We start from the raw sequence: 72,089 nt of genomic DNA, 5'->3' as shown, positions 1-72,089 counted from the left end.
TGGAAGACGGGGACCGGTCATGAAATTTTTTGGTTTATTTGGAAACTGTGTGCCTTCTGGAAAACTGAGAACTTTTGGCAAGGGGCGTTCTTTGTTTTTTCTAAGCCCAGTGCTGTACTTCCAGATTTCTTCCTTGTTGTTTCTGTTCTCCTTTTCCTTTTCCCTTTCTCTCTCTTCTCTGCGTGGGAAAGGTAGATTGAGAGGCTGGTTGGGGGAAAGGAGGAGCATGTTTTTCATGGTTTATGACCCCAGTGCTTTCAAAGGGAGAAACAGTCCTATCTGGGCATCCTCTCTGGGTCTGCTGCCTTTGGAAGGTGTCTCTTTCCAGGAGGAAGCCCTGTGTCATAATGGCTTGCTTCTCTCTAGCAACATTAAGATAGCTCCAATTCTCCAGTTGAACACTTTTGCCTAAGTGCTTCAAGAAAGACACCAACAAATTCAAATCCGTGACCCACAGACTCAGGCGTTGTGTGTCAATCATCAGTTTTGACAACCGTTCACCCTCGGTTCAGATGGGGCACTGGAAGGGTCTTTTTTTTTTTTTTTTTTTTTTTTTTTTTTAATTTTGTTTAACATTTATTTATTTTTGAGACAGAGAGAGACAGAGCATGAACAGGGGAGGGTCAGAGAGAGAGGGAGACACAGAATCTGAAACAGGCTCCAGGCTCTGAGCATTCAGCACAGAGCCCAACGCGGGGCTCGAACTCACAGACCGCGAGATCATGACCTGAGCCAAAGTCGGACGCTTAACCGACTGAGCCACCCAGGTGCCCCTGGAAGGGTCTTCAAGACATTCCCTACCTCTCCTTTTTTTCCTGGAACATAGTAGGGTTGCACTTCCCCACCCCCCTTTGAAGTCAAGCATGACCTTGTGGCTTGATTTGGCCAATGAAATGTCAGTGGCAGAGCCAGGAGCCAGAGGGCAATTTGCCACGTTCTCTTTCCCTCCGTGGTAGCAACCAACAGTATTTCAGTGAAGACTCCATCAGTCGGAGATGCCTGGTCATCTGTGGTGGCACATCCTATGTGGTATAAGTACTCAGTGGGTGGGGAACTAGGCCCAGATGTCCACCCGTGGGGAATTTCTTGGCCAGGTGAGGGTTGCCTCCTGAGGCTCCTTTCTATTCTAAGTTCCCAATCACTGGGAAACTCCAAGTTGCAAGTTAACTTTAGGGTCTCCATAGTATTTTTTCTGACTTATACTCAACTATTCTGGTGCGGATTTGATTACCGCCTCTTATTAGCTCTTCTTAGCCAATTAGTAACCTTAATGAGCCAAACAGTAACCTTTCCAAACCTTGCCCACATCATTTCATCTTCCTGAACCCCAGCTCCGAAAGTCCAAACGTGCGGTAGCAACAAGGTCTGCCTGTCCTACGGCGCCTTTGAGGAATCTCAAAGCCAAAGCAAGATGGCACAGTGGAGGGCCAGTCCAGCCCTCTACGGGTGGAAAGCGGTATCATCATCCCATGCTACAAAGGTGCAGTCCAGCAACTCCTGTTTGCTGGGATGGGTGGTCCAAGGGCTGGTATATGCGGTACACACGTCCTCGTTGGGTCCGGGGCTCTGCTTCCTCACGGGATGAAATAGACTCTTTCTGCACCCAAGAAATGGAGCTCCCCATCTCCTCTGACCAGTGCTGTCTGTAGTTGGGCTCTTTTTACTCATTACAGGTGATGCACCTTGGCTCAACCATTTGCAAAGTACCCAATGACATCTGAAGGAACATTGTAAGGCCAGAAGGGTCACACACAAGGTCCTAAGAGAGCATTGGTCCTTTTTCTATCTCAGAGCGTTCACGATCCCCTTCAGTCATTGGTCCCAGCGTGTCCTGCCTGTGAAGAGTCCAACCCCAGGAACCCGTCACTTTGGCCATTTCTTAGTCAGTGAGAGCAAAGCATTTACCAACTTCTGAATGCCTGTCTTTCCTGGGGCGCCTGGGTGGCTCAGTCAGTTGATCGCCCGAATTGGGCTCAGGTCGTGACCTCGCGGTTCGTGAGTTCAAGCCCCACATTGGGCTCTGTGGAGCCTGGAGCCTGCTTCGGATTCTGTGTCTCCCCCTCTCTCTGCCCCTCCCCTGCTCGCACTCTGCCTCTATCTCTCTCAAATATAAATACACATTAAAAATAAATAAATACATTTGAATACCTGTCTTTCTCAGTAGATAGATTCCTTTTCTTGGTTATATTCTCACTAATTTTTATTGTCAGTCTTTTGCTGTGGAGTAGATCCTGAGCTTCGACCCTAAGTAAATTTATTGTATTTTTTTTTTTTTTAATTTACATCCAAGTTAATTAGCATGTAGTGCAATAATGATTTCAGGAGTAGATTCCAGTGATTTATCCCCTCCACATAACACCCAGTGCTCATCCCAACAAGTGTCCTCCTTAATGCCCCCTTGCCCATTTAGCCCATCCCCCCCACCCACAACCCCTCCAGCAGCCCTCAGTTTGTTCTTTATATTTAAGAGTCTCTTACCCTAAGTAAATTTTTTAACCCTATGTAAATTCGGGATGTTTCAAGACCCACCCCCGCCCTGCATTGCCTTTTCATTTTGACCTGTCTTTTCAAGGTAACATTGTTTCTATTTTCATACACTGGGCATCACACAGAGATTCGGAATAACTCAATTCTTCAATTCCTTCTCTCCCCTCTTTTTCTCCCTCCCTCCCTCCCTCGCTTCCTGTCTTGTAGTGTTCTGACCAGCTCTTCCTGCTGACCCTGGCTCCTTTGGGGAAGCCATCCACTGGACATCTTCCAAAGCAGTCCCTGAGAAAGTGATGGTGGTAACCTCCATAGACTCTTGCTTGGAACCAGCCCCCCTCGAACAGGTTGCCTCCCCATTTGGGAGTGTGGTTCCAGAGCTCGGCAGGCATGTCGGGCCAAAACGGATTCATCCATAAGCGTGGCCACAGCGCACAGAGAAAAGCTCTTTCCCTGCCCTGGACCCCCAGCCCCAGCCAAACAGCTTCAGCTTATCTCGGAGAAGATTAGAGGGCCTTTGGCTCATCGCTGGCTTTCTTTCGATGCCAAAAGGCCTGGCCGATCAAAGTTGACACGACTTCACATAGCTAGCGGCTTATCTCCGGTCTGTCCTGAGACTGCTGACCTCTCAATTAAGGTTTTAACAGCTTCTCTTTGGGGAGGAAAGGCTCGTGGTATGGAGGACAGTTTACAATGCTGGACTGCCGGTCCTGACCCCATGGGCTGGGCAGCTTGTCGTGACTGCTTACCATGCAATTAGGCGATGTTTTTCAGTTCCCTTATAAAGAGAAAAAATGTTATTTTTACTGAAAATATCTCCAAGTGTCCTAAAGCGTTCTATTTTTCACATCTAATGAGGTGACAGTGGAATGTGGTAGATGACTAGGACTTTATCAAGCTTCAATGCTAACACGCCTCTCAAATCCAGAGCCTCATGGCACATCGAAGGAGACATTGGTTATCCGAAGCACTGGATGATTGATGCATTTCGGTGGATTCCTCTGCTTTCTCACGGACACCAGCCCCTCAGCCCCCGTATAGTTTCAGCCTCATCGGAGTTTTGTTGGAAATACGGCCTGCTAGTTTGAAAGGCTTAAGTTGATTCAATTGAAATCGAAAGCCGGACAAAAATATTTTGTGCCTTGGTACCGAAAATTTTCCTGAAAGATGTAAACTTGTCAGGTGAATGTTGTAAACTGGTGAATTATGGGGAAAATAAAGATACAGATTTTTTTTTTTTTTACTAGCAGATAAATTCCTTTTATTGGATGTTTGTGCCACTCATCCTGGAAGATACCAGAGACTCCTGTAACGTGTCTCTCTGCTGGAGAAGCTAACACAGTAGTTAGGAAGCTAGACTATTGCAACAGACCAGGGTTCAGGCTTTGAGGCAGACAGACCTGGGCGGGATTCTCAGCTTTGCTCTTTGTGATTTCCACCCCCCTCCCCAACCTCTCCGAAAGAGTCCCTGTTTCTTTGTCTGGAAAATTGGAAGAAGCATCCTCAGTGCTTCTCGGGGTTATGACCAGTATCAAATGCTGTCCAGTGCGTGGCACATGCTGAATGTTGTATGAATAGCGAGTTGTTTCATTGGGATTTTGTAATCTCTGCAAAGTTTGTTGTGAAATTGGGGGTAGGATGTACTGAAAGGCAAGGAAGCAGGAAGCCCTTGTTGGAACAGAAGCAGACAGGAGTGCAAGCTGAGCATTGAGGGGACAGCTGGTAAACCCTCAGGAGCCCCTTGTTGGCCAGCTGATTTTCCGTGTGCCTTCTCTCCCCGTATTTCGTATACCTTGTCTGCCAACCGGCTTGCTGAGAATTCCTGAGAAAGCCACAAAGTTAGTTTTCTGTATCTGTTACAGAGGAGGGTCAGTTGTCATTTCCATCATAAAATCCATGCTTCATGGATCTAAAGCTTGGAATTTAGAATGATATGGGGCTTAAACTCTGCTTAACACTTTTGATTTAGAACCTCAGAGAACGAGCATTCTTAGCCCACATGGCTGATAATACCACCGCAGGCTGTTTGAAAGTGAATTCTGTATCTGGCTTTGCACGGCTTTTTCAACACACATTCTTTAAACAAAGAGCCATAAAAAACCAACACTTTTAAAAGTCACATAATCGGCCCCATTTGCGTTCTTGGTGGAAGAATGACTAGAGACTTGAGAGGTTTCATTTTCATGCCTTTTAATCCTGACTTTCTGAAATGACTACCTTAGAGAAGGAAGGTTTAAGCAGGGGAAGGAGAGACATTTGAGAGGCTACTTTCTTAGCGTCTAGAGGTATATATTTAGTTCATCTATATTTTTATACGGAATTTTATTTCAAAGATAAAAATGTGTTATATACAAAATCAGTACATGTTTTGTCTTTTGGGTATGCATCAAAGACATCCTACAGCTAACTATGCCTCTGTTAGCAGACGGATCCAAAAGCATGTTATTTAAAAATAACGGGATCAATATCCCACGGGAAGTATCCAAGGGCCAGGATCAGCAAAGAATTTTAATATTTTGTTGAAAAAAAAAATGATTGCTCTGATTTCAACTTTGGAGAGAAACGGAGACATGAGTATGCGCAGAGAAGTATCCAAGGGAAGGCTGAGAGTTTGAAACACCTGCCGGAAATGCTCAAAAAACTCCCCAGTGTTGACTATCACACATTAATGCTTCTGTATGGGGTCTGGGTGAAGGTGACGAGGAGGGGGAAAGATGATGGGACTCCGTCTTCATTTACCTGCCGTTTGGATTGTGAGCAGGACAGGTCATGGAAGGACTGGCCTGGGAAAGACTCCTTGTCCCCTTCTGGAGAGACACGGCTATCGCTCGCAGCCTTTTACTTTTCATTTTCCGGGGTCCAACGCGTGTATCTTCCGACCTTGGGCTACTTGCACGACAGGACTCAGCGTCTAAGAAAAGCTGTCAAAAAGCATTTAGACGGGGAGCTTAGTTTCATGACCGGTGAATTGGCTTCCATGGACTCAGGCTGGTCACAAGGGGCCTATAACCTGCTCACAGGCCCTAGTGGATTTCTATCTACTAGTAGAGATGAGAAAGCTAAGGTAGCCTGGCCGCTTCCCGGACAGGTTGAAGAGTAACGACGATGAAACTGAGCAGCTCCCTCTAGAGACTCCAGAGGCAGAGTCTCCTTCCCTGACCCCTAGAACCTGGCCCAGCCTGTGGCTTGCTTTGACGAATGCAATGTGGTAAAAGTTGTGTACGTTCTGGGGTCTAGGCCTCAAGAAGCCTTGCAGCTTCTGCCTTTTCCTTCTTGGAATGTTCCAGTCACTGCATAAGAAAACCCAGACTAGATTACTGAATGTGGAGAGACCGTGCAGAAAGAAAGGCCAAGCTGAAGCCGGCACCAAGGTCCTGGGCATGTGAGTGGGGTCGCCTTAGTCTCCCCAGGCCCAGCTAAGCCACTGGATGACTGAAGTTGCCCTGCAATGAAATGTGAGCCCAGGTAAGAGTGGTGGAACTGGTCAGTCAACCCACAGAGTCAGGAGAAACAAGAAATTATGGTTTGAAGTCAGGGTCCGCAGGCCAAATCTGAGCAGGCACATGTTTGTGTAAATAAAGTTTAATTGGGAACACCACGACCCTCACTTATTACATATTGTCTACGGCTGCTTTGGAGCTCCACAGCAGAGTCGCGTGCTTGTGACAGAGACCATATGGTCCACAAAGCCTAAGCTATGTGCTCTCTTGCTCTTTGCAAAGGTTTGCCCATCCATGTTTTAAGCCCCTAAGTTCTGGGGGTTGCAACAACAAATACGTAGAGATTGGGTGCATCCATCGGTGTTCTCTACAGAAACCGAACCAATAGCGGTTGGCTTACATGATTACGGAGGCTGAGGAGTCCTAAGATCTATAGTCAGTGAGAGATGGAGACCCGAGATTGCTGATGATGTAGTTCCAATCTGAGTCCAGCCGCTTGAGAACCAGCAGACCCAATAGTATAATTTTTGGTCCCAAATTCAGCAGTCTCAAAACCCAAGAAGAGCCCATGTTTCAGTTCCGGTCTAAAGCCTGGAAAAGACTCATGTCCCAGCTCATAGTCAGGCAGGAAGAATCCCCCTATTCTTGGGAGGGCCAGGCCTATTTGAGGTTTACTCAGAGAGGGCAATCTGTTTTCCTCAGCCTATCAACCCAAATGTTAATCTCATCTAAAACACCTTTGTAGACACACCCAGAATATGTTTGGCCAAATATCTGGGCACCCCATGACTCAGTCAAGTTTACCTGTAAAATTAACCACCACAGTTGGTAACTAAAAGTGAGGTGTTTCGGCAACAAAAATCTAAATTAATGGCGTTGGCTCTGGACAAGGAGGTGGGCAAGAGATGGGGAGGATGCCATCAGTGGGATCTGGAAAGAAGGGGAGGAAACTTCTATTGGCACGTGGAGAAAAGAGAAGCCCAGGCTATTCGATGGTGGAACAATAGTCCCAGATGGTGCAAACTATCACCCAAGGTGACTTGGGAGGTAGAAAATTACCTGTTGAATTCACAGATCTAGCCAAGGAAGTCTCTAGACAGAACATTGAGAGTGCCAGTTGGCTACTCCGAGCTGTGTGTGATAGTGTACATCAAGAGAGAGATGAGCTAAAGACCCGCTAAGTTTACAGGCAGAATGTAGAGGCAATGTAAAAGGCTCAAGATGTGCTTGATTAGAAAACATGACTGTCTCTCATTTCCAACACACGGCCCCCCAGCCCCAGCCAATAAAACATTGTGTCCAAGTGAAGCAAGGCATGGAGCCCAAATCCATCAAGGGTGTGGCTATGAGATCCCTTATTAGGATCTCGGAAAGCTTGAAGCTTATGCCTAAAGGACCCTTTAGCTAGACAAAGGGCTTCTAAGATTTTTTTGTGAGAGAGACAGAGAGTGCGTGTGCATGCATGTGTACACACACACACACACATGAATAGGGGAGAGGCAGAGGGCAAGGGTGGGAAAGAGAAAATCTTAAGCAGCCTCCACACCCAGCTTGGGCTTATGCAGGGCTCGACCTCATGAACTGATATCATGACCTGAACTGAAATCAAGAGTAGGACACTTAATCGCCCGAGCCACCCAGACGCCCCAGGCTTCTAAGAATTTTAAGGGAGTATCCTACAGCAAGTCCACAGCCCAAAGGAGAGAGAGACATGTCTCCAAAAAGAATAACAGATGTGATTGTGTGGCCACTGAGATTCAACGCCGATCAGACTTAAGGGAAATTTGCTAAGTTTTAAAGACCTAGTGTTGGTGAAAACACTCCCAACTTGGATGTAAATGGGAGGACACATTTGAAAATGAAAACAGTCTCTGGGTCCCCAACTTTCTAGGGGAAGGAAGCAAGCAGAGGAAAAATCTATTCAACTGCATGCATGTGCCATTTCCTACGGAGAAGGAAGGACTACTCAGAGGGCAGAGCCAAGACCCAGGGAGTGGAGCCAAGAGCAGTTTACAGAGCTGCTCTTCTATGGACTGGATGTTTGAGTTCTTCCAAAATTCCTATCTGGAAGCCCTAATCCCCAATGGGACAGTGTTTGAAGGTGGGGCTTTGGGAGGTAATTGGGTTTGCGTGAGGTCATGGCGATGGAGCCCCCATGATGAGATCGGAGCCCTCATACAGGGCTGAGGAGATTAGGGCTCGCTCTCCTCTCTCTGTCATGTGAGGATATGAGAAGACAGCCATCTGCAATCATGAGATGGTTCTCACCAGACACAGAATCTGCCAGTGCCTTGATCTTGGACTTCCAGCCTCCAGAGCTGTGAGGGTGTGAACAAATGTTTTCTGTTTAAGCTCCCCCAGTCTACCGCATTCTGTTACAGCAGCCCTAACTGACTGAGACGCGGTCCAAGGGAGAAGCGGACCCTAATGGAATACCGCTTGATTGGAGATGAGAAATTTGTGCCTGGCTAGATTTCAGAATGCTGTGGGTCAGCAACTAGCACGTGCCTTCCATTCTTCCCTATTTCGGAATGGAAACATCTACCGTGGTAACACTCTCTGCCAAGTATGTTGCCAACGTGGGACAAATAGGAAGGCTGCCTAGTTTGCAATTTTTGATTCCAGAAGAGCTGCATCTGAAGAATTGCACCTGAGGAACCGCTTCCAGGGCATCTCAGCTGTATTTGCATTTAGATGGTCAAGTCTCTGGACTTTGAGGCCAAAACTGACACCGCCATAAGATAAGATCACGAGGCAGGGGGGTGAATGCATTTTTTGTGTGGGATCAATGAAAATAAGTTTTCAGTCCCTCCTATTAGAAGATGGAATTTATCCCATCACCCCTTAGACTGGTTGTGACTGCCTCTGGCCAATGGGATATGCTGGAAGTGACACGTAAGAGTTTCAGAGGCCTGGCAGCCTCCACCTTTGCCCTCTTGGCACACTACCACTCCATGGTAGAAACCCCAAGCTAGATACCGAATGATTAGCGGCCTCGTGAAGAGAGAGACATGGCCAACAACCAGCACCAAGGCCCCAGACATATGAGTTAGGCCATTGTAGTCAACTGGTTGACTGAGTAGTCAACCTACAGAGCCACAAGAAGCAATCAATTATGGTTTTAAGCAACTATATTTTGGGGTGGCTTGTTACATGGCAAGGAATAACTGATACACTCTCCAACTAATTATTTTCATGCTCACATTCAACTGAATGAAATTCAGAAAGAACAGTATGGTTACATTTGCCACTTATGGAATAGTCATTATTGCATAATTCCAATATAACCTCTTTCTTTCCGTTAAAGTCTATCAGAGCCACAGGCACTATTCCAGTGAAGTGTGTATCTAAGATTGTGAAAACATATTTGGATCCAATAGCTAAACAGAACAGTTCTAAGCCCACAAGGCAAAGCATTTTATTTGTGTTAATAAATATATACTCGTATATTTATTGTTTAAAAAATGACTCCGGGGACCTTTGTTCCAAATTAGGAGCAAGAGTTTCCATCTCAGAACCTACCTGGGACAACCTAGAGAGATGTATTCAGCTTAGAAAATACTGGTTAAGCCACACAAAGTGAGAAAGCATCCTAGTCAGCTGTAACAATATTGTCACCGCGACGAAGGCAAAGAGGAGTTTGGGGTCATTGTTTTAAGCATGGCTGACTGCAGTACTTGCTTCTAGAGAATTAAAATAGAGATGGACGTTTGAACAAAAGTCTCCATGAGTGACTAGAGCTTTCTCCTTCTCATTGAAAAAAAAAATGCATAAGTAGTGATGAATTTCCTTGTCACTACGTTTTAACAGAATGAGGGCACATCGAAGCAATAGGAATGTTCAGCCAGCCGCTGGGTGGGGGGGTGGGGGTGGTTTCATGTGTTTACTGGCATCCTGCCCACCTCTAGAATTTATGTGAGTCATTTTCGTTTGTGTCTCTGTTTCTGTTTGTAAGAAGGGGGCTTCTTCCCCCACCCAGGGCTTGACCCATTTCAACCCGAGGCCGTTCTTAGCACGCAGGCGCTGATAACTCTAGGATTAAATAACTGTTTCAAGGGTTCTCCTGGCGTTACTCATTCTTCCTTACTGGGGTTCGAAGGGCAGATCTGCTGCTTGCTGTGGGCCCTTGGGCAAGTTATAAAACCTCTCTGAGTCTCAGCATCTCCCCTATGGAGAAAATCCCTCCCCCTTATAGGACAGGTGTGAGTATTCGAGACAGTGTGGGTACAACAGCTCAGGTGGTGATGGTAGTTCTCTTACAGGGCTTTTATGTGAACCTAGTAAGTTAATACTTGTAACGCTCTGAAAACGTTGGCTCGCACGTGGTCAGAATTTGTTAAATAAAAGAAAAATCTTCTAGATGCTGTTGTAATCAGTAGACGCTGGGCCTCCAGGAGTTTGCCTTCAGTCGTATACATGAAGCAGAGTCAAAACCCTGATCGTTTATGACCAAGCCCAGTGGGCAGAATGCAGCTGTGCCCTGCTTCCATGCCATCCCCACGCAGTGGATGCCTGCTGTGTGCACTGTGCCAAGCATCCTGGAGAGCACAGGGGGGGGATGTAAGCATTGGAGAAGGAGAGCTTCGCAAACCGCTACCTGGGTGTTCCAGGACCATCCAGGCCAGCTCAGCGGTAGTTTGTTTGGACGGCCATAACAAAATACCACAGACTCGGTGGCTTATAAACAGCAAGCATTTATTTCTCACAGTTCTGGAGGCTGGAAAGTCCCAGATCAAGGTGCTGGCAGATTCAGAGTCTGGTAAGAACCAGCTTTCTAGTTCCTAGATGGTCATCCTCTTGCTGTGTGTTCGACCAAGGGAGCTCTCTAGGGTCTCTTAAAAGTTTAGTTATTTATTTTGAGAGAGTGGGAAAGAGAGAATGTGGGGCAGAGAGAGAGGGAAAGAGAGAATCCCAAGCAGGTTCCACGCCGTCAGTGAAGAGCCTGATGGGGGGCTCGATCTCGCCAACCACGAGGTCATAACCTGAGCCGAGAGCAAGAGTCAGACACTTAACCCACGGAGCCACCCAGGTGCCCCGTTCTGGGATCTCTTTAAAAGGACACTAATCTCATTCATGAGTACCCCACCCTCATGACCTCATCACCTCCGCGTACCAGCACGTCGAGGGCTAGAATTTCAACACATGAATTTCAGTGGGACACATGTAGTCCATAACGGCGCCCATCCCCTTTCCTCTACTTACTTTGGGGGACTCCCTGTCCCAAGGGTTATAGTGTTGGTGGGATTGCCCATCAACGTGTCTTCCCTTTTCTGACCAAGAGGTGGCCTCAGACCCATCTAGACCAATCAGAAGCTCTCTTTCCCTGGGATCAGAATCTTCTTCCCAGTGGTACTGAGACCCCACCCCCCAGTCTAGTGCTGACCACTCTCTGAGAGGGTATCGAACCTCTGGTGTTGGGGCCCAGAGATGCATACATTTATCATTCATTTATCACAAGCCCCGAAGAATCGTAACCCGTGAGTTGGAAGACTGGTTTCTGGGGGCCACCGATAACAGCCCGTGGCCAGACTGAAAGACTCACATGACAGTCAGCCCCTACACCGGTGTTTTTCACACTGGGAGCTGGTTAATGAAATTGATTACTGGGTGGTAACCAGCACTTTTAAAGATGAAACAGAGTACAAGAGAGTGCAATGGAGTGGAGCGAAACGGAAAGGAAAACGGTGTCGAACAGATAAAATAAGGGTAGCGTTTGGTGAAAATTTCAGTCATTTGCATGTGTGCTGGTTTGCAATGTCAAGTGTATTTATTAATGTATTTGTACCGTGGGTCTTGGCCAAAAAAAAAAAAAGAAAAAGGTGAACCCCTGTCCTGAAATGTATTTCTCAAAGCTCCGGTACCCCTGGTGACGCTTCACCACCACCAAGCGTGGCAGTGGACGCGGGGCCACTGCCCTCCGTGCACGCAGCTCTGCGTTTGACAAATAAGAAGCCGGCAGAGAAGGCTGAATGCTCGCTGAAAGCGGCTGCCGGAGCGGGAAGGCTGAGCAGTCCGGACACTGTGCAACCCAAAGGGCAGAGGAGTGAGGCGCGGTGAGCTTGTGCACCAGGACGATAACCTGGCAGGTGCATCTTTCTGCCCCCTCTGAAGACCAAACGCTCATTCCCTCTCTCAGCTCACATCGCTGGAGACCACCAAAGGCCTGTGGCAGACTGCTTTCTTTCCTACAAGCTCTGTCAGCCCGGCCACCCAAGTCAACCCTCTGACGTCGCAGCGAAGGAAGAGCAGGTGGACGTTGAACCCCATCTGTCGGACCCCACGCTCGGCCCCGCGGTCCTCCCTGTCCCCCGGGATGATGCTTCTCTCCGACAGACTTCCACTGCTGTCTGTCTGCTCAGGCGGCTGGCTGTATCTTTTGACCTTTTCTGGACCCTCTCACTCTGCACCGTGACAGAAGACGGCAGGGACCGTGGGAGGTCCATCCCTGGTGTCTGTTACCGGGAGGAGATTAGCCTTGGCCTGGTGCGCAAAGCTGCTGGGGAGATCGATTCTTTGTCTTGTCCCATGGCGGTGCTTATCAACAAGGAGGCTCGGGGCCTCCCCTTTGGGCATGGCTGTTCCTCGTCGTGAAACAAAATGAGACGCTGATTTGGACAGCCCAGACACCTCTCCCCGCTCTTCTTGTCCTGCCCGGTGTCCCCACTGACTGAGCTTGAGTGGAGAGAAGGCGAACATGATCCTCACTCTTTATCCTGTCTGGAGAATCCAGCTACCCCTTTGTGTGTGTGTGTGTGTGTGTGTGTGTGTGTGTTGCGGGGAGAGGGTCTTAGGAGGAGAGGGAGGACTGGGGGAGAACCCAGGGACCACCATGTGTCCCAGCTCGTGGTTTGTCCCCTCGGACCTGCCAGAAAGGTGTTTGTTTCCCTGTGGAAAGACTCACAGACCAGAGCCGTCAGCAAGATGCCCTTTGGGCCAGGCAGGGAAGGTTCAAGGCTGAGCTCAGCCTCTGTAGAAAATGACCCTTGTTCCCTCTTTCCATCTGTCTGTCCATTTGAAGCCTTTACCTGGGAAATTCTATGTCTTAGCTGAGTAGAAAAATGAAGAGTATGTTTTAAAAAATGTTAAAGTAATTTTTAAAAATTTAATGTAACGTTTAAAAAGTGTTAAACCACTAATATGCACTGAGTGTGTGTGTGTGACAGAGAGAGAGAGAGAGAGAGAGAGAGATTGTTCTAGAAAAGTGGCATTAAGAGGCAGAAAAAGCTGGGATCTGAGATTCAAGAGATACAGGCATGAGCCCTGGCCGTACCACTTGGATCTACCTCTGAACCTCAGTTTTATTCTTCTGTGAAATGGAGGGAATTGATAAAAGCCATCTTGGGCTCAAGAATGTTTGGGCAAACTCCTACCACGTGCCAGAAAACACACGGGAGCTTTTCACACACGTGAATCATTGCACACCATTGCACACCATCCGCACCGTTGGGCGGAGATGATGTCCATCAGGTGGGTGCAGGTAGGAAAAGTTAGTTTCAGGGATTTTTGCGGGCTAGCAGACTGGGTCTCCTGGATGCACATCTCTGCTGCACCACGGTTGCCCCCGGCTTATATGAACCGTGCAGATAAGGCTGTGCGTGTGCACCATTCATTCATTCATTCATTCGTGCGGTAAATATTTGTTGAGTGCCTGTAATACACCAGCCACTGTTCCAAGGTGGGGATACGTTGGTGAAGAAAACAAATAAGGTCCCTGCTGTTGTCAAACTCCTCCTTCTTCTAGAGAAAAGAGACTATAGGCAAACAATAAGGAATAAGCTAAGAATAAATGCTGTGAATAATCTAAAACAGGCAATAGGATGGAGTAGGTTCAAGGGCCATTACTTAGAAGGGACATGGCCTCCTTCAGAACAGTAATATTAAAACACAGGCTGGATCCCACTGACTTCAAGGAACAAATACGCTCTCCCAAGTGCCCCAAGGCCTTGGATGCCAAGTGTCCCATGATTCTGGAAGCTTATCTTTATAACCACCCAAGCTGTTTGCTGCTAATCCTAGGTGGTTTTGTTCGCTGTGATAGAGGCGTGTCTTAATCTTCAAAAGAAGATCAGATAATGAGATTAAGAGAGGCCAGCAGAAAGAGCCAGATACAAGGTTTTAGGCCAATTTGAATTCAGTGCAGAAAGAAACATAAAGTATCAGCTAAGTAAATCATGATTTTTAAAAAATGAATAGCCCATGTGTGCGTGTGTGTGTGTGTGTGTGTGCGCGTGCAGATTGTGTAACATTTCTTCCCGTTAGCAGAAATTGCTCTGTGGCCAGAACTCATTGATGGGATTCGGCTGCCATCCCCTTTCCATCACATAATACCTATTGTCCCTGGGACTTTGAATCACTAGGAGCTGAGAGCCGAGGTCATCAGGGTCTGGGTGTAGGGGGGACTCAACTGGACTCTGGCTCCCAGCTGCAGAGCCGGATTCACCCCCTCCCAGCCCCACACCAAGGCCATCAGGCCCTGTCTCTGCCATCTTGCATTGTCTTTGGCCTTGTTAATCACTTCCCTGGTATCTCGGTGTCCCTGGAAAGTACCACACAAGTGTGCGGGCAGCACGGTCCTCATTTTCACTCAGCAGTTCTCGCTGTCTGTGTCTCTGCCGACGGCTCAGGGTTTTCATGCTACATGGGGCCTGAGAAATTATGTTACTCAGCAGTTTGATTTAATGGATTTATGTACTTAACTCTTTAATTACTTAACGGGTTTGGGCCACCAAATCCTTTCTTGCAACAAAATTTCACGCAGACTTCAAAACTGTGAAACAGATACACGTGGGTCAGGGACCCAGGATCCCCCCTGGCCCCTCCGGAAGGCAGGCCCTCAAAATGCCCAGAGCTCTTCCCAGAGGCCCAGTTTGGAAAACACCCGTCTCGTCCAAACCCCTTCCTGTTCTAGAAGGGCCAGGAAGAGCAAAAGCCTGCTGTTGGCTTGGGGAATTGGTAGAAAATAGGTGAATGAGCGCAAAACACCAGAAAGCAGACCAGCGGTGGCATGAGTAGGGTTGCTTGGGGCCGGGGCGGGGGGGGGGGGGGGGGCGGTTCATGGCAGGCTGGTCCCAAATATCACTGCAAGTGAGGCAGACTGGGGGAAAGTACACTGGGTTACAAGGCTGTGTGGCCCGGGGTAAGTTTCCCAACCTCTCTGGGCCTTAATTTTCCATTTGTGAAATGAGGTGGATGATAATAGGGTCTACGGCACAGGGTCCGTGTGACAAATACAGGAGGCAAGCCGTCTGAAGTACTTAGAATAGTGACCAGTATATGCTCATTGAGTCCCCAGTAAATTCTGGCAATTGTCCCTACTGTTGCCGCAGACCTGGTAAGGACTCTTCTCCTACTTCTCGCCACAGGAGGCCACACCACATTCGCCCATAACTACCTGGAGGGCTATCTTCTGAAGACCCTTGGGAAGAACTTGTAGGACAAACGTCTACTGCTTGCTAACAAGCGTGTGCTATAGGGGCTCTCTGCTGGGCACTTGATCTGCCTTTTTGTCATTTATTTTATTTTTAAGTTTATTTACTTATCTTGAGAGAGAGCGCGAGCAGGGGAGGGGCAGAGAGAGAGGGATAGAGAGAGAATCCCAAGCAGGCTTCCCGCTGTCAGCGCAGAGACCAACGTGGGGCTCGAACTCACGAACTGTGAAATCGTGACCTCAGCCGAAGTCAGACGCTTAACCGACCGAGCCACCCAGGCGCCCCTGCATCCTTGTCATTTAAATCTCACACCAAACCAACGAGATGAGACTGTTTAAGTTCTCAAGGAGGGGACACGGAAGCTCGGGGTGGGGGGTGGGGGCACGGCCCTTTAGGCAGGTGTGCAGCTCAGGTGGGCAGAGCAGGCTGACTCCCCCTCCGGGGGCGGGGAGAGACAGCATGACAGCGAGCAGAACTGGGCCACTTCTTTGGTCAGCAAATTCCTCCCTCCTGCAGGTTCTGGAATAGAGACCCTGCTCCATTGTGAACCATGTGACCTCCAGCAGCCCTCCTCACCACTCTGCCATCCAGGTTCTTCCCTCACGAAATGGGAACATAGGCCCGCCCTGTGTTCTTGTAACGTGCATGGATTATGCATCATGTTCGCCACGCAGCAGGATGGGAACTGCAAATCCAGAGACTAGGAAAATGCACTGTTCACACCAGAGGCATTCTTGCCGTTTGGGCTGGGCAGGCTTTCCGGCGTCGCCGTACAAACCCTTGAGACGTAAAACTCTCGTGTTTTGAGGAGTGGTACCACGATTGTGCTGAATGCTCGTTCACAGTCACACTTTGGACAGAAGGGAAAGGAAGCTCGCTGTGTTTGTAAAGGGGCAGAGTGCAGATCCGAACCTGGGTCTGTCTGAGGAGCTCCGATAGTTCTAGTACCCCACGTGACCCCCTCGGGGTGCGGGACGTGGCAGAAAGAAATAGCAAAGGGGGTGTGATGGCTTGGGGCTTGTGCGGCTTCCTCTGCCTCGTGTCCTGCCTTGGCACCGGGACTGGCATGTGTAGGATCTCAGGATCTTTGTTGAATTGTGTAGAAAGACACGGCCGACGTCGTTCCTGCCTTCTCCTGCCTACGCCCAGGGAGTAATTCCTGGGGCTCCCCGAGGAGACAACTGCCAGGTTCTTTCAGCCTACCCGAACCACACACCCATCGATAGCTGCCGAGACAACCATTCCCCGGGAATCCTAACGCTTACAGCAGCCCGATCTTTGTAAAGTAGAGAAAAACATCTCTCCCCAGCTCAGCCCGTGCAGATGGGCTCATTTTTCAGTGCTCTCGGCCAACAGGCCGACTCTATGCTTGATTAGGGTAATGAGGCTTATGCAGGCTTCCTCTGTCCCTCCCCAGCCCCTTGGCTCAGAAAGTTAGCCCACTGTCTATCAATACTGTCTGGCACCAGAAGAAAGCCCCTCTCCCTTCCTGCACCCAGCATCTTGTTGCCTGGAAACCAGGGCAGAAGCCTAGAGCATCTTGGGTTTCTTTTTAATTTTCCTGCCAGGTCCCGAAAGCAAGCAGCGTTTGTTTTAAACGGAACCTTTGCCCTGTGGAGACTTGCCTTAACCTTGCCCAGAATGATTTCATCAACCTGCATAAACGTCATGTGGAGAGACAGGGACGGCCACTCCCGGCTCAGCGTCATTTGGTTACTGATGCACAGAGTCATAATTAACAGCGAGGGCTGAAGATGAATTGTTTCAGAGGGAGCCAGGACCAGGATCCCCGTGTGTGCCCGCGCGTGTGCGTGTGTGTGTGTGTGTGTGTGTGCACGCATGCATGCGTGTGCCCACGCACATGTGTCGTAATTGGCAGCTTTGTAACTCGCAGCTTGCTGTAGCCACACGCAAAAGGCAAGAGAGATTTTTCTTTTCTCAAAGAACAAAAGCCCATCTTGAAAATGAACATCCTTCAAAAGCCACACAGTGCCAGACAAAGGCTCTAAGACTTTGCTTGGCTCACCCCGCCCCTGCTGCACCTCAACAGGAATGGGAATCATCTGCAGATAGAGCCATAGGAGAGGCAAGGATCTAGAAAGTCGTAAGTGGGAAGAGAATCTCCCCGCCCCCAATCCTTTGGCTGAACACGGAGAGGGCCTGCCAGAGTTTAAGACTAAAGCTGGCTCCCGTCCCCTCGAGTGCATTCTGGCTCATGTCACCTGGATGCTGTGCGTTCCCAGGGCCGAGAGGCATTTCATTTGCAGTGGGTAGGATTGGATTTTCTATCTGGTCCAGGGAATGCAGGACCCAAAAATATGAAACCTTTTTCGGGAACCAGCAAACGAGGCTCCAGGGAGGAGGCCACTTCCTAGGGATTATGAGCCAAACATCTTGCCCTTCACCGAACCTGGCCACCCAAAGCACTCTCCCGTTTTACAGATAAGAATAAAGAGGCCCAGAGTGGCCAAGCATCTTGCCTGAGGTTACAGAGCTACCGGGCAATGGAGCCGGAACTTGAACTACAAAGCTTACTCAGAAATCATTATAAGGAATACTTTATATCACTTCCTCGATCTAAAGATCTTTAAAAAAAAAATTATCTTTGAAGGAGATACTGGTCTTCGAACACAATAGTCTTTTGGAAAAGTCTTATCACTCAGTGAATAAATTGAAATACATCTAATAACAGACAGATATATAATGTGTCCAAAAAGGTCGATTTGCTAGGTCTTCTTGCTAGAGTTTTTAAAGTGCTTTGATGTACTTTTTGCGGAGAGATGGAGGTATAGACTATTTTCACTATCTAACTGAATCCGGGTTTCCTCATTCCATGATTTTCCTAGAATTCCCTTGTCGGCGTTTTGGGGGATCCTGTGTGTTTAGAGGCATTTTCTCAACAGCGGTCTTTCTCTTGGCTCGAAGAGTATTTTAGAGACAAAACAATGTGAAGACAGGGTCTCGTATGCTTTCCCCACAGAAGTGGGCGAAGTGTTTCACCACCAGGTCGCCAGGATGTGCTGGGTTCATAGTCTGCTTCTGCCGGTTTCTCACCCCGTGTGACGTGAAGCCCATCGATCACCCATCCAAGCCTCAGTTTGAAATCTGTGAAACGGGGATGGCGATGGTGCTGAGTTCGTGCAAAGTGTAGGAGAATTAACACGCAAATTGAGGAGAACGTGCCTGACAAACAAGGACTTGAGAAGGGGTAGCCACTGTGAGTTTATCACCAAAACAAGAGATTGGAGACCGCAGGGCAGACTAAGTCTGTGGTACAACTCAGGACTAGAAAGCAGAAATTCTTAAACCTCAGGGAGGTGCTCAGAAGGGGCTTGTCCTGATACGAAGAGGATTTGGTCACGGACCCCTGTTTCACGACTCGTATATCTGTAAACAATTTTTTAGGTCTTTAAAATAGGACTGGCGTATAGGCAGATGTCTCCATGGTACAGGAAGATCTTGTCCACAGGAGGTAATTCCTGCTTGAAAGCACAACACTCTAAATTTCAGTGAGAGAATTTGAAATTAAGACCTTAAAGAAAAAAAAAAAAACATGCAACCCCAGGCCCCTTGAACAGAACGCTTCCTTCTGCTACGTTCTGCCCATGCAAAGACGGTAAGAGTGATTTTGTTGGGGGCGGATCCTGTAAATGCCAGGAAATGAATTCTTGTCACTTTCGTGCACAAAACACACCCTTTTCATCTTTGCAGCTCTTGCTATGCCCTGTGCGAACGCCACCTGGACCCCCGCGTGCGTCCGGCAGGGCGTGGAGCGTTAAGGGACACAACACTCGGAAGAAACAGACCTTCCTTTCTGAGGGTAAGTTTCTGGGCCCACCTGTCTTCCTGTGCATCCTCTAGGACTCTGCTGAGCTTCGTCACCCGGCCCGGCCCACCCTCAGTCCCCCAGCCTCACGCAGTGGGGCCGGGAATGGGATTCACACCTCTGTGCTGTGGGCCCAGACAGGATGCTAAGGCTGTGCACAGCGCCTGCATTCCTGCTCCTCCTGGACCCCAGTCACCCTCGGAGCCCCCACTCTACCTGCTACACACAGCCCGGGCTGCGCCCCTGAGCTCGGTAGAAAGAGAGCTGGCTTTCTATAGGAAAGACACTGCCTCCTGCCTCTGTCCTTTCAAACCGCCTTGTCTTCCTCACCCCAACCTCCCCCAGATAAACCCAGCTCAGCAATTTGCTAAAGAGGATAACTTAATATGTTTCCCTTTGAAGGGAACGGATTTGCATTTTAATGCGGGTTTCCTGCAGCCTCGAAAACCATTAGAGACACCTAAAGGATTGCGTCTAATGGTGTGAACCTTAGGCGCCAAGGCCTAACATCTGGGTTCCTAATTTTAAACATATGGTTTATTTCAAATCATGCCATCCACCAGCCGGCTGCTCCGCTCCTGCCAGCCTTTACCTCAGCCAAACACTTAGCACCTTCGCTGCATCAAGTTAACCAGTTCTTCGGTCTCAAAGTAGTTGTCCTCACCGCCGGGCGGGGAGGAGCTTCGGGCTGGCTGGCAACAGGTGCGGTTTACGGCCACGGACGCTCTGCCAGCCCATTGCGTGGCACCCTCGTGGCAAGCCTGTGAGCGAGGGTGTCCCTGCTCCCACTTTTCAGACGAGAGCAATGAGCGAGAAGTCAGGAAGGTTAAGTACCTCGTCCGAAGTCGCCAGACTAGACGCCTGAACTCAGGCTCCGGCTCGTGTGATGTTATCCATCACAGGGCACCCCTGGCCTGGGCAGGAGAGACCCTGAGATCTATTTCCAGCTACCGGCGGTGACGAGAACAATGGAAACCAACATCCACCAAGCAGTTACTCTGAACCCCGCGGTGGGCTTTGCGAGCTTTGTCCCAAGAACCTAACGCGGAAGGCACTGACCTCACGCTCGCGGTGCCACGAGGAACCTGAGAACTTTAGTAACTTGCCAAAGCCAAGGGCAGCGGAGCCTTGCGGTGTTCTTAGCCGCCGCCTTTTCTTGCTTTGCGGTTGACTCACCATGTGACTTTTGGCAAGTCCCTTAACCTCTGGAAGGGGAGGGGCCGTTCCTCGCCTGACAAATGAAGCCGTTGGCCTGGAAAATGGTGAAGGTGCCCCCCAGGGCTTCCACGCGGACTCCCCCGTGATGAGATCAGGAAGCGGCGCCAGCCTGGCCAGCCTCCCATCTGTACTCCCAGGGTTTATTTATGCATCCTTGTCTCTGGCGACAACTGCTAGACCATATGGGCCGGCCTGGCATAGGACGGCCTCAGTGACAGCCCCGGGGGCCGAGGTTCTGGTGCCGCTGAAGGAGGGAATTTGGTCCTCGCGTTGCTGGTCTGTTGGAGGGCTGCAGTCCTGGGTTGCGCCCTGAGCAGGCACCCGCAGGCAGCTGCTCTCGCACAGACAGCCCCAAGGGGCAGAATCCTTGCTGGCTGCCTCTGCTGCTTTTATTGCTTCATTATCTCTCAAGTCAGAAAACGTGAGGGCTGCGGCTTTGGCTGCAATCTGTTAACCTGCCAGCTCTCGGGGAGCACAGCCCGGGCTGAATCCAGCAAATTATGCTGTTCCTCGCCTTTCTTAACTACCATCTTATTGTGCATACCCAGGGCTCAGGCATCATAGATGCCCTTCTCTTCTCTGTCCCCGGTTCTGCCGACAGCATTGCTCTATTGCGCTGAGAAAGATTTTGTAAATTCTAAACGCGGTGTGCTCGCATTCGTTGCCCTGTTCCTTTTTGGTTGTTCGTGATGATGACTTCAGGAGAAAAAGCACCCCCAAACGCCCAGAAACTGAAAGCTCACAGCATTAATCTGCACACCTCTGGCGCCGTACTTAACAGGTTGTTCACAGGCCCTGCGTTGGCTCTCCCAGGACCCCACCTGGGGAAAGAGGCTCTGATCCCATAGTACTGCCTAGAGATGGAGCTGGCTTTTGTGCCTGTGACAAGTACTGAGGGCAAGTGTGACATCTGTACGGAATGATAAAGCCTGTTTGCTTTTCTGTACTAGATTAAAGGGCTACTTCTTCTGTTCCAAATTCTCCGGCAATACCTGGAAAAACTACTGGAAATTTGTTTCAAAGACTTGGGATTGTACCAATACCTCTGTTTTTAAGAGGCTGAAAACAGCCAGAGACTTGTTTTTCTTTCTCTATGCAGAGGGGGAATTCCTCCTCGGAATAATGGTATTGAAAAGAAAGAAAGACAAGAAAGGAAGAAAGGGGAAAAGGAAAAAAAAAAAAAAAGCTGTCAAGGGCATCAGGTCTGCCCAAACTGGACATCGCACAGGCCCTCTCTTTTGGTGGGGGTGGGGGTGGAGGGGGGCTTTAATTCTCTCCCCCAGAGTTCGTGGCTCACCCCAAGAGGCATTGAGCTGGGTGCCTGGGGCTCCTTCTGGACTGTGTCAAGTCCAAGGGTGCAAAGTATGTAAACAGCACCTGTAATTGCGACTGCTGTTATTATCCCTAGTGAACCTGATCTTGGGGCAGCCTGATCGCTGAGGCGTCGCTCACACAAGCCAGAAACTCGGCCTCCCACCCTCCGAGCTGCCTCCTGGAACAGGCCTAGGTCTGATGACGATGATGGGATTAGCGCCGTTTGCTTAGTTTAATTTCGGATTTGTGCTAGCTCTCATAAGATCGACACCGTTGGATGGTTGCAAGACTTTTTCCAACCATGGTTCTTGTAAATCACTTGAAACGCCTGACTCTAAGGTTCCATGTGTGGCTGGGCTCTGGGGGGCAGCAAGGAGGAGGAGGAGAGAGAAAGAGAAACGTAGGAGAAGATCGGCCGGGAGCATCAACCCGGCAGCCAAGTCGCCGTAGGTGTTGGGACCCACACCTGGACTCAGGCGGGCCAATCAGCTCGCTGCCCCTCCAGGAAGACAGACCGGGCTGGAGCAGGGCCAGGGAGGGATAAAAATAATTGAGAGGCTGAGGTGTGCATGAGGACTAGCAGGCGAGACGGATCGGGTCTTTGAGTCTGGAATGATGATGACCCAGGGAATGTAGATATAAGCCCGTAAATGCGTGAAGGGAGAAATACGACCGTGTTCACATGCCAGAAATCTCTACCAGGAAGAAGAAACAGTCCCCGAAGCTGGAAAGAGGTCAACTGTGAGACTGAACTCACACAGCTGCCTTTGTGCCACGACGTGTCAGGTTTGGGACCTTCCCAAAAGAAATGATGAGGTCCTCAGCAGTGGGAGGTCCTAGGTGCGTGATGACGCGGTGAGTAGGTCCTACCCAAGCGGGGAAGCCCACGAGCGACATTCTCCCTTCTGCCGGCATCATGGAGTGCCCCTCTGTGCCGGGCACTGTGGTCAGTGCTGGGGACAAAAGCGGGGACAGAAGGCTACACGCGGTGCCTACCACCGAGGAGCTGGCACACAATCAAAATCCATTACAGTCATTGCTACAGTGGGGTTATGTGTAAGATCCAGTGGGAGCACAGGAGAACGGGGCTCTGAATGGAGCCAGGAGATCAGAGAGAGAGTCATGGGGGGAGGTTTGCTGGATGGACAAGTGAGGCGGGCTCATTAAGTAACGGTAGTAACTACCATTGGTTGCGTATCTACTTAGTGCCAGGCGCTGCACTAGCAATGGGGTTTAATACTGTGTAGTCCAGTAGAGTATGGTGTAGTGTTGTGTAGTGTAGCACAGCAGAGTGTAGCATACGGTATAGTATGGTATGGGATAGTGTAGTGAGGTGTTATGTAGTATATTATAGGATAGTGTACAGTATAGTGCAGTACAGCACAGTGTAGTATATGGCACAGTAGAGTAGAGCATCGTGTAGTATATGGCACAGTAGAGTATAGTGTGGTATATGGTATAGAATAATATAGTGTAGTATAAGGTACAGGAGAGTAGAGTACCGTGTAGTATATGGCACAGTAGAGTAGAGTATCGTGTAGTATATGGCACAGTAGAGTAGAGCATCGTGTAGTATATGGCACAGTAGAGTATTGTGTAGTATATGGTACAGTAGAGTAGAGCATCGTGTAGTATATGGCACAGTAAAGTAGAGCATCGTGTAGTATATGGCACAGTAGAGTAGAGTATCGTGTAGTATATGGTACAGTAGAGTAGAGCATCGTGTAGTATATGGCACAGTAAAGTAGAGCATCGTGTAGTATATGGCACAGTAGAGTAGAGCATCGTGTAGTATATGGCACAGTAGAGCATAGTGTAGTATACGGCACAGTAGAGTAGAGCATCGTGTAGTATATGGCACAGTAGAGTAGAGCATCGTGTAGTATATGGTACAGTAGAGCATCGTGTAGTATATGGCACAGTAGAGCATAGTGTAGTATATGGTACAGTAGAGTATCATGTAGTATATGGCACAGTAGAGTAGAGCATCGTGTAGTATATGGCACAGTAGAGTAGAGCATCGTGTAGTATATGGCACAGTAGAGTAGAGCATCGTGTAGTATATGGCACAGTAGAGCATAGTGTAGTATATGGTACAGTAGAGTAGAGTATCATGTAGTATATGGCACAGTAGAGTATCGTGTAGTATATGGCACAGTAGAGCATCGTGTAGTATATGGCACAGTAGAGTAGAGCATCGTGTAGTATATGGTACAGTAGAGTAGAGCATCGTGTAGTATATGGCACAGTAGAGCATAGTGTAGTATATGGTACAGTAGAGTATCATGTAGTATATGGCACAGTAGAGTAGAGCATCGTGTAGTATATGGCACAGTAGAGTAGAGCATCGTGTAGTATATGGCACAGTAGAGTAGAGCATCGTGTAGTATATGGCACAGTAGAGCATAGTGTAGTATATGGTACAGTAGAGTAGAGTATCATGTAGTATATGGCACAGTAGAGTATCGTGTAGTATATGGCACAGTAGAGCATCGTGTAGTATATGGCACAGTAGAGTAGAGCATCGTGTAGTATATGGTACAGTAGAGTAGAGCATCGTGTAGTATATGGCACAGTAGAGCATAGTGTAGTATATGGTACAGTAGAGTATCATGTAGTATATGGCACAGTAGAGTAGAGCATCGTGTAGTATATGGCACAGTAGAGTAGAGCATCGTGTAGTATATGGCACAGTAGAGTAGAGCATCGTGTAGTATATGGCACAGTAGAGCATAGTGTAGTATATGGTACAGTAGAGTAGAGCATCGTGTAGTATATGGCACAGTAGAACATAGTGTAGTATATGGTACAGTAGAGTATCATGTAGTATATGGCACAGTAGAGTATCGTGTAGTATATGGCACAGTAGAGCATCGTGTAGTATATGGTACAGTAGAGTAGAGCATCGTGTAGTATATGGTACAGTAGAGTAGAGCATCATGTAGTATATAGTACAGTAGAGTAGAGCATCGTGTAGTATACGGTACAGTAGAGTATCGTGTAGTATACGGCACAGTAGAGTAGAGTATCGTGTAGTATATGGCACAGGAGAGTAGAGCATAGTATAGTATATGGTACAGTAGAGTATAGTGTGGTATATGGTATAGAATAGTATAGTGTAGTATAAGGTACAGGAGAGTAGAGTATCGTGTAGTATATGGTACAGAAGAGTGTGGTATATGGTGTAGTGCAGTACAGCATAGCGTAGCATATAGTATAGCATGCTACAGTATTTGTGCTGTAATACAATATAGTACAGTACAGTACTGTGTAGTATAGTGTATAGCGTAGTGCAGTATAGTAGAGTATAACACATAGTATAATACAATACAGTAGAGTGTAGCATAGTACAATATAGCATAATACGGTACAGGGGATAGTATAATCCAGTATAATATAGTGTAGTGCAGTATAGTAACATAGATAGTGTAGTAGGGTATAATACAGTATAGTACAATACAGTATACTGTGGTATACTGCAGTTTATAGTGTCGTGTAGTACAGTGTAGTGTTGTGTAGTATACAGTGTAGGGCAGTATAGTATACTATAGTGTAGGACAATGTGGTATGGTACAGCACAGTAGAGTGTCGTATAATGGAGTATAGTGCAATGGAGTACGATACAGTATAGTGGAGTCTAGTATGACATAATATAGTATATATAATACAGTATAGTATAGTACAGTATAATGTAGTATAGTACAGTATAGTGTACTCTAGTATAATGTAGCATATAGTATGGCATAGTATAGTATATATACTATAGTACAGTACAGTACTGAGCAGTATAGTATAGTGTAGTATAGTATGACATCGTGTAGTATATACAGCATAGTATAGCTTAATGTAGTATAGTACAGTACAGTATAGCATAGTATATGTGGTATAATATAGTATAATGTGGTATAGTATAATATAGTATATATTATATATTATATAGTGTATAGTATAATATAGTATATATTATATATTATATAGTATATAGTATATATATAATTATTATATATTATAGTATATATTATAAGTATATATTATAGTATATATTATAGTATATAGTATTATAGTATAGTATATAGTATACTATAGTATATAGTATATATATAGTATATATTATAAGTATATATTATATAGTATATAATTATATATATAATTATATAATTATATATAATTATATAATATTATATAATATAATATATAATAGTATAATATAGTATAATGTGGTATAGTACAGTATAGTATAGTGTACTATAATATAGTCCAGTATGGCATAGTATAGTATATATAGTATAGTGTAGTACCGTATGGTACAGTACAGTATAATGTAGTATAGTATAATATTAGAGGAGGCCAAGCTACGACCCAGGACCGATCTATCCCTAAAGCCGGCCCCTTGGCCACAGTACCGTTTGCCTTTCCTATATAGAGCGTTAATCCCCAGGAAGGCAACAGGAATTGGGCAAGAGATGGGCATTAACAACGATTTGGGGCTGTCTGAACATTCTCCCCCGTCTCTGAGGTTGGCATCTCAAATAATAGTGTGGCCTCCAGCCACCCATCCTCTCTGCCGTGGGTAAGACAACCTCTGTCTGGGTAAGACGACCGAGCAGGAGTGCTCAGGCGGGAGCCGGCCAGGCAGACCTTAGGTTGCAAGTGCTAAGAAATCTCCCCAGGCAGCCAGCCCTTTCTCGTCCACAATCAGCTTTGCTGAAAGCAGCCATCTGAGTCTCTGGTAACTTAAACTCCATTCTCCTTGGAGAGAGGGTCAACTTTCTGCATTCTCATCCTTAACCCCAGGTAGTAGGTGGCGGGCACGGAATATGAGGCGGGGAGGGGTCGGCCACTAGGTCTGTTTTCCTCCGACACTGAAACTTGGACTCTGGAACATTCTTGCTACTGGCTTCTCCTGGGATTTAGAAACTGGAGAAGACAGGGCTGCTAGAAAATGAAAAATGATGAGCAGAGCAATTTTCCTCATGAGCCCTGGCCCCAGAAGGACTGTCAGTCCTTGCTTTGGACGCAGGTCCTTGTCTGTTCTGTTCTTAATTTATCCTTGCTGATCTGCCCAAGTGTAGTTAAAGTTAATGGAAGAGAGGAGAGCGGAGAGGCAGACAGACTGGGAGGCGTTCAGGCTGGGCTCCTGAACTGCCTGCCCTGGAGGTAACGGGGCTACATAGAACATCGCATTCTCAGAGAGAAGCATGCCTGTGCCAAGGGACCCTTCATAAGGATCCGCTGGGAAATGGGCCTGACCCACCTGCCCACGCCCCTGGGAGGGTCCTGTCTGTGACCTCCCTCTCGCTGGCTCTATCATTATTCAAACTCTACAGGGGAATTTTGGACACAGTGTCCACAGTAGAAAGGAGAAGAGTGGCAGACAGTGATGGTCTGTGTCAACTGTCTATCCAGTTGTATCCATATTGGAACAGATTTGGGTTTTCCAGATACTGGGCAGTCGCCAACTCCATCCTGTGGCCTGAGAGTCAGATGAATAATGACAGTGATGGAGAGAATAGGGCATAGGAACTCTGAGGGTCCTACCCCAGGCCCTTTGCATCACTTGCCTGAACTCTTTAGTGCATCCTGGTCCCCACTTGCCCCCATCTGGACTCCCCCCAGATCCACTTTCTACATGGGGTTGCCCGTGCAAGTGCTCTGAAGTGCTCATGTGACGGTGTGGCTCAAGACCCTTCCATGATCCCCAGCTATGGGACTAAATCCAAGATCTTGAATGTGGGGAGTAAGGTCCCCCAAGATCTTCCCCCACCTGGCATCCAGCCAAGCTTCTCTGCCACCTTCCTGCCCCCTGTGCCCCCTCTGCCAAAGCACAACTCCTGGAACTTCCCGCCTTTGACCCTGACCTCGTCTCTGGATTCAGCCTTGCTGCCCTCTCTCCCTGGAGTCCTTCTCCGGGACAAGCCCTAAGCCTCCTTCAGTACTTGGCTTCACATGCCTTGTTCCCTAGGAACCCGTCTCCAGCCTCCATTTCCCACGGAGCGGGTTATCCTTTCTCTGTGCTCCAGCAACGACCTGCGTCCACCCTTATTCCCACTGACAGATGTCTTCATTCCCTGCCCAGAACTGGTGCTCAGCGAATATTCACAGAAGGAATGGGAGAAGAAGGGAGGGAGGGAGGGAGGGAGGGAAGGAAAAAGGAGAAAGAGAGGTCCCTTTCCTCTGCTACCATAGCTTTTATTAACACATGGCAGTTGTCATTCGTTCCCACATATGTCCCCACCACGGCCAGAGAAATCCTAACAGAACCTAAGTCAGACCATGTACCTCATCACTTAAAACTCACCAATGACTCCCTGTCTCCCGACAAGGCCCTGCCTGAGCTGGCTTTGCCCCTCACCTCTCGAATGTTCTCCCTCCCTCTGCTCCAGACCCACTGGCCTCCTTGCAGCGCCTGTGCCCGCTGCGGGGATGATACCACCCCCAAAGGCACAAAAATTGGTTCTTGAGAGCAAAAAAGATGTCACTGTTTTGACTTACAAAGTGTATGTATACACCCAGCACGTAAACAGAACACTAATATACCTGTGGTTTTAAAATTTCACTAGGGGAGCAATTTTTAAAAAGTCTAAAATGGCTCCCTCGGTGGGTGAAAATTCAAACAAACAAACAAACAAAAATGTTGAGAAACACTGCCTAAGGCATGCCAGGAACAAAGCACCCCAGGGCCTTTGCAGTTGCGGTTGCCTTGCTCAGAATCGTGCCTGGCTCACTCCCTCCTCTCCTTCACTTCTTTACACACATCCCATCTTGGGGGCATGTTCCCCAGCCACATAGCTAAATAGCGGTGCCTCACATTTCCTGTTCCTATCTGCTACTTTCTTCCCCCGGAGCCCTAGCCTATCTGGCACACCGTGTATTTTGCTATATTTTACTTATTTTTCTTGTTTATTACCTGGGAGGTAAACCGTTTTGTTCACAGCTCTGTCTCCAGTGCCTAGAATGAGCTCTGGGGCAGAGTGGGCGCTCAGCCAGTGGCTGCTCCACAACCACCAGGACGGGGCAGGCGTGGGATGGGTACTTAGTGTACCAGGGACCGGAGAGGCCCGTCCTCGTGCCTGTTTCAAAGTTCTCCCCAGCTGTGACCTGGGGAAATGCTGGAAGGCAGGCAGCACAGGTGACCTGAGGTCAGAGAGAGGAAGACGGGTGGAGATTTCTGAAAACACAAGCAGCCCTGGCCAATTGAGAACCGAGTGCGTCCTGTCGCCTAAGGTGGGATGGATGCTGGGTGCCGTGTTCTCGATGCCTGCACCCCCCCCCACCCCCTCCATTGGCTGTGCCGGGAGTGGGCAACAGGGGCTGCGGGAAGGGTCTGGGAGACCCCCCCGGCCCTGGTAATGTCCCACTCCTGCGTCCCCACCCACGAAGCCCAGCAATAGCGCAGAACTGGGGACAGAGGTTACAGGCGGGAGGTCCCCACCGCCCCTGCTGACAGACCACGCTGGCCAACTTTCCCCCAAGACACGTGGGCCTTTAAGGTTCACCCCTCGCCAGCCAGTCCTTGTCATCAGGACCCGAAGGTCTTCCTCTGTAAGCTGAGCACAGAGCCCACTCCCTGACTGTCATGAAAACTTCCCGCTGCTCAACTTTGTCGTCACGTTTGTAACGAGCAAGAAGAAGCCCCGAGCCGGGCCCCTGTGAGCTGATCAACTTCTGGGAAACTCGAGGCCGGGCTCGGACTGATTCATGGTCCTTCGGTACGACTACGCCAATTTCTTTGTACCGTATTATGAATTATTTATAATCCTTCACAACATCAAAAGTCAAGGTTCATTATTAAGTTCGTCTTACCAAGGAAGGGAGTCACACGCTCTCCGAAGACATTTCGGACCCGAAGTTGTTCAGTCAAAGTGTGTAGGCCAGCAACTTCATAGATAATTACTTAGACCCTCTAAGTCTTTGTTTCCTTTTCCTCTCTCGTACAAGAATCGTGTTTATCCCTAGTGAACCTTGAAACAGTGGTTTCACGTCCCACCAGTCCCAATCAGCTGTCCTCCTTCTTTCTCTTCCCTTCTCTTTGTGTCTTTCGAGACCATTGCTTTCTCGTCCTCTCCGCCCCCATGCCATTCTTTCCCCCTTTTCTCTGCCTCTCTGTTATATTTATCGTTCTTCTGATGAAATTTATAATAAATTTTTTTTTAAATGTTGAGAAACACTGCCTAAATCTGGTTTGTGCCAGGAACAAACCGCCCCAGTGCCTTTGCACTTGCTGTTTCCTTGCTTAGAGTTCTGTTTCCAGAAATTCTGTTTTCCATAAATCGATGGAAGCTCATTGTAAGAAATTTGGGGAAAAAAGGCAAAAATCCAATCCCTCGTTGAGAAAACTATATGTGTATGTATTCTAAAAAACATTGAAATGTGTAGAATTCTCATTCTCTCCCTTTCTTCTTTTTCTTTTCTTTTTTTTTAAGTTTATTTATTTATTTTTGAGAGAAAGAGAGAGTATGCACAGGAAGAGAGAGAGAGAGAGAGAGAGAGAGAGAGAGAGAGAGAGAGAAACTTACAAATCATGAGATCATGACCTGAGCTGAAGCCAAGAGTCGGACGCTCAACCAACTGAGCCACCCAGGCGCCCTTTCTTTTCTTTTCTTTAAACATGAGATGGACAACATACCAATTTTATAACCTCTTCCCCCCTCCCCCCCTCACTTAGTGTTTTGTGGCCATCTGTAAAGTTCCTATATCTTTGGCTACTTTTCCACAACACGTTTTGAATGGATGCTTCGTATTCCCCTCTAGGGCCGAGCTATACTTTATTAAACCCATCCTGTATTGTTGAACTTTAAGGTAATCCTCCCCGCCCTTTTTATTGCTATAAATAATGCTGCGGGGACACCCTCCAACAAAATAAATCTTTGTGCACACTTTGGTTTTTTCTTAGAAGGAATTTCTGGAGGTGGGGTTGCAGGTCATATAGTATGAATGCTTTTCACTCTTGTTCTTAGACCCATCAGTTCTCGGGAGTGAGATGCATCCCGCGGCCGCCATGGCAGGGAAGCCTATTGAGTCAAGTGAGTTGTCAGCGGCCCCTCTCCCGTTCCTTCACATTTGTTACTGGCTTTGGCTCTGAGGATCCCCTTTCCTTCTTCTTTGGGGAGGCAGGGATCCGTGCCAGGGAGCAGCTGTATACCTGTGAATCCACATTCCCGTTCATGCTGACCCAGGGCTAGGAGTCTTCAAAATCTGCTGGAAAAATCCTAGCAATGCCAAGTCCTGGCTGGAGTTGCCATGGTGACAGACAATGACAACCCTTTATCCACCGCCCACCTTAAATCTTTAGAAGCTCTCCAGAGACGTCAGACGCTAGGGAAAAGTCTATTTCCTCGGCGGGGCAGTTTCATCCTGTCCCATCCAACTGGGGGTCCCGTGTGGGCAAAGCTAATGACCCGCAAGATTTCTCATGGATCTTATAAAGATACCACTGCTGGGTTTTTTGTTTTTTTTTTTTTTCTGGCGTCTCCCCTGCTTTCAATATATCCTAGATAATCCTAGATTTCCAAAAGTCAATCTAAACACATGCCTAGGGCACTGATGGAGAAGGGGCATTGAAACAAGAGAACAAAGAACAAATGAAAATGACCCCCTTGAGTCAGTCAGGGAGCGTGTTAAAACAGTTTCGTATCAAAGAAATGTAATAAGAACAAGGTCATGTGCTTTCTACTCATTATTTCCAACAAAGCGTTGAAACGGTCATGAGAGAGAAGCATCAGAGCTCTTACCTTTATTCTGTGATTTAGCATTTTCTTTTGAATCACATGTGGGGTTGTATTGGACCACTGTCATTGAAGAGCCCTGGTCCCAACCTCCCAGTCCCCAAGCTACTGGGGAGACCTCCCCTCACCAATGCTAGGCAGGCCAAGGCAACGCCTGACCTCTCCTCTAGGGCGGGGCCTACGCACATCAACTGGTGGCCGTTGTTGGCCTTGGTGTCCTGTCTACCTTCCGTAATTTAACACTCAAAAATGCATTATTCGCACAGAAAAGACTTTTATTGCCATTTACACACAAGAAACCTGAGAAAGTCAACCCTCTCCCTTCAACCCTCCTTTGTTCTTGGTTGCTAGGCATTCTATTGCTTAGAAGGACAATATTTACTCTTATTTATTTTATTTGCCCTTGTATTTGAAGAGTCTGGGCAGCACCCGGGATGCTGGGGCAGGGGATTTTCTGGGGGATAAAGTGTTCATGAGGCAGTTTGTCTGTGCCTGCGTCTCACTGCTCAGTTCTTCCCACACGAGGTCAAGGCCCTGGTTCGGTGCTTTGGTCTCTCCTGGAAGCAGCGAGCGTGGGGTTCCCACAGAAGATGGGGGGTTCGAGGGGAGTAGGAAAGCCGTGCAGAAGTGTTGGCCAGTTCACCACCCCTCTTCAATTATTCACATTGCTGGTTTTCTTGGCAAGATAAACGTTTTAAAACAAATAGTCGTATTATTAAAGACTCAGATAATAATATGTGAATAGAATTCAGAAGTCCCGCTCATTGCCCGTCCCCAGTCCCTTCGCGTGGTAACCATCCTGTACGAAATGGTATGATTCCTGATTTCGCAAAGCCCACAGCTCCTCAGAACTAATTCTAGGGACCTCCTGGGGGTGGGGTGGGGGTGCAGATCCAAGAGAGACAGGCCGTGGTTTCTACACTTAAAGAAGGCTATGAGGCTTGGGGTCAAGAAGACCTCGAAGAAGTCTCTCTAAGGACAGATTTAAAGGATGGGTTCGATTCAGGGTTGCAGGTTATGATCACAACCATTTGGGGAAGCGAAGGGAACCCTCTGTTTCTCTACTCACAACGCTTCTGACACCGAACGTGTAGGGCTTCTCCCCCCACGGAACAATTCTCCAACTCTGCAGACACTAGCTGATTTTCCTGCAGTTGAGTTCTGTCACTACCTCCCCAGAGTCAGCGCAGACCCCACAGGGTAAGGACGCAGTCCCACAAGACTGCCACCACTTCAGACGCCAGTCACAAGTCCCAGGCTGTCTGTCACCTGGACTTTTGACTGGCTCTAAGTCGGGGTCCTCACAACCTCTTCCTCGGGTTTGGTAATTTGCTGTAACACCTCAGAACTTAGGAAAAACACGTTCACCTGTTTCTTAGAAAGGGTAGAATAAAGGCTATAGATGAATAGCCTTTCATCTTTAGCTGGAGCCAGATAAAGAGGGACACAGGGCAAGATCTGCAGTTCCCAAGTCTGGGCGCTTTATGTCCCCATGGAGTTGGAGTGTGGCACCTTCCCAGCATGTGTATGTGTTCACCAACGTGGGAACTCTCTGAAGCCCATAGCTTAGGGACTCTTATGGAGGCATGATCAATCTCCAGCCCCTCTCCTCTCCCTGGAGGCCAACTGGTGAGTGAGGCTGAGAATTCCAGGCATCTAAACACGGCTTAGTCTTTCCGGTGATCAGTTCCCATTGTGAAGCTATCTGGAGCCCACCAAGAGTTATCTCATTAGAGCAAAAGTTTCTGCTGTCACTCAGGAAATCCTAAGGGACTTAGGACCTCTGGGTCAGGAACTATGATCAAAGACCAAATATTAGAAAAACAGATGCTCCTAGCACCCCTATCTGTCAGGAGGATACAAGGGTTTTAAGAGCTGTATATTGGGAACTGGGAGCAGAGATGTCATGGCATGATCCAGGAACCCATAAAATGTCATACAATATCTTTATCTCCAGCTCTGTTCTCCTTCCTTCACGTGGACTTTATTCTCAGACTGCAAGTGGTGCGTAGATCAAGGTGGTGGCCCACAGCTCCAGGGCCCAAGGTCCTTCCAGGTAGAGGCTGTGGAGAAAAGAACACGTCTCATCCTGTTAGCTTCTGAATAAGTACCTGATTTATTCTGATAGGACAGACTCGGGATATGAGCCAGTCCCTGAAGCAATCACTGTCACCAGAGATTGAAATTATGCTGAGTAGTCTGAGTCACACGCTCAGAGAGGAGATTAGTTGTTACTCAAAGGAGACTTGGGGTTCCAACCAGAAGAGGGGTGTATTGGCACTCAGAGAAAACTGTAGAAAATGGCCTCCATGGAGACTCTAAATACAATGAGATCTTTGCCTGTCCTACTTGCAGGAGCCTGTTCAGGAGCAAAAGTCTACACTAAAGAGATTATGTTGAGCAAAGAATCGTCACTTGACTCCAGGGAGTTGGTCCCTTGTGCTCCAAGAGCTCTGGGGGGAGGTGGGGGGGTGTTGATTTAGGAGGGAGCAACCTACTTCAGTCAGAGGATCCCAGAGGCTTCTGAGGAGAAGCTGGTTGCTTCATGCACAAATCCAAGCCCGGAGGCTGGAAATAACTGAATTGTTCAGGCTTCTGGGGAGATCAGTCATCCGGAGAATCAGGATACAGGAAACCCAGGGAAGCGTGTTCAGAGTTTCTGGCCTGATATCTGGGGGGCTGCGGAGTGAATTGGGGACCCCTGCTGTTGGCCACGGCCGAGGCAGCCACACTCCGGCCAAGAGGATGCTGAGAAAGAGGGTGACGTGGCCCAGAAGGCACAGAGGCCCAGAAAAGAGACGGCAGACAGAAGGTGCTAGACCACACCTTCAGGAGTGGCCTGAGGACAGAGTCCTACTTCCCTGTAGTCCGGCAGGCACCCAGCCTCCTCTCTGGGGACACAGAGTGGGTTCACCCCTGCAGCTTTTGGAAAAAAAAAAAAAAATACAGGTGGAGACTTGAGATTTAAGTGTTTGCACAAAAAGATTATAAAATGAATATGTTGCTTTTAACTGACAACTGAGAGTAAGCAGCGAGAGAGGCCCCTAGAGGCTCAGGTGGGGAGTGGGTCAGGCAGAGGAATCGGGGCCCGGCTTGGGGAGTGGGCCAGGCAGAGGAGTTGGCCTTTTGAGCAGTTATACTTTGCACTGAAGCCATTTGGGACAGAAATATTTCAGAGTATTTCATATAGTGCTGTGCCTCGTAAAACATGGGAGAAAACGATGATGTATCTTTTTGTCTCAGAGTTGTCATCGTGAGCGTCAAATACAACTATACCTTCTGGAGTGTACAGGACATTTGACAAAATCAGAAGTTCACACAACTCTGGACTGAGCGTCATTTTTCTTTTTAAGGAAGTTAACTGGAGAACACTCAAAATCTGGGAATAAGAGGGAACATCCTCAACCTGCTACAGGGCATCTATGAAAAGCCCACAGCTAACAAAATGGTAAAAGACTGTTTTCCTCCTAAGATCAGGTCTAAGACAAAGATATTTGTTCTTGCCATTCATATTCGACATTGTAGTAGAGGTTTCATTCAGGAAAATTAGCCAAGAACAATAAATAAAAGGCATCCTGATTGCAAAGAAAGACATAAAACTGCATTTATTTGCAGATGATGTGCTTTCATGTATAGAAAACTCGAAGAAATACATTAAAAGACTATCAAAAGAAATAAATCAGTAAGATTGCCGAATACGAGATCCATATACAAAATTAATTGTATTTCTATACTAGCAATGAACAATCCAAAAATGAATTAAGAAGACAATTCTACTTATAATAGTATTAAAAAGAAAAAATGCTTAGAAATAAACTTAACCAAAGTAGTACAAGATTAACACTGAAAGCTATACAACGTGATTAAAGAAAATTAAATGATTTAAGGACCATGCAAATGAATGGAAAGACATCTTTGTTCATGGATTGTAACATTGTTAAAATGACAATACTGTCTCAAATGATCTATGGATTGAATGAAATCTTTTTTTTTAATATTTATTTATCTTAGAGAGAAAGAGAGAGTACAAGCGGGGAGAGGCAGACAGAGGGAGACACAGAATCTGAAAGAGACTCTAGGCTCTGAGCTGTCAGCACAGATCCCGACGCGGGGCCTGAACTCACGAACCATGAGATCATGACCTGAGCCGAAGTCGGACGCTTCACCGACTGAGCCACCCAGGCACCCCCAATGAAATCTTGATCAAAGTTCCAACTGCCTTTTTTTGCCCCCAAATTGACAAACTAATTCCAAAATTTATATGTAAATGCAAGGAACCCAGAATAGCCAAAACAATCTTGAAAAAGGAAGAATAACGTTGGAGGACTCAAATTTCCTGATTTCAAAACTTACTACACACTCACAGTAATCAAGACAGTGTGGTACCAGCATAGGGAGAGCCAGACCAATGGGACAGAATTGAGAGTTCAAACATGGAAGGCTGCCAAGATCATTCAATGGGGAAAACAGACTAGTCTTCAACAAACAGTGCTGACAGAACTGTGTATCAGGTGCAAGCAAATGAAGTTGGGCCCCTACCTTACACCATCCATAAAAAATTAACTTAAAATGGATCACAGGCCAAAACAGATGAGCTAAAACTCTAAAAGTCTTAGAAGGAAACATGAGTAAATCTTCATGACCTTAAGTTAAGCAATGGCTTCTTAATTATGACACCTAAAGCACAAGCAATAACAATAAAATAGACAAATTGTACTTCATCAAAATGGAAAACTTTTGGGGTTCTTTTTTTAATGCTTGTTTATTTTTGAGGGGGGGGTGGTAGAGAGACAGGGAGACACAGAATCCAAAGCAGGCTCCATCCAGGCTCTGAGCTGTCAGCAGAGAGCCTAATTTGGGGCTCGAACTCACAAACCACGGGATCATGACCCGAGCCAAAGTTGGATGTTTACCCAACTCAGCCACCCAGATGCCCCAAAACTTTTGTGCTTCTAAGGACGCTACTAAGAAAGAAAAAAAAAATCCTTAGATTTGGAGGAAATATTTGCAAATTATGTATCTGATAAGGAACTTATGTCCAGAACATATAAAGAACTCATACAACTCAACAACAAACAACCCGATTTTAAAAATAAGCAAAAAAGGGTCACCAGGGTGGCTCAGTTAAGTGACCAAGTCTTGGTTTCAGCACAGTTCATGATCTCACAGTTCATGAGTTTGAGCCCCATGTCAGGCTTAGCATTCTCTCTCTCTCTCTCTCTCTCTCTCTCTCTCTCTCTCTGTCTCTGTCTCTCTGTCTGTCTCTCTCCCTCTCTGTCTGCCTATCCCCTGCTGTGCTCTCTCTCAAAATAAATAAACTTTAAAAAATGGGCAAAAGATCTGAGCAGATACTTCTTCAAAGAAGACACACAAATGACCACTAAGCACACGAAAGGATGTTCAGCATCTTTGGTCATTAGGGAAATGCAAGCCAAAACCACAATGAGCCCACCACACCACACCCGTGAGGATGGCTATAATCAAAACGACGGACAATCCCAAGTATTGACGAGGATCTGGAGGAACTGGAGGCCTTGTGTGCTGCTGGTGGGAACGTAAAATGGTGTGGCAACTTTGTAAAAGAGTTTGACAGCCCCTCAAAAAATGAAACACAAAATTACCATGTGACCCAGGAATGCCATCCTCAAGGTATATACCCAAGAGAACTGAAAATGTGAGTCCACACAAAAACACGTATGTGACATACATATGGTCACATATTCATAATCACCGAAAAAGGAGAAAAAGCCCAAATGTCCATCAATTGGAGAATGAATCAATAAAACATGGTATATCCAGAGACGGGACGATTAGTCGGCCATAAAAAAGAAATGAGGTCCCGATACCGATAAACATGGATGAACATTGGAAGCATCATGTTAAGTGAAGGAAGCCAGACACAAGGCCACCTGTTGTATGATTCCATGTACATGAAATGCCTAGAACAGAGACGTCTGTAGGAACCGAAAGTAGATTAGTGGTTGCCCAGGTCTGGGCATTGAGGGAGGTGAGTAGGGATGGAAAGTAACTGCTTGCTCCTAGATACAAGCTTCCTTCTCAAGGTGATGAGAATGTTCTGGAATTCGACAGTGATCATGGTGACACAATTTTGTCAACACTGCAAACTATTACAGCCCACTTTAATAAGGTGAATTACATGGTATGCAAATTCTATCTCAATCAACCTGTTAAAGGAAAAAGCAGAAAAACGTAAGACAGGAAGTAGAAAACTCGGGCCACTGAGAGATCTGGAGGCCATTGATGATTTTGAAAACTGACGTATACATCTTCCAGATCTTGCTACACTGGGTTTATCCCTCTGCTTCTTGTATGGGATCGGTGTCTGCATGTACCATGAGTTCGATTTTCACGTATCTGACCAGCACTGGACTCCCCTTGCCCCTGCCAACATTTGGGGAAGCGGACACAGAATCAGGTTTACAACTGGGTGTCTGGTTCGAAGGGGAGGTGTTTGCACCCCTCTCGTGATCTTTCTCTGGAAAGAAGTAGTAGGTAGTGGTATTTGTGTCCTAGCAATGTAGCAACACAGGTTGCCTTTCAGTTCTGAAGTCCCAAGTCCCACGTCAGTCTCAGTGGGCTAAAGGTCAGGTGTATGCAGAGTTGGGTCCTTCAGGGGGATCCAGGAGACCATCTTTTCTTGTCTTTGTTTTGTTTTTTGTTTTTTGTTTTTGTTTTTGTTTTTTTCCCCCAGCTTCTCGCAGCCACCTATATTCCTTGGCTCTTGGCTCCTTGCTGCATGTTCAAAGCCGGCAGCCTGGCCTTTTCTGACCCGCCTCCCTCTCTCTCACCGCTCCTGTCGGCACATCGCCGTTTCCTCTTCTGGGGCTGAATCTCTCTCTAAGATTGACGTGTCCCTCATAAGTGTTTTATAAGGACCTTTTGATTACATTTAGGGTCCACCCAGGTAATCCAGGATAATCTCCCCATCTCAAGGCCCTTAACCCAATCACGTCGGCAAAGCCCCTTTTGCCATAAAAAGTAACGAACACAGGTTTCAGGGATTAGGGCCTGGATGTCTTTGGGGGCTGTTATTCAGGCTACCACAGTGGTGATGACATCCAATTGTAAGTCCCCGCTGGAAGTATCTAGAAGGGCAACTCTCTCTCTCTCTCTCTCTCTCTCTCTCTGGCCTTTAGCTACAATGTTAATCAACCTGCGGGCCCTGCTTTGGGACAAAAATTTCTCATTGGAACTTTGTATGCATTATTGTTCTGTTTGTTGCAACAATGTGAAATTTATCTGTATGAGCGCAGACCTTGCTGGGTCTATTTGAAACCAGTGGAGGTGGCCCACCAAAACTCATCTGCATTGGTTTCCCAGGACCAAGGCTGAGTTGTCAGCTGGACGGTGAACATTTCAGGGCTCTAGGCCTAGAGAGGGTCTCCTGGAACTCAGACTGCCTCCATCAGGGACCTGCCTGTTGCCTCCCCACAGAATGGCTCCAGGCTGCTGTCCTTTGATCTCTGATATCTGCTCTCTGCTGATTCTCTCTTGCCTCCTTTGCTTTCTGCTATTCACACCCCTCACCGAGACTGCTGTGTTTGCCTCTGTGAGGTCCCCATGCAGTGGGGATGAGGAAGCAGATCACACAGCTTGGGGTAAAGCACAAACAGGTTAAGCTTGGCCGGGTGGCCAGAGAAAAGCCTATTCCCTCCTGCATCTCGTAAGTCAACTTTGATATTTCTCTTTTAAGTCCTGAGCTCTTTTTTGAACTTACTTCTAAATTTTCTCAAACATTCCAGATGCAAGAAGTTGCTAGATAGCAGGGTTCTGCATAACTGAAGCATTAGAGAATCAATCATCCCCAGAGTTAACCCTATTCGCCTGAGGACGACTCATATTTTTAGCCTATTCTGACTATAGAGGTCATGAGTCCCCTACATGTTCCATTCTTCCCTCTTCATGATGAAGATCATTCTAAGCAAGTAAAACAGATGCAAGAAAGGACAGAAAGAGTGCTGTAGAATTTGATCTCAACTTTCCATGAGCTCTTTGCTCTGGACAAAACTAAAGCAGACTCTTTGCCACCTTTGACATTTATTGTGGTGTGGGGTGACACTTCCCAGAAGTCCGTGTGGCATTTTTATATTTGTCTCCTGTCGAGTTCCTGTCTCCCACTTTCTACAAAGTTCTCTCTATGGTATCAGTACCGTGCAACAGCACTGCCTTCTGCAACCACCGCCCCAATTGGTGTGTCCATTGGGCCCTCTGGTATAGCGCTGTCAGAACCCACTGTGGGCCCTCACGGCCCTCTTCGTAGAAACAGCGGTCACAAAGACAACCGTGCATGGAGTGCCCGGCGCCATGCTCGGGTTTACCATCTACTGTTTCTTTATAGAAACAATTCTGTGAGGAAGCGTGTAGTGTTTCCTGTTTACAGATCAAGACATTGAGACTCAGGGAAGTTCACTTGCCAAGAATCTCCAGTTACTGGGCAACAAGACTGGGATTGGAATACAACCCACTTTGGTTTCAACGTTTGTGATTTCAACCACTATCTCAATGCCAGAAGATGTAACGTTGCTTGTGTCTGCACCTGGTGAGCCTTGCCGTCCTAAATCTAGAGTCTGTGATTGCCTTTATGGAACTTTTCCTGGGTCACATACTCACAGAAGTACCTGCTTTTTCCTTGGATTTCTGTGCCAACCACTCTACAAATCAAGGTCTTGCTATATCACCAGGATCAGGACAGAGCGGCAGGTCCCTTAGCTCCTTATGAGTCTTGGAGACTCATTCAGAGTCTTCCCTTCGGGGAAGCGCAAGCCTTGGGGTTTCTACCCAAACAACCTAGTTGATCATTCCCTTAAACAGGTATATCCGTTGGGGTGGGAGGAGTGAAAAGGGGTTAAAATGTTAGTCTTACATCCCTCCAAACATGGAGATCCTGCACTAATTTTTTGGCTTTGTTTCTTCTTCCTTGTTAATGGCAGTATTTACATCCAGCAAAATCCCAAGCCTTAAGCATGCAGTTTGATAAGTATTGACAAATATATGTATGTATACACACACACACGCACACACACACACACACACACACACACACACACACCCCCACCAGTGTAATCCACATCCCAAAGTATAGAGTCTTTCCATCTCCCCAGAAAGTTCCATGTGGCCTCTTTTCAGTGAATCCACTCCCCTCCGCCTTTGCCACACCCCAGAGTTTCTTATGACATCAGGTAATCAGATCTCATGTGGCAGATCCCTAAATCTTTACTGGGCTTATCTCCTACCCTCAGGAGTTCATGTGTTTGACCAAAGCCTCCAGTATCCACTGCTTGCTTATCTGTTTGGACTAAGATGATGTCATTGATGTAACAGACAAATGTGATGTATGTGCAATGGCCAGATAGCTCAGATCCCTTCAGAACACATTATGACCAAGGGTGGGAGGGCTAAGATAACACTGGGTCAAGATCAAAAATATATATGGTGGTTTATCTCATGTGAATGCCGACTGCTTCTGGTTCTCCTTCAGATAGGAGTACGTTCTCTTGATCCACGGCTCCACTCCGTGTGCTCGAGGCCACGTAATCTGCTCCAGCAAAGAGAGCACATGTAGCATCACAGCTCAACTGAGGTTACTGCTTGCCGAGTTCACATTAATCCTCCAGGATCTGTCTGGATTTTGCAGGGGCCAAACCGGTGAATTATGTTAAAATAGGATGGGGCCACCACCCCGGCATTCTTCGCGTGTTTCTGCCTCTCCACAACTTCCCCCCCGAGATGAACATTTTTGGGGGGTTTACTGTCTTGGCGGGGGGCCGGGAGGAGGGAGATTCCAGGGGGCTTCCGCTTGGCCTTCCTTACTGTGATAACCATAACCCCACAGGCCAAGGAACCGACATGTGTGGTATGTGGCGGGTGTAGGGGGAGTTGCCACTTACCAATTCCAATGGTATCTTCAGAGACTGGGCAAATAACTACTGGGTGGATCTACAGACCCAAATGGACCCAAGGCGAACCAGGCCTTAGCCAGGACATTATTTATTATCTGGGCCTTATATTCACCCCCCCATGGGAGGCATAATCATGTTTCAGGTCCTCAGATATCAATGTCAGCAGCAGCCTATGTCCACAAATCCTCGAATATGTGAGCAGAGTCCAGATGGCCAAGTAAATGGCTGTAGGAAGAACTGGAAAGCCAGCATCACCTCCCGTCTGTTCCAAGTGTGAGAAAGTGGACAAGGACTGTTAACTACATTGTGAGGGCTGCCCTTGGCCTCCCGATTATCCACCCTTGATGTATTTTGGCCGTATAGATTGTGCAATACCCTCGCTGGCTGCCTGTCTGTCTTTCCCCTCAGAATGCAAACTTCATTTAACCACTTCCATCGCTCTCTGCGGGTCACATCCCTCTAACTGCCACGCCCCACCTTGGTGCTCATCACGATGATTACACGGACTCCCCTTGTATCTAATGGTAAGTGCTACTCCCTGGCCTCTATCATCCTCGTTGCTACCAGGGAGCTCAGTTCTGCATCAGGATCTCCACCAACAGCCTTGACCTTCAGAGGAGAGCTCCCATGGAGCTTCTTCATGCCCTCTTAGTGCATTCTTTTGCTTCGGCAAATGCAACGTTGTTCCAGGCCTTCTTGCGGAACGTATCAGCTGTCGGGTCCTCTGGCTTTACGGAGTGTATCCACTCTAGCTTGTCCACTTTTCCAAGCCTTTGGATCCTTTCCCCCACCATCTGCCATGACAGGTGAGGACATCTTGACTTGGTTTAGCCAACTTGGTAGGGGACCAGCTCCATCTCTTGGGTCCCTTGCCAGAGTGTTAGATGCTGTGTCAACGGAGAGTACTTCCATATATATACACCTTCCCTATCCAACGTCACATTGAGTCTTCCTATGTCCTGCGCCCTCACCATCCACTCCCACACACAACCCATGACTCCTGTAGGCACATGTTCGCTGGGATCCACAGCTATATCAGGGCTATATTCCCTTTCCTCCACCAGCAGGACTACACCTCCCTGGCCAGATTCTGTTGTGAATGGACCTTCGTTCTTGGTCTGGAGGCAGGAGGGGAGCTGGGAGGTTTGCAGGCAGCAAGGGGAGGTGTGGGAGAGAGTCGTCACACGTTGTCTTACAAAGTGGGCCTCATCTGTGTTTCATGCAAAGGCTGGCAGCCTGTAAGGAGAGGAGCAGGATGCTTCTTCAGGCCTAGAGAATTCCAGGTGATCTGGGGTTTTAAATGTTTTAATATGCCGGCCCAGCCAGCCCCTTCCCACTCCTTCCCCACAAAGTCCTGACCTCGGCATTGAGACTCCCCTGCTCCTTTGGGCGCATCTTCTCCCATAGTCAAATCCAGGGCCTGCTTCGCAGCCGTCTCTGCCCTCCAGTTGCCGAAGACGGGGGTCTCCGCATACACTGCCAAAGATGTCCTCTGCTTTTCCTACTTTGCCTTACGTTGATTAACAACCAATGGTCCATTACTGCCTTTCTCCAGTGCACTGATCCTTTCTAGCAGCAACCATCTGATTCTATAGTGTTTGTAATTACTATTTCCCCCAAATTCTGAACACCTGAGCATTCCCTCAGCGCGTTCCACTCCGGGGTATGGCATCCTAGCTCACCACCAGTGAAAATTTTGGTAAGGGCACAGCTACTCAGCCCAGGTGACAAGGTTTTCATCGTAGCAGCTGGCAGGTGACCTGGGCCCATAGGTCAGTTTCCCCAGCAAACAGACTGCGTGCAATGCTTTCTTGGGACTGGTCTCGGGACCGACACCTGAAAGGGGTGGGGGGAGGGGAAGCAGACCGAGGGGAGAAGTTGAACCGGATCCTGTTGCCACAAACGCCTTAGCCAATCCGACCACGGACTCTGGAGCTGGAGTCTCCCCAGCTGAGGCACAGAGGCTGGACCTCTAGGATGCAGGCTGCCCCCCAGAAAAGGGAGGTAACCTTGGGTGAGGTTGCTTTCCAGGGCCAAGGACAATTCTCAAAAAAAAAAAAAAAAAAAATTCAGCAAGAAGCCGTGGTAGTGAACTCTTGTAGAACTGGGGTAGGGGGTGAGTGTCCGCATGCTGAAGGCACATCTGGGTGGCACATCTGTTCGCCTCTCAAAGAGAGAGAGAGAGAATATCCTATTCTTTTCTTTCCTTTTTTAATGCTTCTTTCTTTTGAGAGAGAGAGAGAGAGAGAGAGAGCACCCATGCCAGTAGGGGAGGGGCAGAGAGAGAGGGAGAGAGAGAGAATCCCAAGTAGGCTCCACACTTAGCATGGAGCCCAATGTATGGCTTGATCCCATGACCGTGAGATCATGACCTGAGCCGAAATCAAGAGTCGGATGCTTAACCAACTCTTTTTCTTTTTTTAAATGATTGCACAAAGACTACAATTTGCATCCTGAATATAATATACACTAAATTAACGTTACGCCACTTTACGTGTAAGGTTTTAACAGGCCGTTCACATTTATGCCCCCTTCTTTTGTGCTACGATGTCATATATCTTACTTCTGGGTATGTTTTAACCCCCCACAGCACATTGCCATTATCTTTGCTTTAAAATCACCCTTTAAATAAATTTTGATCAACACTGTCTTTCATATTTACTCCCAAAGTTATACTTTTAGGTGATCGTCATTTTTTTTCGTAGATCTACATTTCCGATCTTGCCAGTATTTGAGCTAAAAGGGGTCAAGCTGGGATTCCAGAGGCTGGCGTTTCCTTTTGGGTTAAGATCTGTCTGGGCTTCTGAGTCCAAGCGCCATGGGGCCTGTTTTCTGGCTCTTCTCCTTAGCTGGGGTAGCATGGGCTGGGTGATTTGTTGGGACGCTTCCAGATTCGACCTTCCCACCAGCTCGCTTCTGTCTGGAATCCAGTTCATCGGGAGTTTCCTGCATCCCACCGCTTTTAAGCAGCCTGATTGAAAAGGCCACTTTTATTTTTGCCGAGTTTCTCTCGCCGTTCCCCCAAGAACAAAGGTCTTTTCCATTCTCCTACCTTCTAACCAGAGGGAGAAATCCCCTGCTGGGTTGCTTTGCTTCTGTTCTCTGTTCTCCTTCACCAGCGGGTTGTGGTGAGGCGCTCGAGTGGCCCGGGTGATATTTTGAGGCCAGGGCGACCACAGAGCTCTGGCTGACCCAGGCCAGTACCCAGATCACCAGCGCTGCGGGTACGGACACCCATAGCTGCCGCTGCCAGACCCCTGTGAGGTCTTGGGCCTGTCACCACCTCTCTTGGACTGCCACTTGCCCCTGGCAAAGTGAGGAGTTCCTGTCATTACGCCTCAGTGGGGAATTAAGCGGTGGCCCTTTAAGATCCCAGCTCAGGTTTGCCCGACAGAAACGAAAGGGGCATCTTGTGGTATCGGGGTTCCGGTAACGTGAGGGGCCCCAGTCATGCTACCCCCCTCATTAGCTTCTGATGATAACGTACACACAAGGCACTAATTCTTTATTTTTAAAAAACAAGATGGGGGCTAATTTGATTTGAATGCTCCAGCCTGAGAGTATGCTTCGTGATTTCTAATCCAATTAGTGCTGGAGATACTTCTGATTCTAGGGGTATCTGGTTTCTGCTTATGGTATAAGTTCTAGGCCCCAGTGACTCATGTTTCGAGGAGGGAGAAGTTGGGGCCTACAGTTGATAAAAAGGGTCTGTTTATATGGTTGCTTTGTGTTTTGTTATTAAACCCAAGCGGCGGGGAGCAGAGGCCCGGCTTTTAGCTCAGATTTCTATAAGCAGCAACAACAACAACAACAATAGATAAAAAATTAAAAAAAAAAAGACCCACAGACAATTTCAACTTGAAAGTTTCCATACAAATCAGCATTACTTCTCAACAGGGTCTCAAAACATCCTACTTGAAGGTGAACAAAAGCTGCCACCATGACAAGCACACTAAAGGATGTTCTGGAAGTCTCAGCCCAGAGGTCAGGGGTCATTAAGCCAGTAGGTCAGCTCCCGATTTTAAGGCGAGTTATGTAGGTATATGACCAGTGCCTGATTGGCCCTGTCCTTGCAGGCTTTCTCTTCACATTCAACCTCCAAGGCAGTCAGAGCCACTCTCCAAATAAGTAGCATTTTCACTGAAGAAAAGAGCATCCCAAATGCCTCAGTGGGTTGGGCGTCTACTCTTGGTTTCGGCTCAGGTCGCGATCTCGCGGTTTGAGGGATCGAGCCCTACATCGGGGAGCACAGAGCCCGTGCAGAGCCTCCTTGGGATTCTCTCTCTCCCTCTCTCTCTGCCCCTCCCCTTGACTTGCGTGTTCTCTCTCTCAATAAATAAACATTAAGAAAAAGAAAAAGAAAATAGCGTCCTAAACTAAATCCTCAAAATTGCTGTCAGCACCACATCAGTTAATACCCAGAAACGTCTGAAGAGAATATGTGTTTGTAGTAACCCTGGGGTGCAGTCTTCTCACTTAAATTTTCTTTAACCGATGAAACTCTCATCACGCTCAAGGTAATTTCATAACGAGGAACTTTCTTCTGTCCTTGGCTGTTGTTGGTAAAAGCCGAAGGCAGCCATCGTAGAGACCCGCGGTGCCCTGTTGCCCCTGTAGTAAATCAGCCGACGACCCAATTGTCATGTGCCGGCGAAGTGCAGAGAAAACAGAGAAGAGAGAAAATGATGGAGAGGAAAACGCTTTGCAGATCCCGTCTACATGTGCTTTAAGCTGTGATCCTGCTCGTATGATTGAGGAATAAAGTTTGTAACAAAGCTCAAGTCTCCATCGTGGTTGACAGGGGGGGATGTCACTAACTAGTCTTCGATGTTCTTTCACAAGATGGCATTTCATATCTTTGCTGCTGCTGTGGTTCTCGGGTGACTAGAAAAGAACAGGGAGATGAATCTTACATATTTTCAGCAGGAAAACAGTTCCTGGGATGTAATTACCCACAATGCCCTCTATGACGAGTCTGGGTCTGTGTGTTCAATTAATTATAAAAACATAGATGAGACCAACAAAAATACTGTACAGAAATTAAAAACAAACACTGTCCCATCAGTAAAGTGTTGTGGAGATTATGAAAAACATACCTCTGTCAAGAATGTGGAAAACAGGGAGTGGCCTTGAAATAACATTTCTTTTTTTTTTTTTTTTTTTGAAGGCTCTAGGAAAATCAAAAGCATATTGAGCTTTGGATCAGGGCTCACGGCAAAGGGGGTGGTTGACAAGATTATTTCTTCTTGGCAATCCTAGGAGAGGGATTAGTTAATTGAATCTGTGGTTTTTAGATTTAGTTGGTGCTTCTGGCATGGCTGCTGCATGGGCAAGGTTCTTGGGTCCATTTTCCTGCTGGGTCCTATGCCCAGTTCTCCAGGAGGAGAAGGAAAGATTCTGCAGTCCATCAGCGCCCCGGCCTGTTGAGACAGCTGGATGCAAGGAGACATGTATTTATTTGAGCAGTCGGAAACTTAGATGTCACTGGGTACCAGGAGAAAAGTTTCTTTTTCTGTAGATGGCAGTCCTGTACAAATATCTCCAATGGAAAAGTCAGGGTGGAGAAAAGAGCAGGGGTGGCATAGATATGTGTGTATATGTATACACACACACAAGACAGAGGACGGTGGAAAACTCAATGATTTCCTTCTTACATCTAATTTTAAATCTTTAACACTTTTAGGACACCCGGGCGACTCAGTCGGTTGAGCGTCCGACTCTTGATTTCAGCTCAGGTCACGATCCCAGGGCTGTGGGGGTAAAGCCATGCATGCATTGGGCTCCACGCTGAGTGTGGAGCCTGCTTGGGATTCTCTCTCTCTCTCTCTCTCTCTCTGCCCCTCTCCCCCACTCATGCTCCCTCTCTCTCTCTAAAAAAGTAAAAATAAAGTTTAACACTTTTACAAAATGATAAAACTTCCTAAAATTGACTCTCACAAGATTCCCACGTCGAAGGGGTGTCACTGAAGTCATAGGAATGATATCTCAAAGGGAACAGGCTATAAATCTTGTTTCCAACCCCCTACCCCATGCCCCTCAGCACAGCCAGTTGTTAATTTTTATACTGAGTGTGGGCAAGTTTGGCTCTTCTTATCCCTAGTTTATAATGAGGGCATTTATGACCCAAATAACTTCTTTCCTTAAGTAAGATTACTGTGCCCAGTCTATTTCTCTAAGAAACCCAAAACAAACGGATGTTGACAGTTCCCTGGAGAACACAGAGGCTTAACATTGAATGGTGACAAGCTACGCTGATTCTTCCCACCCTAAATGTCCCAAATGTGAAGTTACAAGTCTGTGGTCAGGGGTGGGGGGTGGGGGGTGGCGGTGCCGTGCTGATGATTGAAAGAGTGCACACCATCAACACACACATTTCAGTTGAACAACTGTCCGACCTCTAAATGCCTGGACGACAGCATAAAAGTCAGGTGGCCCGGACTAGGTCTTAATTTCCTCATTAATAAAGTAACAGAGCTGGGACAATCTCAAAAATGGCATCTTCCCCTTCCTCCAGATCTACGGATGAAAATTCTTTTTTTTTTTCCCCCCTTCGAAAGTTAAGCCTTATGTATATTTTTTAGAATAGCCTAATGTTCTAGCACATCTGTATTTATGAATTATATACTTCAACTGATCTTTAAAAGGCTAAATCGAAACTCACGATTCTATTAAAAAAAAACCATATTTACAATGGTTTAAAAATATGAATAGTCAATGAGCATCCTTGTTGCATCCAAATTCTTGGGTAAGTCTGAGAGATGCGAAAATTATATTCTTACAGCTAGTTCATAATTCTCGCCATCAGCATGTTCTTTACATAGGTGTGAACAACTGTCTCCCCCAAGCCAGACAGCTTTCTACATGTCCAAAAGACTCCCACAACCAAAGACAAAAATAAATTAATAAGTAAACAACCAGAAAGCAAAACGGAGAAAAGCCAACGATCCACATTCTTGCCTCTTACATCACACGAAGACAAAATTATGCCTTCAGATGTTTCCTTTTAGAATTCAGACATTTCAAGTGTTTTGTGTATGATCACTGCAGCCACTGGCCACTGGGGAGAAAGAGGAACAGGAAAACTGGTCTGTCTCCAGCTTACCTCTTCCAAGGGAAATTCCAGCAGGGCACCCAGGACAATCTCAGCAAGAAGCAAGCTTTACTTGATTCTTTCCTCTTTTCTTCCTTCCCCACATTCTCTGCTTTACTCCAGAAAATGCAGGGTGCGTCATAGTGTCTTTTTGAGCTGGCCATGTAGAAAATTCGGAGAAAATTGTAAGACCTTGGATTTGGTTCCAGTGTGGCCAGTCAGTAGTCATGCGATTTGGGGCAAAGATCCCTGGGACTCGGTTTCCCCATCTGTGAAAGGAAAGGTAAAAATCCCTGAATGGTCTCCAACGTCTCATTCAGCTCCCCCATCATATGGCCATGACTCATTGTCGATAAGCGTTTGCTAAGTTTCTCGGAGATGTGTCGTACTTGTTTGCAGAACCAGAACCTTCCAGGAAGGCTAGAAGAAAAGGATCCTGACATCATGTTATCTAAGACTCAGTTTGGAGAAGTTTTGGGTCTATCTCTTCCTCTCAATAATTAAAAATCTTTAGAGATAATTACCATTTAAAGTTAATGGTGGAACTAGTTTGGAGTTAATTAAGAAGGAAACATATTGGCCCTAAGTACTTACTCATTCTGAGATGACTAAGGTTTTAAATATTTAACTTGTAAATATTGTGATTCAGACAAACATAACTCTACGAACAAGGAAATTGAGATCAAAATCCAGGAACACCATGCTGCGGTTGGCTCGTGTTATAGAGGGTACAACCTCGTGAGCACGTACCCCTTGTTTGGGGCAAGAGATTACAGCTAAGGATACGCGGCTTTGAGCGGCGCTAACCTGTTCCCTCAGATGGTGCACCACTATTTGTTCCTTCCTTTCCTCTTTTAAGATTCCATATCGCTACCCGAGTATGACAAAAATCTCACTCCGTGAAGCACGACTGGGACTCATCCTGTGCCGATTTTCAATGTATTGCCTCCCAGCTCCAAATTCACCCTTAACCACCTGCTCTGGGGAAACTCAAGAGCCCTTAAAAATGTTCTCCTTGGCCAGCTAGCGTAATAGCAAGCTCCGTGCATAGAGGGCGCCAGAGAGACACTGCAGGAGGAAGGTGTTTTGCTTCCTGGTTCTGGCTCTTGCACCCCACGGGACTTCTCAAGCACCCGGTTCCAGGGGTGCCCGTGGCTTGCCCAATGCACAGCCCCTGCCATCTATGTGGCCAGCAGCACCCGGTAGCCAGATCCCAGTAGCCTGAGCTTACTCTGCTCAGTAGCCAGGGCAATTTTGGGATGGAATACCTCCAGTGAGACGTTGCTACGTGAGGTACTGTAAAGGCACCCTAAAAGGCAGATTACTGGCAAGTTCCTCAGGTGTGGCACCACAGCGACTTGCCTGCCGTCCAGTGGGCCGAGACAGTGGTCTCTCCCACAAAATGGATCTCAGCCCTGATGGTGGGCTGGGTAGATGGGGGCTCTTCCTTGGGTTGTCTACACCAGCCCCAGGGACAGTGGCTCCCCCTTAGCCTTACTTATACTTCTTATATTTGCTACTCCTATATTCCTCAGAGTTCTATTTATCCATTAGCAGCCAATCCCCCATTATCCCAATACTATCTGGTAGTGAATAACTCTTTATATTCAACTTTTCTGGTTCAAATTACTGTAGTTTCCTTATCCTGATTGGACCTCGAGTGATACAGATCCCAGGGTGAAAATGTATATATATTTATGGAGAGAGAGAGAGAGAAAGAAAGAGGGGAGAGAGAAGGAAGGAGAGAGGGAGAGAGATGCGTTAACCTGAAACAAATATGGTTACATCCATTGTTCATTTATTAATGGTGGTTTTGGTGTAACTCTCTTTGGTCTGCTATGGCTATGTATTGGCTTACTAGAGCTTCCACGAAAGAATACTCCAGACTGAGGGCTTAAATAACGGAAATTTATTTCTCACAGTTCTGGAGGCCAGAAGCACGAGATCTGGGTGTCGGCACGGTTGGCTTCTTCCAAAAACCCTCTTCTGGGCTTGCAGATGGCCGCCATCTTGCTGTGTCTTCACACGGCCTTTCCTCTGTGTGAGCACATTCCTGGTGTCTCTTTATGTGGCCACATTTCTTCCTCTTAGGAGAGCATCCGTCAGATTGGATTCGGGCCCACCCTAACAGCCTCATTTTCACTTAATCGCCTCTTGAATGGCCCTATCTTCAAAGACCGTCACATTCTGAGGTACTGGGGAGTGGGACTTTTGAATTTCATGAATTCTCGGGGGGGACACAACTCAGCCCATATTATTACTAGCTCTTATCTTCTGATGTTGGTATTCGAGATCACGCAGAAGTAACTCTGTGGCAGCAAGAAAATCCTAAGACTCGGCTTTGGAAGACGTGATCCGAGGCCCAGGTTCTGTTATTTAGCAACTGCCAAGTTGTTTAACCTCTTGCACCTCAGTGCTCTCATCCATTAAATGGGTTGAAAGGGCCATAATGGGGCTTCAATGAGATCATGCAAAGGGAAGTGCTCTAGAATCTACGAAAGACTATAAAAAGGGAGACATTCCTTGGTAGGTGTATAGACTCACACATTTTAAAGCTCTCCATTACATTTCATACTTTCTACTTATTAAAAGGCAGTTGCCAACCTATTAAACCGTTGTTCAGTATAAATGATTTGTGTAGCCATAAAGTCTCTTTGGCTTATTTATTAGACACAAGAAACATTTCTCCAGCCCCACAACTGTCTCTGTTCGTGCCAGGTAGCGTTAATTAAACCAAAATTTTGAATTAATTATTATATCATCTATTTGTTTTTTTTCATGCTCTGCCGAAGTAATAAGCAATAAATGTTTAAAGCCTCATGAACTCATCTGACTTGCCCTTAGTTTTTGAAAAACATAGAAATTATATGGCCCTTAGAATGACAGCCAGCAAATTTTTTGGCAATTAACAATATTCACTAAGAGAGGGGTAGGAAAGAAACTATGGCCTGGTTTTCATCTCACTCAGCATCACATTTCTCCGCATGCCGCAGTGACTATGTGCTTGTGGCCAGCTTCACAGGGGGGAACTGAGGCACCTGGTATCACCAGTTCGTTGAGGTCCTGAAGAGAAAGAAAACTCTCATCTACTGAGAAGTTTAATATACAAAAGTCACATCGTACAAATTTCCTTTCATCTCTCCGACATTTCTAGAAAGTAAATATTATTATAAACGCCATCTTACAGATAAGGAAACTGAGGCTCAGGGAGGGCTAGTAACTTGTCCAGAGTCTCGTGGCTCTGAGATCAGAGATCAGAAGGAAGCCGTGCCTGATCTGTCACCTTGGGTCTTATCACCTCCTTTGTTAGCTGAAATTTATTTACAATGGTCTCGATCTGCATTGCCGTCAGCAATGTAATTGTCATGGAGTGAAAAGCAATTAGCAGTTGAACCTAACACAGCTTCAATTAATAAGATTATCCTGTGATTACTTAGTGAGGAGTTCTCAAGCTATATCACCGATAATGACAGTTAAGTGCTGGGTGTAAAATAATTTTTTTTTTTTGGCAAATATTCAACCAGATGCTGTAATAGTACCAATTGGCCATTTGCCGCGTGTGCATATATAATCACTATCTACGGTGATTTGTATTCTGTGGCCTTTTTACTTTCTCTTTGCCATCTGGGTATGCATTGACTTAATCTGTAGAGCAAGTTATGTTCACGTCTTTATCTAGTAAAAGAAAGGGCATTTATGGCAGATAACTACTTGTTTTCCTTTTTAATTTTCACGTCGGATTTAGCAACTGAAAATCAGCATGATTTTATTTATTTATTTATTTATTTATTTATTTATTTATTTTTAATGTAGACCTTTTCGTGTTTGTGCTCGATCTTTAAGAGACCTAGAGCTTAGCCCTCCATAAGCTACGCTTTGGAATCTTGTTGAATAATCTGGAAGACAGATCTCATTTCAAAAGGAAAACAGAAAAAAAAAAAAGATCAAATCAAACTTTACTGAAATTGAAAAGACAAGTCACGAGGCTCAAAGGAGGAATGAACGAGAGGGCTGCTTTAATAGCAGGAGGGCGGAAATGACATCAGTTAAGTAGGACCATTCATGGGGAACCCCCCTCCTTTGAGGTGTCTCTCTTGGCCTTCTTCCTTATGAGGCTCTGCAGTGCAATTATTTCAGTATTAGATTTTACCCCCTACTGGATAAGTGCCTTGGGATCCGGAATTGAATTACCCATCTTTATCTCCTCTCCTCTCCTTCAACACGTCTCTGCTGCATTATGTATGGATCATCACCTCTCTGACTGGACTACTACAGTGACTTCTTGAAGAGCTCCCTGCCTCCGGTCTCCTCAGCATCAACTCCTGTCCACAATGCGATGTGATCCCACTCTGATGCTAGATTACTCCCCAGGTACCATCCAAATGCCTTTGCGGACTCCGAAGGCCTTGGGAAACTTGGCCCACACCAAATACTTGGTCAGCCATGTTTCCCACACCGATTCTTTCCCTGACCCCACCCCCTGCAGCTCTATGAAGGAAATAAACAGGATGATAAGATACTGAGGATCATGTGGTGGGGTGGCCAGGACTCCTTTAGACTGAATGATCAGAGGCCTCTCTGAGGAAGTGACATCATGTTAGAATGTGTTGAAGTTGACCATGCGGAGAAGTGGGAAGGAACACAGGGAGGTCCAAATAGAAAGACCCTGTGATAAGACACAGTTGACCTTTTAAAAGGACATAATGGAGACAAGTACTTCCGTACTTCACAGACCTACCTGGAGCGTGGTGAGGACGGGGGAGATGCAGGAAACACCTGCAGATTAGGCAGGAGGAAGGTTCTGGAGAAGCCTTTCTGCCTTGTCAAAAGGGGCAAACGTAAGCCTTTGAAGGTATCTGCGGTATCCGTGATTTTGAAAAGATCATAGAACGAAATGGAGGGGACTCCACCTCCAAACTACTGTTTTGCCAAGTTGCCTGTCTGAATACCGTCTGTGTACAGATGAGGGATTATTTATGACTCAGTGAGTTGCTAGAAGGACCACAATATCTTTGTTTGGGTCTGCATTTTCAAGCCTCCATGGAATAGGCTAGCATCGTTCCTGGTGGTCCAGGTTTAACGTTCTGTTGGTGCATCGTTTGAGACTCTTAACCAGCCACGTGTGTTACCATCTGAAGATATTTGGCACAGCATTATTTATATCAGCTTCTAATCCATTGTGGCCATTAGGTGATATTTTCACAGCAGAATCACACATTTTTCTACATTTCCCAATTTAATCTACGTAGTTGTTTTCTTTCTCACGTTGGGCCGTAAGGACTTATTCTCTTTGATTCTGATGACATTTCTCAGGATATTTAGAAATTTGCATACTGGCTGCAAACAGCTCAGGATCACTTCAGAGAAGTGTTTCTCTGTGGAATGAAAAATGCTACCGATTAAGTAGTCCCAGGAGTGGGGTGGACTCTGGGCTTTCCCCAGTAGTTTGATAGGTTTCTTCTCAGTTTGGACAGAAACTATAGTTAGCAAGCCATCAACTTTAGTCTGTTTCTTTACAGTGAGACTATCCCTGGGTTTGGGGACAGACCTCCGATTTGCAAGGACGCTGGAAATTCTGAGGTATGTGCCCCCACAGCTCTAAAATTATATCTTAGACACAAGCGGCCCATTTTCAAGGCGAACACAACCACATTTGTGGCATTTGGATCCAGCAGGGAAAATGAAAATCTTGTGTTTGTCAGCAGCGAGGCCACGATGCCCAGGCCCCAAGTTTAAACATCCAGGAATCACCCAGTGGTTTGCTTTTATTGTTCATAAAGTCAGCAGAGACAAACCACCTGAGTAGTTCCAGATGCCGGATCAACAAGGCTGTGCTTCACAGACCTACATGTAGAAAGTGAATTTATAGACCCAAGAAGAGGCTGAGAGGATTGTGCTGTTTCAGGATAGAGAGGTACTTTCATTCTGAAAACGGAGTGAAACACAGGATGGGCAGCCTGGCGGATGGCAGGTGGAGGGCAGTCTCACCTCTGTTAGGCCACTTGAGGCTTCGAGCGGGGATCCATCCACTTCTGCCCTCTTTGTGAAGTAGAAATCCCAGCAGCCCGCTGCCCAACTCAAGAGGACTGGACTGTTTTAAGATAGCAAGTCTCTGTTAAATTGTAACACAGTCACGTGAGGGCACCACGCAAAGAAACACTTCTCCACGTTGACTCAAACGCTTCTCTCCACGTTGACTCAAATGCAGGACAACAGAGAACCAGAACTGGGGCTCGTGGCCATTGAAGTGGGCTCCATTTGCTGGTAGTTTTGGCAGTGAAGCCTACCATTGTTCTAGGCACCTTGCTTTGTGAGTTGGCCACACGAGGTAACATTATACGGTGGCAAGGAACATGACTTGCCTGGGCCTGGGGCCAGGAGTTTGGAATTTGTTGCCATAAATCTTGAAACTGTTGAAGGTGTCTCGTGTTCAAGTTTATCTGGCACAGCCCAAACAGCGAAAGTTCTGATAGCCAAAATGCCTACATGGCCATAATACATAACCTTACTGAGTGGTGAAGAATTTTTATGGCTATTGGCAAGAATCCAAACAAAGACTCAACTGTATCTCCACAAGATGTTCCAGTGGAGCGGCCCCAGTTATCCAAGGAAGATCGGCCCATAAATCTGGGGTTGGGATACTAACATTACTCCGTGTCCTGAATATTACGTTGCAGTGGCCGGGAGATGGAAACATCTATCTTATTGGCACACAGCGCCGCTCCGCTCTCAATCGATGAGCCATCCCGGTGACCGTCCAGCCCCATGCATTTTGTGCAGTAGCTTCTGCCTAACCTTCACGGAGAGGTGATTATGTGTCAAGTATGGCAGTAAGTGGGCTTCAAACATTATCTCCTTTAAGCCTCCCAGGTGTTATGACGGAGGTGCTCCTGACAGACGGGACCCGAAAGCCCAGAGCAGCTGAGCAGTTAAGCAAATCGCACAGGGTCACAAAGCACCGGAGCCCCATTCCGACGGGCCCCAGGGACTCGACCAGCATGACGTCTTCCACACTTAAGCCCTCTTTCGGTGAGGCTAGAAAACTTTAAAAAAAAAAAAAAAAATCCTGACCCTTTTGAAGTGTTAAAAACACGCAAAAATGTATCATGAATAATGAGTGGCAGGAATACTCACGCAGCCTCCCGCCAAGGTTGAGAAATATAATATTGCTGGTCCTGTTAGACCCCAATGCCTGCCCTGCTCCTTCACCCACAGGGTACTTCCTGCCCCGAACTAGACACTCTGCACTCCCATGTGCCTGCTTTACACTCTGACTACATCAGTGTGCGTCCTTAAGCAACGTAGACGGCATAACTTGACCTGTCTGCGCGAAAGGTATGTTGCGTCCTCCTTGTTCTTTTGCAACGTCCTGCGCTCAGGGATGCAGTTGTGGGATTCATCCGTGTTGGTGTGTGTGGCCGTAGCCTTATTCGCTTTCATTGGATGAGGACGCACTCGTTATAAGTTTCTCCTCCTATGAGGGACGTCTTCCCAGCAAGGACGCCGATGGCCTTCACAACCAACCACCTTCAGTGTGGAGCAGGATTGGTACCGATGTTTTCATTTTCCTGATAAAGAGTCTGAAGATCCGTTCAATGCTGTCCCCGAGGCCTCTGTCTTAGTTTGGGCTGCTATAATGACACCATGCGTCCTGCGTGGCTAACAAACAGCAGACAGTTATATATCACAATTCCGGACTCTGGGAGTCTGAGATCGGGGCACCAGCACGGTCAGGTTTCGTTCCTCCCTATTGTCCTCACATGGTGGAGACCAGAAGAAAGCTCCCCGGGGTCTCTTTTATAAGAGCACACATCCCCTACGCCAGGGCCCCAGCCTCCTGAGCCAGTCACCTCCCAAAGGCCCCGCCTCCTAAGGCCAACACGTGTGAACTCAGTTCTTCTGACTCATGGTCTGAGGCTTTCTCTTCCACTGGACTTTGGCCTTCTGGGATGGCGTTCTAGAAGTCTGTGCTAGAGCCCCGTCTGCCAGGGCCTTTTCTGGCCATCCTTTGGTCTTCTAGTTTTCATTTTATGGCTAGAACAACTTGACAGCCTCTTTCTTGGCTGTAGCTCTTGAAGGAGGCAGAGGGTGAAGACAGCATCCAGTACTCTGCTCATCGCTTCCTGCATCCGTAGGTCACGGTAGTTAGAAAGCAAAAGAGGTGAAGAGAGTGCCTTTCCTCAAATAGGTCTGGGGCAGAGTTTTCCCTTTTATTTTTATTTGTAGAAGACTCTTGAAGGTGTGTGTGTGTGTGTGTGTGTGTGTGTGTGTGTGTTGGCTGAAAGGCCCTACAGAGCGTTTGTAGGTGGTTACAAGCACTCACACCTTGCCAGGGGCATGGGATTGAGAAAGCAGTTACCTTTTGCCATGAGGTTTAATACTTGATTTGGGGGGACTTGCAAACTTACAAATTGAAAAACAATAAGAAGGGACTACAAGCCAGAAGGTATCATTTAGGTCTCGGTTTTGAAGAGGTTCATTAATAAAACTAAAAGCCAGTTTTTTTGTTTTTTGGTTTTGTCTTGTTGTTGTTGTTGTTGTTGTTGTTTTGTTTATTGGTGTTTTTTTTTTTTTTTTTGCCAGTAACCTCCTTTCCTGGCATCCTTGGCAATTAGCATCATTTAGCCTCAGAAAGATTATTGTCTTGCTTTCCATAGAAAGCACTTCTAGAGGGATAAAGTTGATTACTTGGGGGAGGAGGGATACATTCTTTAATGTTTAATTAGTTGAAACTTGAGCAAACTGGTAAAATCCAAATAAGATTGTCAGTCGGTAGCTAGTATTGTACCAATGTCCATTTTCTGGTGTTCATATTGTGCTATTGTCATGCAAGATGTCATTGGGGGAAGCCGGGTGTAGGGCACTTCACCTAGGAGCCAGGCAAACCCTTATCAGTGGGCCTCTTATAGCTCAGGATAAACAAGGAATGGGAATTTTGCAACAATGTTTCGCAGCCGGTAAGTTTGCGGGAGGTTCAGCTTAGTGCTTACAAAAGCATCTTAAGAAGTTTATGATCACCCAACTCTGTTAGTACACACTAGAGATGTGGTTCAGTTCCTAGGTGTTCTGTGCTCCCACGGGTCTTAGTTAGCTGTGGCACCGATGGCATTCTGGAACGGACAATTCTTTCCTGAAGGCGCTGTCCTGCATGATAGATGTTTAGTGACATCGTGATTTCTACCCACTAGATGCCAGTAGCACCCTGAACCCCCCCCCCCCCCCCCCCGCTGCAAGTTGTGACAACTAAAAATGTCTCTAGGGGCACCTGGGTGGCTCAGTTGGTTAAGCACCTGACTCTTGATTTCGCCTCTTGATGTCAAGATCTCACAGCTCGTGAGTTCGAGCCCTGCATTGGGCTCTGTGCTGACAGTGCTGAGCCTGCAGGGGATTCTCTCCCTCTCTGCTTGCGTGCTATCTCTCTCTCTTTCAAAATAAATACATAAACTTGAAAAATATATCTCTAGACATTGTTAATTGTCCCCAGAGGGAGCAAAATTGCCCCTGCTTGAGAATCTCTGCTATGCTTAGAAAGCAAACCGTTTGTTTCTATTTTCAAAGGAAAATAACATTTACTGATTTTATAGATTACAGTGACCCTCCCACTCTCTCCCATTTACGCTTCCCACGCATCTTTCCACTGGCCTTAGACCACACATTCCTGGAGGAGAGATGCTGGATTTTTTTGTTTTTTTTTTTAATATACAGTTTCATCCATTCTTCAGCGCCTTGGACATTTGCAGCAGCATTGAAATAGAAATGCTTCGACCCTTAAAAGACTCTCTGAAGCAGATATTTCAGAAGGAGAAAGGAACCTACGGCCCCCAAAGAGCAGAGTATACACAGAGCTGGCAGTACTGAGTATCATACAGAGTAATAATTTCACATGTGAAGGTAATTCATTACATTAAAACATTCACTGGCTTTAGTTTATTTAAGCCTCTGGGACTAACACAGCACATTTCTAAATATTATGGGTTTTGTAAAGGTGCATGACGAATAAGCAGACTGCCAGTGTGCTGGGAAAGTGATAAAAATCAGCGCTAAGCTTACTCACGGCTTTCTTTGGAGTGTATATTTATGTGGTGATGTCAGCACGGTATCCTGCGGATGGCTAAAGGTCACGTTCTGTGTTCATCTGCACAGGATTTAGAAACTCTCGAACGGCCTTGCCAGAGAAAAATGGCCAGCTGAGTCAGAGCACGGCTGCCCCCATCCCGGTGCCTGTCACCCCACCGCAAAAGAACTGAACAAAGAAATCCATCTTGAAACGAACTCAAAACCGCAGCAGCTCCGTCTTTTGCCACATGAGTTATGTGAGTGATTGAGGCTGGCTCCAGTGTCAAGCGGTGTATGTTGCCTTAATGTATTTACTTAACCCAGGACTGCCGCGGAGAAGGCAAACGCACCTCGGCACCCGAAGGTCCGTCCGTGACAAAGAGAACATTCAGACCAGATCCAGGGCAACAAACACATCAGGAACCCTGGGAAGGGAAAGATGTTGCAAGTACAGCACAATGCTGGGCTTTATTCCCCATGTGGAGGCAGGCTGTAGCCAGCCAACCTGTGCACCGTTGCTCTCTGATGGCAGGCCTGCAGGGAGAGGGGACTCCAGCCGGGCTGCGCGGAGCCCCGATGGGGGCCAGCCCAGGCCATCAGCGGCCTTGTGTTTCCTTTTAGGGGCCCAGGATTGGCTGGGTGCAGCTCGGTGGCTGCTGCACAGAAAGAATCTTAAAAGCCTGTCACCCACAGTCTGGTCCATAAGCTCAGGCAGCAATCCGGCCCCGCCCACCGGGTCCCCGCCCACCGGGTCCCCATCCACCGAGGCCCCGCCCACTGAGTCCCCGCCCACCGGGTCCCCATCCACTGAGGCCCCACCCACCGGGTCCCCGCCCACCGAGTCCCCGCCCACTGGGTCCCCATCCACCGAGTCCCCGCCCACCAAGTCCCCCCCCCCCCCCCCCCCCCCCCCCGTCCCCATCCACCGAGTCCCCGCCCACCGAGTCCCCGCCCACCGGGTCCCCATCCACTGAGGCCCCACCCACCGGGTCCCCGCCCACCGAGTCCCCGCCCACCGGGTCCCCATCCACCGAGGCCCCGCCCACCGAGTCCCCGCCCACCGAGTCCCCGCCCACCAAGTCCCCCCCCTCCCCCCCGTCCCCATCCACCGAGTCCCCGCCCACCGGGTCCCCGCCCACCGAGTCCTCGCCCAGGCGAACCTCACTCACGCGGATGGGGACACTGATGACCGCGAACACTGCCTTCATGTATCAAGTCCTCCGAGTGTGGTGACTGCAGATGACGCACTCACTGGGCCTGTGGAGGATTCGGCTAATCCGAGGTAAAGCGGTCCGTTTGTTTTTTTTCTTGGTAGATTTGACATCTGGGAGGCAGGTGGATGGCTTTGGGCGAAGGTGGAGAGTCTCTGCCGCCAAGCGAGGTGGCCTCGTCTTTCCGCCAAATGCAACTGAGACACCCCTCACGGAAGTTAACTCTGCGGCCGGGAATCTTTCCAGGGCAAATGACAGAAACGCAAAGCGGGCTAACTTCAACGAAAAATGGCTATCACACATCTCCGTGCCGGGCGCCGTTCTAATTCGCTCCTGCAATAATGTCCTCGATCTGCAATAACAACTCAGTGTCGCGAGGCTATCAGATGCCCCTTTTAGAGATAAAGAATCCGAGGCACGAAGAAATGAAGCAACTGGGCTTGGAGCCACAGAGTTCTTCGGTGACCGAGCTGGTGCAGCCCGTGGGGAAATGGATCAGCGCAGGGGAACCGGCGAGGCTACTGGAGTCAGAGCTCTTTCTCCCTTCTGCACGCGTCCTATCTGCTCTTGTCCCTGCTTCTCTCTGAAAGCTGGTCTCCTTCCCTCCTGCGGCAAGAAGGTCCTCTGTAAGCTCTGGGGAGCGTGGCTGCTTGCAGTCCCAGCCGAGCACCCCAGGGGAGCCGTAAGCTTCTTCCTCCCGGGATTTCTGTACGGAGGCCTTGCTGGGCGCGGTGGGGAGCACGTGAGTTTGCCCATGATCTGGCCAAGCCTAGGTCACTGGCTCCTGTGGAAGGTGATAGCACCGTAATGGCCCCAGTTCTGCTCCCTTCCCTGTATCTGTGCCCTTTTCCATATGACTTTGCAGTTCTCTCCACAACGAACCCGCGTCTCGGTTGCTCAGGGCTGAGTGTGGCCATGTGACTGCTCTGGCCAATGGGATGACATGTGCTGAGGTTGGACAAAGAACTCCCGCGCCTGGGCTTCCACTCCTGAGGCTCTGTTGTGCCTCGAGAACTTGCTGGGCTGGCATCCTGGAGGCCGAGAGACCCGTGGAGCGGAGCCCAGATGCCCCAGTGGCCCCTGCGACAGCCAGGCGGCCCCCCTTGGCTGGGGAGAGGACCAGCCAAGACCGGAAGCACTGGTCAGCTGAGCCCAGTCTAAATCATCAACCAGCGAGCTAACACAACGCGCTTACGCCTCTGCGTTTCTGCCTTGGATTGTTGCCTGGCGGTCTTCACAGTGGAGATGGGGCATGCTGGCTGAGGCCCACCAGGACCCTGGAGAGGCAGAGAAAAGGGGGCGCTCTTACCAGACAGAGGGCCCAAGGAAAGCATTCTGGACTAATGGGAGAACAGCTCTGTAATCCCCCAAGTTTACTTTTTCTGTTGTTTTTAGGGATCTTGTTGAGGACATTATGCTATGCTACCTGGAGTCTCTTTGTGATAAACCATGTGCATTTCTCTTAGATTTAAAATCCAAAGGCTTTGATTTTCTTAAGTACTATTTTCCCTTATGAATAATGCACATTTGTTAACTGAATAGATTTCCCTTTTTACCTTGACCTCCAGGAAGCTTAGGGCCAAAATTCTGGCCCAATATTAGTAAATGGTTGGTCCTGAAAAAATGCTTGTTGTTATAGGAAACTTCCCTCCTTTTTCACCTCGCCGTTTGCCTCTTTTCCTTTCTCTTGATTTAAAAAGAAAAAACTCTCCCTCTCTCTTTCGTTGTGTATTTTTTCTTTTATTAAACTGCTTCAAATTCATTTGGGGATGAACAGTGATACAAACTTATAATGAATCAAAGTTGGCCAGCAGTTCGGGAAGAATACAAAATTTGTGGTTGTAGTAACTTTGGTATCATGAACATTGTGGTTTCACATTAAACTGGATTTTTTAAAAAATAAATAAGATCTCATAATAAGGGAAATGAACATTAAAATTACAGTGAGTTTAGGGGCACTTGGGTGGCTCAGTTAGTTAACTGTCCGACTTTGGCTCAGGTCATAATGTCACAGTCCATGAGTTTGAGCCCCACGTCGGGCTCTGTGCTGACAGCTCAGAGCCTAGCGCCTCCTTCAGATTCTGTGTCTCCTTCTCTCTCTGCCCCTCCCCCTCTCGTGCTCTGTCTGTCTCTGTCTCTCTCTCTCTCTTTCAAAAATAAACATTAAAAAATATTAAAACAAACAAAAAAACCCAACATTACAATGAGTTTAAGACAGATCAAAATTTGGATGACCCATCTTGACAGGAGGAGTGCTAATCGGGACGACTTGTATGGCAAGCGACAATCCCACAATGTCTTCTCAAAACGTGTATGTCCCTTGGTCCAGGGCTTCTAGGAATTTATTTTAATTAATTTCATTTATTAAAATTAACCAATTTTACACCAAAATTTAAAAGCTGAAATAAATGTATTTAAATTTCACATTTAGGAATTTATCTTTCTAGATATGCAAAAAGATATATTTATAAGGATATTCACTGCGGCTCTGTGAGTGATAAAACAAATGTTTGGAAACCGCCCAAATGTGCCTTAAGGGGGAACTGTTTAAAATACGGTATAATCAGGGCGCCTGGGTGGCTCGGTCGGTTAAGTGTCCGACTTCGGCTCAGGTCATGATCTCACGGTCCGTGAGTTCGAGCCCCGCATCGGGCTCTGTGCTGACAGCTCAGAGCCTGGAGCCTGTTTCAGATTCTGTGTCTCCATCTCTCTGCCCCTCCCCTGTTCATGCTCTGTCTCTCTCTGTCTCAAAAATAAATAAATGTTAAAAAAAAAATTAAAAAAATAAAAAATAAAAATAAATAAAAAATAAAATACAGTATAATCCATTTAATGTAACAATTAAGCAACCATTTAAAAATGAGAATATTATCAGGTGCCTGGGTGGCTCAGTCGGTTGAGCCGGCTTCTGCTCAGGTCATGATCTCAAGGTCTGTGAGTTCAAGCCCCACGTCGGGCATTGTGCTGACAGCTCAGAGCCTGGAGCCTGCTTTGGATTCTGTGTCTCCCTCTCTCTCTGCCCCTCCCCTGCTTGCGCTCTGTCTCTCTCTCTCAACAATAAATAAACATTAAAATAAACAAATAAAAATAAAAATGAGAATATTATCTATGTGATAACGCTAAAAGGTCTTTAGGCTTTAACATTAAAGGGGTGCCTGGGTAGCTCAGTTGGTTAAGCATTTGGCTCAGGTCATGATCCCAGGCTCGTGGGATTGAGCCCCATGTCGGGCTGTGTGCTGAATGCGGAGCCTGCTTAAGATTCTCTCTCTGCCCCTCCCCTGCTCATTCGCATGCGCTCTCTCTCTCTCTCTCTCTCTGAAAAACAGGATTTGACATTAAATAAGCAAAGCAAAGTGTAGACGCTGTGTATGGTACACACTTTGGGGAGTGCAGGTGGATGCAGGTATACATAAAAGCCTACATGTATATGCTTGTGTATGCGCAGAATATCTCTGGACGGACCCTCAAGGAAACTGGAGACCACTGCTCGTTCTAGGGATGACAGCGAGGTGGCTGGAGCCAAAGGTCGGAGATTTACTTTTAATTTTACACCTTTTGTGATTTTAGAATTTTGTGCCATATTTTATGAAATCTAGTTTAAAAAAAATGATGGGGGAGAAAATGAGTTCTCACTGGTTCATTGCATAAAGAATGACCACAATTGCTTCTTAATGTGAGGGAAGAAAATGAATCTAACCCCTCAAGCAGCTGTCCGTAGTAAAGCAATTGCGCCATTTATTAAATGATAGTTCAATGATCCGAAGGAATTAATTAGTACTCGTGCCCCCAAAAGCACGGCTGCAGCCCGTGGAACACAGATTTATATATAGCACCCATTGTTACAGACACCGTATCAACTCAACCAAATTTGCTGAGGGCCTCTCATCAGCCAAGTCTTTTGTCAGGAGCTGGAAACAAAAATACCCATAAGACTTTGTCTTTGTTCTTGAGATAGTCACATAAATGGCTAATACACTGTGATGAATTCTAGGACGCTTGAAGGCAGGAGTCATTGGGGTTGTCTTTGTATCTGCAGCATCTAGCATGTAGCAGACACTTCCAGAATGTTTGTGGAATGCATGAATGAATGAGTCAATCAAGTAATGAAATTCTGCATTGCATATGGACAAAGGAGACAACTCTAGGGAGGGAGGCAACTTAAGAAGTGATAAACTGGGTCGTGAAGAATTACCCAAATCCACAGCCTCATTACCCAGCACTAAGACTATCACAAAAGGTGTCCACGCAGAGGGTTGTCCATTACTGACATGAGCTATTATTGAATAGGTCGGCAGGCGAGCAATTCCTGGTTTTCTGGAAGAACATGCCCTGTGGGGCCAGAAACACTTGTGTTAAAAACCAAAATTCGCCACTTTCCCCGGAAGACCATGGGCAACTCAACCTTTCTGAGCCTTCGCCTTTTCATTTATAAATTGGAAATAATCTTACCAAACGTACAGGTTAATTGTGAATGTTTGGGATCGCGGATTCATTTATTCACTTATTGAAGAAACAGCGAGCCATGAGTAGGTGCCTGGCACTGTGTTTGTATGTACAAAGTTGAGCCCGGCAGGGAAACCCAATAGATATTAATGCATGGAACCTGTTGCGCTACCGATATTGTTTGGTAATAGGTCATTCCTTCCACTCCGTGATCAGGAGGAATTAGGAAAGAGTAACTGCGCACTTCTGTTAGTGTGAAATGAATGGAAGGGAACTTCATAAAGAAGATGAAGGTGAGTAGAAGGATAAATCCACTCGTGGCTTAATAAGTTCAGAGAGGATTCTGACTCTCATTAGCAGAGACCACAGGGCCTTTTGGCAGGAATCTCCTGTTACTGGTGTAGGATGTCTGAAGTTTTTTGAAAACGTCAGTGGAGATCACCAAAGGAAAAATTAAGAAAAGTAGAACTGGGAGAAGCTGATCATCCCCAGTAGCCCCCACCCAGCTTCTAGACCCTAGGCTTCCTGCTGTCTTCACTTGGCTGAGGAGAGAAGGGCTTTCACTCACTCTGCTCCAAGGAGGCTATGAGGACCAACAGGTCAAGCAATTTGCTGACTTTTGTGGGGAGTTGGGGTGTGTGGTGGAGAGTGGCTAGAATAACAAGGGAAGTGGGGACACTGTTGGAGAAGAGCAGGTGTTCTGGAAGAGACAGAGGAGAGGTGTCTAACAGGCACTCCCTACCAGCCATGGGAAGGCCTCCAAGAGGAAATCCTGAAGCTCTGGTTGGTGAGAACCTTCTCCGTGAATAGAGGCAAGACAGTAGGCCAGAGGGCTCAATGTCTGATTTAGTCCAAACCCCCACCCCCAACCAATATTATAGGTTTCGAAGGGTTGCTATAGACATTGAATAATGACCTGTCTGAAACTTCTGTTTCATATTTCTTTGGGAAATATGAAATAACTGGTAACAATCAACATTGAGGGCAAGAATCTCTGTGCCCATGAAGATGTCTCCAGATGGGCTACATGCTGCAAGGAGGCCCATACACAGATGCCCCTCAGGGCTGAGATGCTCTTGTGGGCCACAGAGGAGGGACTTCTCACAGGGGCAGTGATGGCAGAAAGCCAGCATGGTGACCTAGCCTCTGCCTCGTTTTGCAATCTTCTCTCCTCCCTCTGTCCCCTTCCATGCGATGCTGTGGCCCCAGCATACATTTCCCTTCTCACTCTTGCACCTTCTTCATAAGGCTGCTTCTGTCTTAAACAGTTTTGCCAACTCCTCTGTGTTCTTCAAAGTTCAGATTGGGATTATCCTTCCAGAAGTCAACTTTGGTCATCCTTTCTTTCACCTGCCCATGCCCACCAACCCATGCTGGCTCCCCACCGTCCCAAGTAGTATATACCTTACCGTAGAGTCCTCAAGTTCCTTCCTTCTCTGACTCCTCCTCCACTGGGCTGTGGGCTTGAATATAGATAATGGGTCTTGTATCGTCACATCCCCAGAACCCGTGGCAGTATTTGGCACGTAGTAGGGACCCCAAAAGTGGTTAGGTTGACTGAACTAGTTACTGAATGAGTTTTGAAAATGCACCCACTAGGGGAAAATGATCATTTTTGATCAAAAATTTTTTTCAAGGAGTTTAAATTGAGGTGATAGACCAGAGTCCACACTTCACCTCTTGCAGGATGGAAATGGAGGGGCAAAAAGGATGTCCTGAGCCGCTGAAGGGCACAAGGGTGGGAGAACATGCCCAATATATAAAGGGACAGAGCCAAAAAGAGTCCACAAAATAACTGGTGGCTTTATGAGTTTTTCCCAGGAGGTGACATTTTCAAACACCAATTCCAAGTCCTGAGAACAGCCTCTTTGGAATGGTTCTTGAAAAGCATTTGAGAGAGAAGCATTTGAGAGAGAGAAGTTAAAGCTAGAAACATAGGACTTCACTGACAGGAAGTGGTTTCTTTTCATTTTGCTTTGTTTTGTTTTGTTTTGTTTTGTTTTGTTTTTCCTCTACCGTTGAAGACTGGAAAACCCAACCCCATGCCTCTTGAAGATTTACAAACAGATGTGGCTCTCACGGACCATCCGCAGCCTCTGTCTCAAAGCCAGCCACTGCATGGCTTACAAGGAGCAGCTTGTCTGACGGGAACCCACCGCCATCCCCTCCAAGGGCAGGGACCCAACCAGCTTCCTGCATGAGGTCATCGCTTCACAAGGGGGTTTAAAGCTATTTGTTTTTCAAACAGCTGCTTCCAACCTTGTACTGGCACCAAGATGTAAAATTGCAAAGTGATTATCAGCATTTCACATCGAATAAGTGCAAACAATGGGGTCAAGCCACAGACATGTCTTAATTCTGCTCATCATCACTTTTGAGCCAAAGAGAGGTCACACAAAGGTGGGGTGGAAATGTTTTCTGATGGAAGGAAGCGGGAGAGTTTTTTCTTAGGTGGTTTTGCCAAAACCTCAGGGCAAGGAAGTCTCCTTGCCCCCCCACCGCCCCCCCACACACACCCATGGAAGGTTCTGGAAGGCTGCTGTGGCATAGCTATGAATTGGGAAGATTGGATTCCCTCAGACGATCAGTCACCCTATGGGTGAGGCTTGTAATACCACCGAGGCTACTAGATTTAGAAACAAGAAATGAAAAATGGAATCAGGCTAAAGTCTGCCCCAATCAATTTGAAAGAAATGCATTTTTGTTAGCTATTGATAATGAGGGAAGGAATACGGTATTTCGCTTTGGCAGGTTTCATTTCAAAACTCCGGTTTCATCAACAGAGAGCTGGATGGCTTTGGGCAAGTTACTAGCGAGACAGAGCCTTCATTTCCTCCTGTTTACAATGGTAATTGTGGAACCTTCTACAGACAGTTCTTATGAGGATTTGAGGTAGTGTATAGAATGCTGACTCACGCAGCAAAGATAGGGTGTAAAATGTGACATTAGTAATGGTAATGTAGTATTTCGCTTTGCAAAACTGTCTCTCTTCAGGTAACTGGGCAACTGGCTACCGAGTCCAGGAAACGGAGAAAGAGGCAGCAGGCAAGATAAAAATGACGACAGGGCCAAGGTAATGAAATCCCATTTTATGAAGGAAATGACAAGGTGCATATGGCCTGGTCTAGTACCTTCTTCTTTATGGGCTCCTGCCATGTGTTCATGTGTTGACTAAGGTGGGGCTAAAGGTCTCTCCACATTCATAGTCCAAGAAAACTGGATTATTTCACTGTCAGATGGAGACGCAGCCTGCTCAGAAGGGAGTTTATTTGATCCTTACTCCCCGAGGCCCCAACTTCCCAAGGGAATTCCGCCCCGCTCCTTTCCTTCCAGTGCACAGAGCACGGTCCACGCAATCAGTCTATCTTTTGGCACCTGAGCGATGCCTGAGAAGCAGGTGCATCTGCTTAATATCCAACCTGTTTTTATTGCCAACCCCAACGACACCAGTGGGTTCAACTGACCATGATTGTAGAGGAGTCAGGGTTTGTCCTTGTTCCAAGAATACAATTTCATAACAGCCATAAAACGAGGACTCTGTTTAGCTCAAGGATATTGAACTGGGGTGAGGAGCTCCAGCTGGGAAACTAAGGATGATAAACTTCGCCGCAAATTGGCAAGAGTGTTGTTATACCAGTCTTTTGTCTTCTTGGAGAGGTCATAAAAGGCATCCAAGACGCTGTGTTTGAGTTACAATAAAACGCAGATCCCCCTCCCCTGATCCGGGCCTCCGGGGTGCCTTCCCTACGACTCCCAATAACACTCGGGCAAACAATAGTCTTGGACTGTGTAAAGAGGGCATTTAATGAAATCCTTCTGATGCGACATGCTGAACGCATAAACTGAAGGGTACTAGCACAAACCGTGGGCTAGTGTCCTCAGAACCAGTCATTGAATACCTGGCTCAGTCTTGGTTCAGGACAAACCAATACAACCATCTCTGCTGTGGACAGAAAAACAATGGCCCCCAAAACGAAACCCCGAGAAGGGCACAGACGTTAAAGAGGTGCACCTGAAACAGCTGGCAGAGTTGTAGAGCCCCCTCCTTTCAAGAAAAAGAGCATCTTTTGGTTTTTGCCACCTAGAGTCTTTCCCATTAGAGAATCACCCCCTCACTTGCTGCCGGTCCTTATGGTTCTGTGGAATTTGAATCCGTACCTGATCCAGGAGGTTGGATGATCCAGGATTAAGCCAAGCAGTGCCTATTTTCCCTGACCACTGATTGGTCGAGAGATAGGCATGTGACTCACACAGAGCCAATGAGATTTTATGAGGGAGTTCTGGGAAACTGTCACTGGCTGTGAAATGAGAGGGTTGGGAATGCCATGTGAGGTCTGGGGCTACTGAAAGAGGAAGCCTGGGGCCCGGAAGAGCCAAGGAGAGAACTGGGTCTGGGGGTCATCATCTGAGCCCTGCCCAAGCCAGCCTTTCTAGGACTTTGCAATTCTGTGAGTCACCGACCCCCCTTTTCTGCCTCAGCCGCTTCAGGTGGGGAATTTTGCCACCTGCAGCCCTTTATTGCCCCAGTGTCTCTACTCTTGCTCCTTATCACTTCCTCTTTTTACTCGTTTTCTCATTTTAAAAGCATTACATACTTATTTTCGACAATTTCGTAAACACGAAATAAAAAAGAAAGCAACTTTCCCAAGACCACGCAGATCTCAGGTGGCTGAGCCATGATTCTTACTGCGGCTGGCTGATGTCCAAGGCTATTTTCCTAACCCTACAACCTACTTTGGGCCTCTCACAGGCTTCTAGGCATTTCAGTGGAGAACCTTCAGTCTCTTCCTCCCTTTGGAGTAGTTTTTTCTCATGAGCATAGATAATTATTCTTCTGCAAAGTTGGAGTGATGTTATACATACAGTTTAGATACTTTTTTAAACTTAGTAATATATTATGGACATTTCCCCAAGTCTTTAAGTATTTTACAGGAACACTATTTTTAATGGCTGCATGCTATTTCATTTGAATTGAATATATCAGAATTTGTTTATTTAAATGTTCTTTTATTTTGTTGTTGGACAAAAAGTTTGCACATAAAGGTTTGTTGGACCTTTATGTGATACATATTCTTTTCTAATTTTTTATATCCTTGCCTATTAAAAAAAAAACAGGTGGAGCTAGGAGATTTTAGGCAAGTGAAATTATTCTTTAAAAAACATTTTAATGTTGATTTCTGAGAGAGAGTGTGAGCAGGGGAGGGGCAGAGATAGAGGAAGACACAGAATCCGAAGCAGGCTCCAGGCTCTGAGCTGTCAGCAGAGAGCCCGACGCGGGGCTCGAATTCATGAACAATGAGATCATGACCTGAGCCAAAGTCAGATGCTTAACTGACTAAGCCGCCCAGGCATCCTGGCAAGGGAAATTATTCTATATGATATGGAATGGTGGGTACTTGTCATGCATTTGTCAAAACCCAAAAATATACCACAAAAAAAGAGTGAACCCTAATGTAAATTAAAATCTAAAACTTTTTTATAAAATATTCTATTCATGAAAATTAGTTAACAGTCTAAATGAACAAACAAAAAGCCACATAAATATAAATTGTTCACCAGTTCTGATTATTTTCTTACGATGAATTCGGAGGAGCAGAATTACTGAAACAAAGGTTAAGATGTTGTAGACATGTTATGATCATTTCTTTTCAGGAAAAACACAAATGTATCACTTTACATACTCACCACCAATGTGTTAGAGTCTCTAGTTCATTCCATTCTTGTTAACACTAAAAGGTATTGAGTCTAAATCTTTGCAAATTTAATGAAAAACACATAATGCCTACTTCTGATTGCCTGTCTTCATTAACTATAACAATTAAAGCAGTATGTTACATGTTAATGGTACAGAATAAATATTTCAGAAACAGAATTAAGTTCTTGAAAAAGGTAGTATCAGTGGGCGCCTGCGTGGCTCAGTCGGCTAAGCATCCGACTCTTGATTTCAGTTCAGGCCATGATCTCATGGTTCATGAGTCTGAGCCCCGCAACGGGCTCCATGCTGACAGTACAGAGCCTGCTTGAGGTTCTCTCTCTCCCTCTCTTTCTCTCTGCACCTCCCACATGCTCTGTCTCTCTCTCTGTTAAAATAAAGAAACTTTTTTTAAAGGTAGCATCACAAACCATTGGACAAAAAGAATAATCTCTCGGGGCAAAGTGAGATTCACACGTCATACCTCCTCCAGTGGTCTTCAAGCATGAGTGTACATCCAGAGCCCTCAGAGGACTTCTTAAAAGACATATTGATACGTGCCAGGCCATTTCTAGTTCAGGAGGCCACAAGGCTCAGCATTTCATGTCTGCCATGGTTTCAGATGATGCTGATGCTGCTGGTCTGGGGATCACACCTTGAGAAACAATCCCTCGTACAACAAACTCTAGGAAAAAAAGAAGCGTGGATGAAAAAATAAGTCAAGTCTCTCTCGGTCCTTGACAGGTTAAGAATGTAAAATGCATGGATGTAGATGGTCTTAATAGTATAATTAATAATGTAAGTGTATATATATATATATATATATATATATATACATATAGAAATGTATGTGTTACATAATTATATTCCAGAATGTATTTTTTTTCAAGTGTGTATGAAATGATTACAGACCTTAATTATATACTAGGAAGAAGGTCCACATTTTACCATAAAGCCAAACTCAACATATTTTTAATAGCAGAAAGAGGATGGCTCAGATTTTCTGTCTAAAATGCAATAAATCTGGAAATAAACAAGTGGGAACAATCCAATGATAGCATCCCAGCCACTTGGGAAATATACCACTCTCTCTCTCAATACATATTTGCTAACACAACAATAATGAGACCGCTGGGCACCAAAATGCATATGTTGAAGTCAAAGTGTTCTCGGGGAAAATGTATAGCTGCAAGTTCTCCCATTGCTAGCAAAGAAGAGTGACATGAACTAATTATGAAACTCACAAATTTAGGAAAAGAATATCAAACCTAAAGGAGAAGGAAATAAACACAAGAAAGCATGAAGCTTTGCGGAAACCAGAAAACCTAAAAGCAGGAGAGTTGATTCATTAATGAAAGAGATAGAAAAACTCAAGAAAAGCAAGTCATAATCTCCCTTAATCCAAGAAGCAGAAAGAGTAAGAAAATGCAAATATCCAAAATCCGACAAAAGAAAAGGCCGATAACCACCGAGGCAGGGGAAAGCTCTCAAAAGTATTAAAAGATACTTTGTAAACCTGTGGAAATAAACTTAAAAACTGATAGGGACAATTATTCTGAGATAAATAAATGTCCCCCATGAAGAAGAAATAGGAAACCTAAAATAAGCTAGGAGATGATTGTGAAGGAATCTCTCCCTAAAGAAGCCGGGTCCACACAGCTTACGTGGCTCCAACCATCAAAGAATAGAGAATACAGAAATTACTTAAATTGTTCCAGAACTCAAAGAAAGAAGGAGTGCTTCTCAATGCTCTACTGTTTTTACAAAGCCAGAAAAACACTGAAACAAAACCTATCAAAGACACACTAAAAAGAAAGCTGCAGACCTCATTTCACTTGTAAATCCTAAACAAAATATTAGCAGGTAGGATCCATCAGTACCAGCAGGCCATTGTCATTACTGACCCATGACGTCTGTCCAAGCCAGCACGATAAGCCAAAACAGAAGACATAAGTATTAGAGAGTAGCAAGCAAAATTATCTTTACTTGAAGAAAAAATGATGATATACAGAGAAAACCCAACAGCATGGACGGAAAGCTGTTAAAACCAGTGATAATACAATTCGAGTTCCAAAACAAATAGACAAAAAAAGTAATCACTTTCATACTAACCAGTCAGAAAGTATAACGGATAAACAATTCTATTCATAATAGCAATTTATAGATATCATAAAGGAATATGATGCATGCTCTATAGAGAAAACAACAAAACTCTCTAGATGGACAATAGAGGAGATGGGAG

At 46.7% G+C, this 72,089-nt stretch overlaps 1 long non-coding RNA gene across 1 annotated transcript; it reads left to right on the top strand.

Moving 5' to 3' along the window:
* The first annotated feature begins 59,699 nt into the window (after positions 1 to 59,699).
* Positions 59,700 to 64,446, top strand: LOC122202579. Its single transcript, XR_006194743.1, has 3 exons — positions 59,700 to 59,783; positions 63,158 to 63,237; positions 64,347 to 64,446. It is a non-coding gene; the product is annotated as an uncharacterized LOC122202579 (long non-coding RNA).
* The last annotated feature ends 7,643 nt before the right edge of the window (positions 64,447 to 72,089 follow it).

Source organism: Panthera leo, chromosome D2 (genome assembly GCF_018350215.1).
Source record: "Panthera leo isolate Ple1 chromosome D2, P.leo_Ple1_pat1.1, whole genome shotgun sequence".
In the NCBI taxonomy this organism is placed as follows: Eukaryota; Metazoa; Chordata; class Mammalia; order Carnivora; family Felidae; genus Panthera; species Panthera leo.
Note: the sequence above shows the minus strand (reverse complement) of the source record. Positions and strands in the feature narration are given on the sequence as shown.